Here is a 64,609-nt window from a genome sequence, read left to right as displayed (position 1 = left end):
TCCACTCACTCTCTCCTTTTTCTTTTCTTCACAAAGTCAAACAATTTCTTGAAACATATGACGACTCAAGGGCTCTTTAAATAGTGGACGCATGGAGTAATCCTTATGTAGTTTCTGTAAGATCTTTTTCATTTTACTCCGTCCCAATACACATGACTCATTCTTTTGGTGGCACAAAATATTATGCAAATATATTTTGTGTATTACATGAAGATAATAAAATAAGATAGAACAAATAAAGTAAAGATAAATGAATTTTTATTTTTAATAATGAATTATTTTGGATGATACAAACTAAAAATGAAAGTGAGTAATTTTGTTAGGGTATCCACTATGGAGTGGACGCGGCTATAGCCGCGTCCACGGGCGGGCGGGCTATAGTGGGAAGGTTGTCCGCCCCGGGGGTGGACGCGGCGGGCGTGGCGATGGGGGGCGGACGGGCGATCGCCGGGTGCGGGGCGAGGACGCGGCGGGGGGGCATAGCCGCGCCTATAGGCGCGACGACCATAGTGGCGGAAACCGCCGCGGCGCATGCGGCGCCAATTTCAAATTTTTTATTTTTATTTTTTTCCTCTATAAATACCACTCCCCACCACCTATTTTTCACCATTTTTACAAAATCCCTCCACTAACTATCTACACAACCACTCTCTAAAAAATGCACTGAGGAGACGAAGAATCACCCGACTCTCAGGAATCGGGATATGGCTGCAATCCATCAAACCCCTCGGGCTATCCTTCGCAGCCATCGGGTTTTGGCGGATATGCTTCTCAGCCGTCTGGCTTTGGCGAATATGCGCCTCCGTCCCAGCCTTGGACTTGGAATCAATCTCCCCCACCGTGGGCATCGAGTCCACCCCTTCCTCCATCTCAGTCGTGGAGGTCTTCTCCAACTCCGCCACCTTTACAGCGGAATCTGAGTCGTTCCGCATTTGGAGATTACAGACCCAACCTAGACACGCTTCACCAGCCGCGTCCGGGTTCCCCTTTCCAAGCCAGCCAATCTCCGTTCACCGAGGCAGATCAAGACGCGTTTGATACTATGAAGGGTCTGCTCAGTTCTGGCATCCCAGATACGCCGACAACACGGGTGGAAACGCCCGTTCCGACCCGAGGAGGTAGCGGCAGTCGTGGCACCGGCCACGTCGGTGGGCGCACAGGCAACGTGGCCGGCATTCCGAGTGGCGAGGGCAGTGGCACTGGCGGTAGTGGTGGCTCTGGTTCTGGGTCCAACCGGGGCAAGCCATACACCAAAGACGAGAGCATTACCGTGGCGAAGGCTTGAGATGCTATCACTTCAGATCACGTGGTGGGCACAGATCAGGCCGAGGGGAGCTTTTGGAGGCGCGTCATGTTTGCATACGAGGAGTTCAAACCCGACGGCGCCGAGAGGCGCGACCCAGAACAGCTCCGGAAAAAGTGGGGTAGGATTCTCCATGCGACCAAGCTGTTCGCGTCCATATACGAGAACAACCTTCGCCACACTGAGAGTGGCCGCAGCGCAGCAGATGTCAAGAACCTGTCTGAGGGCCAATACCACACGGAGGGCTGGCCGAAGTTCACCTTGTGGGAAGAGTATCTTGTCCTCGCGGATTGTCCGAAATTCAGGTCGATCGTGGCGAACGAGGTGGGAACAGCTCCTGGGCCAAAGCGCACAAGGCACAACCTTGCCGGCGACTACAGCAGTGGAAGCGGCTCGCACGAGTTCGAGCAGTCCGACGAGCAAGTCGAAGAGCCAGCCGATACTCACACTAGGCGACGACTGCCCATGGGACAACAGGCCTCTATCCGCAGCGCCAGAGGGGGTAGAAGTGGCTCCCGCCTATCGGCTGGCGTGTCCTGATCGCGCATCCACCAATCCGCCCCAATCCCACAGCCCACGGTGCAACCCATGAGGTTTTGTTCAATACCATAGACGTGCAGTTGATGCAACAACTGCAAGACGTATGCAGCAAATACGCATGGGAAACTGACCCGTACGTCAGGAACGTCTACAAGAGGCTCATCACTCGGATTGAGAGTTGACTGGGGTTGGTTGATAATGCGCCTGGGGATACCGCGGCCGGCAGCAGCGAGAGAGGAGGAGGAGAAGAAGAAGAAGAGGAAGACGAGGAAGCCAACTCCGACACCGAGTAGACGGTGGCGGAGTTTTGTAGTTGTATTTTATTTTAATTATTCGTTGTATAATTTTACCGGTTTGCAATACAACGAATATTCGGCCCTAATTACCTCGTATTCTAGTTATTTACATTGCGATTATTTAAATTATACTTGATTGAAACTAAAAAATATTTAAAAATGAAAATTGATTATAAAATTTGGGGGCTATTGGAGGTGTCCACTATAGTGGCAGAAATAGAATTTTGGGGCTATGGACAACAAAATTGGGGCTATGGATAAAAACTGCGGCGGGGCTATTGGGCGTGTCCGCCTTAGAGTAACCACAGTGGTTAGGCGCGGCTATAGCCGCGCCTCGCGCCTAGCCCGGGGCGGTCAATAGTGGCGGAGGTGTCCGTCCCGTGGGCGGACGACGAATCTGGGGCGATGGGCGGCGGACGACGGATAGGCGACGGGGGGGGCGAGGACGCGGCTGCTCCCCTGTGCGCCGCGGCTATAGCCGCGCCTCCCATAGTGGGCGGCGATCGGCGCGGGCGGGGCTCCTGTTCGATTTTTAAAATTTTTTTATTATTATTTACCTCTATAAATACCACCCACCATCCCTTATTTTTTCACAATTTTCACACAATCCCTACATTCACTATCTATATTTACAATTTTTTACACTGCGATGATTTTAATTATACCTTATTAAAACTAAAAACATTATAAAATGAAAATTGATTATAAAATTTGGGGGCTATTGGAAGTATCCATCATAGTGGGCGGAAACAAAATTTTGAGACTACAGACAAAAAACTGGGGCTATAGACAAAAACTGGGGCGAGGCTATTGGGGGGTCCACCTTATTGTGGACACCCTTATAGGGGACACCCTTATGGAACTAAGAGACTGATTCTTTATAAAAGAATTACTCCTCCGTCGGTCCTACAATAACATCAAACTCACTAAATTACTTCAAATTTTTAAATTGATTCGTTCAAGCGGCTAATTTCACAACCTTATGAATTTGCAAACCCCGTTGCTATGCACCTGACAACTATTATGGTGAAATTAGTATAAAAATTGATACATCAAATATTTGAATGCTTTATTAATATAGCCTCTAAATAGACATGGATAAAAAGTCCGCCTATTTATTTAATAAATGATACTCCTACTTTCTCCAGTCTCATTTTAAGTCGAGCATTTCTATTTTAGTACAAAATTTTATATAGTATATTTATATTCTGGCACGGAACTTTACTTTCCCAGGCCTCAACAATCAAATATGGCCTTTGAATGTGCTTTTTGATGGTAAAATCATCCTAAAAATTATAGTATAAAGTTTGATATCACATCAAAATGTAGATATATCGAATTGACTAAACAGTTCTTTATGTGAATCTCTTTTAGGATTTGTAATGTCTGTGTTTATATCTCAAACTTAATTGCAATTTATATGAGCTCCTCTGGAAAGTCCGAATGATGAATGTGTCTAGAAAGGTTGAATTTAATTATAGGTGAAAAGGAGATGAATCATCAGAAGGTAAAAATTAAATATTAATTTCCAAGTAATTAAATATAGGCTGGAAATCATTTCCCTTACTTTTTAAGCCGACAGGATAATAAGTGGAGAAAAGTAGAAGCAGCAGCCATCATTGCAGCAAAAAAGTTCGGTCCGACATCATATGAGGAGGTTCAATCGGGTACGCAGTAGCCAGTTAAGAGGGAGACCTTAACCCACTGGCTGACAGAAGCCCATTTCCCAAGACCTCAACCCTTGTGCCTGAGAGATATAAGCAACTACACGACAGCAGTGAGATTCGAACCCAGACTCATTGCAGTAAGATCTGCCCCTCCATCGTACGTACATATATGGATGGTGTGACCTTAATCCGTTAATCGAAATATTTGTTCTTGTAATAAACATTACCTTAATTCATTTCAATAAATATATAAAATAAACAAATAATAAACCATCTAATTATAAGTTATGCCCTATGATTATCAATTAGTATTGCCTACGAGTCCTTGTTTGTCATCTTCCACGATCAGACATTCATATGAGATTTTCTATTTGATGATGGACCGAATAGAAAATAAAGGGGTTTATATTTTATATAAATATAAACTAGGGTAATGGTCCCAGACATAAGAAGAATATTCAATATCTCTGTATTCTCTTGGCAGACTATTGCGAAGAATGCCTCTGATCATTTGGAAGATCCATAGCCGCTGCAAAGCAACTCCGCCGTTCAATTCTAGATGGATCAAGGTACGCTTCCGCCCTACAGTTTATGCTCCTTCTTCGTCATTCTCGATTAATCATCACAGATAGCTTTATGTAATTGTTCACTCAATTATTCCAACATTGATTTATTTTGTGAGAACGCGTCTAGACTGCTCAACTAGTAATCAAAGTTACAAATAAGATATTTCCAGGTTTCGATTATTGGTTTCACTCGATATGCGTTAAATATAAAGACAGCGATTCAATCAAATAATTTAAATGAAAAACTAGCTATTGATAAGCTTTTCGCACTTTAATAGTTAATCTTAATATATTTTAATCAGTTTTTCTTTCGTCCTAATTATATGCAAACGACTACGGACATGCTTCGAATATGTTTTTATTTCGTCCTAATTATATGCAAACGATTACGGACATGCTTCGAATATGTTTTTATTTTGGTAAACTTATTCTAAATACTCAACTAATTTGATGATATTACCAATTTCAATCTGATGAATTATATGATGTTGCAGATTTTGTCTGAGCTATATCGGCATAAGCAATTAATCAAAAAATTGAAAGTTCGGACGAGTCGTTTTATCCTATTTTGACTACGGCATTGTAAATGCTTACGAAAGATCACATTCATGACTCGTGTCCACTCTATTAAACCAAACTCCCATCTCAATTAATTAATCAATCAACACATTTTTTTTAAAAGCCAACAAATCAAACATTTCCCATTGCTTTTGATGGCGACAAAAATTAATACTACAAGTCTTCATAACCATAAATTTCTCACCACTGAAATCTGACAGATCAAATGATGGTGGAGCCAAAATTCACACTCCTATACTATTCTTTTTAGAGATTAATTTTAATATTACTTCACCACTACAATAATGCAATGCATCTGTAACAAGGGATATTGACATCTAATATCACGATACTTTCAAAAAGTTGGATTTTTTCTTACGAATTTTAAAATTGACAAATAATATCCACAAATGAAAAAATTCTCACAAATAATATTATTATACGAATTTTTTTTCGTAATTTCTCGACAACAATTTTGAGAGAACTTCAAGTTTTTCAATCTTTGAAGATAGTTTTTCTCGAAGCACACCCTCCAAAATTGTTCTTCAATCTATTAAAATAACATGAATTTTTTTATTCGTGGGAAAAAACAAACCCAGAGTAAATTTCGTAATATTATTTGCTAATTTTAAAGTTCATGGGAAAAACTTAACTTTTTTAAAGTTTCATTGTATTAGATGCAAATATCCATTTTATAAATTGTTTGGGTGAAAATGAAAAAGCATAAAAGCTACCCAACCACTCCCCAATTAGTATAACAAGCACATCCACACACACTAATCAGTAATCAGTCTCCACTCTTGTTTGATATTTCTTCCGATTTCGCCATGGTTCTCTCGAAGGCCGCTTCCCAGTCGGATGTCTCAGTCCACTCGACTTTCGCTTCGCGATATGTTCGCCACTCTCTCCCCAGGTAAAATACACAAACTCAAACTCAAACTCAAATTAGATGGATCTAAATTCTAATTCCCCAAATTTATGCGAAATTAGGTATAAGATGTCGGAGAATTCGATCCCCAGGGAAGCGGCGTACCAGATCATCAACGACGAGCTGATGCTGGACGGAAATCCGAGGCTGAATCTCGCCTCCTTCGTCACCACGTGGATGGAGCCGGAGTGCGACAAGCTGGTGATGACCGCCATTAACAAAAACTACGTCGACATGGATGAATACCCCGTCACCACCGAGTTACAGGCGAGTCATTTTTCTCCATCCTCCCCCAATTTCTTCATTTTTACTTTATTACTCTTAATTATGTTGAAATATGTTTTGGATCTACATGTTTTTCAACTTCTATTATCTTACTTTTCAACTTGTTTGACACATCTTGATTGATGAAATATATATGGATATCATTCATACGAATGATTTTTAGTTGATTGATTACTTGTATATGCGATGTTGCTAATAACTCAAATTTACATAATGAATCCATTTACTATATTTTTTCTTCACTAAATCTATGCAAACAAACTTATTTTAGTAAACATACATAATTTAATAACTCTAATTAATATTAAAATATTATTCAGTTTCTTTATTTTAATAATTTTTCAATAGTTTAATAGTATTTATTTTACAAAATTTTAATTCTAATAAAAAAATCTTATGTGGATAGCAAATGTGGCTATTTTTCATTGCACTACTCCGTATTAATCAATTTGAACACGCCACTCTTCCGATTAGTTACCACCTCCCCACAGTCACACTAGTTTAGTAGAAAAGATATTCTCCATCCGTCCCATTAAATATGCAACATTTACTTTTTGACACGAGATTTTATGTAGTGTGGTTTTATGAGTTAATGAAGAGAGAGAAAAAGTAGAGAGAGTATTGCTTCTATTTTTAGAAACATTTCATTTTTAATAGGATAAACCAAAAAGGAAAACGTTTCATATTTAATAGGACAAATTAAAAAAGGAAAACGTTTTATTTCTAATGGGAAGGAGAGAGAAGTGCATATTTTAATCATTTAATTAGAGTATATTATGCATATGTAGATGTAGTGTGTATTGAAAGTCCGACAATAACGAACGCCAAGTGGATAATCACTCAGCTAATCGGTTTCTTTTAACATTTATTTGGCAATATATTTAACTAATAAATTCACTTTACACAAATTTGAGAATAGAATATGTGTATATATTACAATTTATCAAACTAAGACCAATAACTCCTCGAGGACGGTAGGTATCACATTCCATGATACCGATTAACATTATTTAATTTACCTTATTTAGATACACCATTTGATTGTCATTTAATAAATGTGGAAAATTAGACTACGTGTAGACCCAAGAAAGTTACAAAATGGTTTTTTATTTAGTGAACTACTTTTGCAAAGTGGAGTAGATATAATACGAGAGAAAGAAGGAAAAGTAAGTAAAGTATGAGAGAGAAATTTTATATTTTTTTAAAATGAGACTATTTTTTATGATATCACAAAAACAATAAAATGAGACTATTTTTCTTGGACGGATGGATTATGATGTTCAGATAGAGCTACTAATAATTTATGGTAAAAAAATGATATTTTTGCCTAATTAACCAATAAACAATCTCGAACACGCTAGATAGTGGTCCAAACGCTGCTGGGCCAACAAGGTGAGGAAGAAACTGAACATTTGTCCTCCATCAAGCAGGATAGAGTATAGGATGTTTTGGCTTTATTTAAAAATTAAATGTGTCAAGTGTGGGGATGATGGATCCAAAAATATGTTAGTCATTACAAAACAATAAATGTGTCAAATGTAGAAAAATATGAAAAAGAATTTATACACGCCTTACAAATTAGATCTCACTTAATAATTTAATTTTTCATGGTCCATCCACACCTACCCAGTCCCCTTCGACTTAAGGATTTCCCTTTAGAAAATAGAAATAAGAGTCCGTTGCCAAAACCTCACATGTTAAGCCATTTCAGGTTGTTCACCAATTAAAGACATTAAGGCACATTTACACTTTTTTTCTTCCTATTTTTAAAATTCAGATTCTATATAATTTACCAATTCATTACATTCAGATTCTACTACTATAAAATTAATACACAAAGAATGAGATCCACGTTTCATTAACTTCTTTATTAATTTTCTTAAATAATTTCTTAAATCACGTGCCAAAAGTATCTTCCAATGATTGACTGAATGAGTTTATATTCTCAATAATTTCTGGTCATGGGATACCATATACTCCTATATGTATGACAAATGTTGAATATTGTGTTGGAGCAGAACCGGTGCGTGAACATGATCGCGCATCTATTCAACGCACCGCTGGGAGACGACGAGACGGCGGTGGGAGTGGGAACCGTGGGATCTTCGGAAGCCATAATGCTGGCCGGTCTGGCCTTCAAGAGGAAATGGCAGAACAAGATGAAAGAGCTCGGGAAACCCCACGACAAGCCCAACATCGTCACTGGCGCCAACGTTCAAGTCTGCTGGGAGAAATTCGCCCGCTATTTCGAAGTGGAGCTCAAGGAGGTCAAGCTAACCGAGGGATACTACGTCATGGACCCCGACAAGGCCGTCGAGATGGTCGACGAGAACACCATCTGTGTCGCTGCCATCTTAGGCTCTACTCTTAACGGTGAATTCGAGGACGTCAAGCGCCTCAACAACCTCTTGCTCGAGAAGAACAAACAAACAGGGTACCTTAATTCTCTGTCCCATTAAAAATGAAACGTTTTCTTTTTGGGCTCTCCCATTAAATATGAAATATTTCCTAAAATAGAAACAACACTATCTCTACTTTTTTTTTTCTCTTACTTTACTCTCTGTTCATTAACTCACAAAACAACATTGCATAAATTCTCGTGCCGGAAACAAAATTTTCATATTTATTGCATAACAATCTATTTTCTCTTGGCAGATGGGACACCCCCATTCATGTGGATGCTGCTAGTGGTGGCTTCATTGCTCCGTTTTTGTATCCGGAGTTGGAGTGGGATTTCAGATTGCCATTGGTGAAGAGTATCAATGTGAGCGGGCACAAATACGGGTTGGTGTATGCCGGTATCGGGTGGGCCATTTGGAGGACCAAGGACGACTTGCCCGATGAGCTAATCTTCCACATCAACTATCTCGGATCAGATCAGCCCACCTTCACCCTCAACTTCTCCAAAGGTAATATATCTCACTGAAAGGCCAGTAGTTTGACATTATCCACTTTGTTTTTGGGTCACCCCCAATAGGCCTCGTACTAATTAAGGTTGGACAACAATTATATACAGTTAAGTTCATCAACTAAGTTTGATGTTTCAAAAATTTGCAGGGTCCAGTCAAATAATTGCTCAATACTATCAGCTCATTCGCTTAGGTTATGAGGTAAAGCAATCAATCGCTACATATGCTCAACATTTATTAGTAGGAATACAACAAAACGAGAATAGAAACCATAATTAAAATAAAAATAAAAATGCAGGGGTACCGCAACATAATGGAAAACTGCCAAGAAAATGCGATGGTGCTAAAAGAAGGCCTCGAGAAAACAGGGCGATTCACCATTGTGTCCAAGGACCACGGTGTCCCGCTGGTGGCGTTCAGCCTCAAGGACAACAGCCGCCACAACGAGTTTGAAATCTCTGAGATGCTCCGACGCTATGGGTGGATAATCCCCGCCTACACAATGCCGCCAGACGCGCAGCACATCACCGTGCTTCGCGTTGTCATACGCGAAGACTTCTCGCGGACTCTGGCAGAGAGGCTTGTTCTGGACATCGAGAAGATTATGCACGAGCTCGACACGATCCCGTCGAGGGTCACTGAGAAGATCACCACCGACGAGGAACATGCTGTTGTGGTGAAGAAGACTGCTCTTGAAGTGCAGAGGGAGATCACTGATGCTTGGAAGAAAATGGTTGCTGATCACAAGAAAAAGACCAAGGGAGTTTGCTGATTATCTTATTATTTTAATATACATAATTACGTGAAATGCTACTGGTTTGGTTTGGTTTGGTTTGGTTTGGTTTGGGTTAAACTATATTTCGTCCAGCTCTGTTTGTGTCGTGTGTTAATATTTGATCTGCAGAGTTGTGAATTTTTAGGAATTTAAGAGTGTATTATGCGAACCTTAAGTTTAATACTCTTTTTCTTACTTTCCTTTATATATATATAGAGAGAGAGAGAGGGAGATTTAGTTTTTTACTCATAAATTAATCTCCAGAAACTCTCCGGTCTCCACCATTCTTTTACAGCTCCACATAATTTAAATTGAGATGATTTAAAAGTCTGTGTAATCATTAAATTAGGGTAGCCAAAAAATTGAGAAGGTGAGAAACGATGAAGAATTAAATTACTCATTGAGAGAAACTAATAGGGCAGACAGATTTAACTAATTAATAAAAAATTGCAGGGTCATTAAAGCCAAAAGAGATGCAATGAGAGAACCACAAATGTAGATTAAAAAAACAAAGCATCGTTCAAACTGATTGCACATTATACAGTAGTTGAAATTACAAGAAGCAAAGATCTGAGAAAGAACGTTACCAAATATTTTCATCGTCATAATCGAAGATCTCTCGCTCCATATCCCCTTTCATTTGCTAATCACGCCACGAATACATTACACACTGCTTGATTATGCATCAAACTCTTGCCATACCTCTCGGTCATGAATCAGTGGCGATAACATAACAACGAATATCGAACTGAAAGTGATTTCCTTCACAGGAGAGAGTTGATGTTTGCAAGTAAATCACATTACCTCCATGATGAACCACCGAGTCTGATCACCTCCTCGGTACCACTGGGCCTGTAAGGGCGACCCTCCGAGGCCTCAGCCACCTCCTTTTGATTGCTTGATACACCATACAGATCTTTGAGCTCAGCCAGATTACTTGATGCAGATCTCTTCTCCTTACTTTCATGGCTAAATGGATTGTGACCACTTAAATTACGCTTGCCATATTCACGGGTGCTCTGACTTTGACTCCGGCTCCTGCTCCTACTCCTACTCTTACTTCTGCTCTGACGAGAACTGCCTTCTCTCCTGTAGTCTTCACGGCTCCTCCTATCATAACTCCTTCTGTAGGTGTCTCGGGATCTTCTGTCATAATCATGTCTCCTATCCTTACCTTTTTCCGGCTCTCTTCGCCTTTCATCGTCCCTGTCTCTACACCGCCGATCCCTGGTTCTGTCTTGATCACGGTTGCCGTCCTTGTCCTTGCCCCTGTCTCTCTCCCTTCCAGGATGATCCCGATCAGATAGATCACCATTTTGGGGAGATCGTCTTGATTCATTACCTCGATCATAAGAATGATTAGCTGTACGCCGAGCTGGAGATGAATCCCTAGTTATAGTCCGATGAGGGGCACGTTGACCGAAAGAGACAGAAAGGGCAGCCTTGACAGAAGGTGGTCTTCTTGCAGTCTCTTCACTTCCACGAGTGGTCTCACCAGTAACTCCACAGTGTTTAGATGGCAGGTTCATGTTTTCAAGATTGGCTACAACAGTGCGCAATACCAGCACCGGAATACGAGGAAGAAGTGTGTCAAAATAGTACTGCATGCAGAAAACAATTTATCAGAAAGGACAATGATGCAGATGGTACAAAAGCAACAATCTCAAAAATTTAATCAAAGCAAGAGCAGACGATGCACAACCTGTCCAAGAAGCAAATCCCTCACATACGCACCCATTGTTGTCATACGGCCATTACAACCAGGAGAGAACTCCTGGAATTAAGAGATGGACATAAAATATAGTGATGTTCAATGGATACAAGTTGACGGTGAAAAAAAAAGAAAATTAATAACATAATGGTGCTGACATAAAAAAAAGCTCCCTCGGAAGCCACTAGACAACTTGAGAATTTATTCAGGAAATGTTCCCAGATATGACTAACGCAACAGCCTATGTAATCTAGAATGAGATACCATGTGGAGATAGAACTAGAAAAGCGAGATAGTAAAACATGAATAACTTATCATATATATACAACAAAACCTTGGCCAGATATTTTTTAAATTCCCACATAACAGGTCACCTGAAGGGAATCATGCCAATGCACCACTGATGAATTGTAAAATTGTTCCATCCTGGCCATAATGCATCAGACACAACAGGAAATTCCAGTCATATAGGCAAGAGATCATCCACACATAACCCATAGAGAACGATCATAGATTCCCTTGCAGTCAGTGAGAGATAGCACGATAACTTATAAAATTGTTAAATAAAAAACATCAAAATAATAGTGGAAATATCAAAAAGTACCATAAGAGAAAGTATTCATTAAGGGAGACTGATTTCCGAGAAATATGCAAACCATAGTGCCTGGTTTTATATGAGAATATGCCACAGGAAAAACAGGCTGAATCTCTTTGAAGTAAAAAAAAATCACATATTTCATTCTTTTTTTACATGTCTGGAGAAATGTGCTGTGAATGCTATATTTGTTTGCCTAAATTATAATCATGTGTTAACTTCTAAGCGTGGAAATTCCGACGCTTTGAGTAATATATTAAAGATTAAGTTATTATAACAAACACTATGATGACATGTAAGCTAGTTGGCTGGCTCGATCAGTAATTCAGTATTATGATAGAGCACCTGTTCTGCATGCCCATTGAAATTCTAACACATTATAGTCATTTCAAACTACATAAAACCAACTTCAAGAAACCAGTTCATAATAAAAAAAACTTTACAGAATCAAGAGGGCAAGGCATATATGGCATACCTCATCATCTTTTACGTACGGTTCACACCAACTCCATAAAGTCTTTGGATCGGCTACATACCTTAGATAGAGAAATCCTATCTGAAAAAAGATATACGAGGAAACATCAATCATTTCATACCAATAACTGTAAACAACTTAAAAGAGAAAATAGGAAAATCTTCTATGTCCTATCTACCAGGAAAGGTTCTTACTGCTCTAATATAAGGAGAATCTGGGTGAGTCAATAAGCCATGCATTTGCTTGACAGTGAGCTTCATAAGAAAGAATTTGTAGAGAAGGCAGAAAGCAGTAGAAGGCCCTCGGCAGTTTCCAGTCATCCATGGCTCCACGTGTGTGACAGTAACATAAATCTCATCAATAACTTCATGATAAGTTTTCAATTTCAACAGGTCACGAAAATAATCGGAAGAAAGTATATTCATGCATAATACTTTCTCCAATAATTGATCAAATGGTCTACCAGATGACTTTATCTCAGACATTATGGATCACCCGTTCCTACAATGACAAGGAATCAAAGATCATGTAACTAAATAAATGATCAAGAGCAGTAACGATAAACAAATATCACCATACCACACACATGCAAAAGAAATACTGATAGATACAAAGAGATCATCTACTTTACAATCTTGACAAAAAGCCTAACAAAACTACCCCTCAAAATATTAAAATAAACCAATAGACTGTTAGAGGGTGTTTGTTCCAAAATTTAAGTATTCAACTTTCAGTTTCCACTTCTGTGGACTGAGATGCTGTTTCTTTATAGAGTATGAACACCATTCCCCAGAAACAAATCCAAAGTTTTCAGATATTATTTTTATTTGCAGTATAAAAGTTTATTTTTAAAAAAAACATTATTTCTTACTAACATGAATGCTTCCTCCAACTTGAAAGACATATAAAACTTCAATAATCAGTCAAAGTTGACTCCAAATCTAAAGCAGATACTAATTTTCACTTATTATACAACTACCTATCTCAAAATACCCATTTCCCCCAAAAATCCTAAAAGAAAGAACATGTCATACCCCAGCTGCAATTAATAAAACTACATGAAATCCGACACTCATAAAATTCAGTACAACCATGCTCAATTACAAATGCGCCTGATCAGAATATATATTAATATCATATCTTTCAATTAGCTTCTCAAATTGAAGCACAAAGCAGCTATGAGAAGAAAAATAATAATATTTTTAAATAAGTAAATAGACATTCGGCGCGCGCATAATTGACATATATGATTGGGGATTGAAGGAATCACAAACCAAAAAAAAGGAGAAAAGGAGAATTAAACCTGGCTACAAATTATTGTAATGGAGCTGAAGCAATGATCCTTTTCATCACCTTGAATGAAATGGGGAATTGCGAAAGGAAAAGGAGAAAATTTGGGAGAGAACCCTAGACGGAATAGTAATGAGAGAATTTGGGGATTAAAAATGTAAATATTGACTATTCGTTAGACCCCCAAATGCGTAGATAAACCAGTATTTATACAATAATTAGTCGACTTGTTTGGTTGCAAATTCTAAGAGCACACGCAACGCTGTGCCGTTGCGGTGCCTATGCCGTTCCGGAGGAACGGTTCCGCGGCGGCACGCGTTGCAGCCGCCGTGTCGTCGCCATTCCGTGCCTATGCCGTGCCGGGTGTCGTTGCCGCGGCACTCGGCACGACACGTTCCGTCACGCGCCGAGGCGGGCTCTCAGCGCACGCGTGACGCCCACTCGCTGCCCCGCGAGTGGGTTTCGTCACGGTGATGCAATAATTCATTTTTTTTTAATTCGAATTTAATAAAAAAAAATTGCAACGGTATTGTGACTGTTTTTTTATCCGTTTTGTATTTTTTTTTTTAATTTATTTACTCTATAAATACTCCTATTTCATATTCATTTCACTCACAAACACACATCTATTCCTCTCAAATCCTCTCAATTTCCACCCCAATTTTCATCTCAAATCAACTCTGTTTTTCTTCTCTCAAATTTAATCAAACTAATGGATCTTTTTGAACAAATGCGTCAAATATTGAAACAATCACTTCAAAAGATCGACGACGGGAGGCGGAAGAAGCCGCCCCAACGACGCTCCCGTACGTACATCCATCGTAACCGGGAGGAAGCCGCCGCAAGGTTAGTACGCGACTACTTCTGCGATAACCAGGTTTGGGGAGATACTTACTTCCGTCGCCGTTTCCGCATGGGGAAACCGTTATTTCTCCACATCGCGAATACTTTGGCAGCCCGGGAAGAGTTCTTCCAGGAAGAGTTCGACGCGGTCGGCCGTCCCAGCCACACGACGCTGCAGAAATGTACTGCAGCAATCCGCCAGCTTGCGACTGGACAAACGGCCGACATGTTCGACGAATACCTCCACATAGGAGACAGCACTGGGCGAATGTGCTTGCTCAAATTCTGCAAAGGCGTCCGGGCAGCCTTCACCGACGAATTTCTCCGGCGGCCAAGCACGACCGATTGTCAGTTCCTGCTCGACCTTCATGAAACAGTGCACGGATTCCCCGGGATGCTCGGCAGCGTCGATTGCATGCACTGGCAATGGAAGAATTGTCCGGTGGCGTGGAAGGGGTCCTACACGAGCGGCCACAAAGGCACCCACCCAACCGTTATACTCGAGGCCGTTACCGACTACCGCCTTTAGATCTGGCACGCGTACTTCGGGGTCCCCGGGTCGAACAACGACGTAAACGTGCTCCACCAGTCCGACCTCTTGACCGAAGTTTTGGATGGTAAAGCGCCGGCCATCAACTTCGTCGCCAACAACCGGCTTTATAAAATGGGGTACTATCTCGCCGATGGCATCTACTCAAAGTGGCCTACCTTCGCGAAGACGTGCAATGAGTCTGCGTACCCAAAGCAGGCTCTTTTTGCGCAGAAGCAGGTGGCTGCTCGCAAGGATGTGGAAAGGGAGTTCGGGGTTCTCCAAGCGCTCTTCAACATCATCAAAGCTTCGGCTCGTACGTGGTTCGTGGAGAACATGGTCGACATCATGTATACGTGCATAATCTTGCACAACATGATTGTCCAAGACGAAGGACCCGAGGCGGGAAATTGGTTCGACCCCGAATCCCCCGGAAGCTCAACCGCAAGTAGTCCGCCTCGAAGTGGAGCGCATCTGTCTATACAAGAACGGTTATCTATTCGTGTACGCGACTCTAGCGCCCACACCCAACTCCAACAGGATCTAATTGAGCACATTTGGGCAAACTTTGGCGGATGAAATTATTAAAATTGTGTACTTTTATTTTTTTAGGATTTTAAGTGTGTACTTTTTATTTTTTTAAGTTTAAGTTGTAACTTTGTTTTAATGTTTTGTGTTTTTTAATAAAGTGTGTTTGTTTTTTATTAAAGTGTGTTTTTTAATTGAATTGAGTTGGAAAAAAAAAAAATGAAATTGAATGAATAGTAATTTAAGGAACAGTTAAGGAACTGAGGATTGCAGGTTCCGTTCCTTAGTTAAAGAATGGAGTAAAAAAGTACAGTGGGGCCTGCAAATAGTAGTTTAAGGAACAGTTTAGGAACGGTATAGGAACAACGTTGTGGATGACCTAACCTAACAAAATAAAAAAGTTAATACAATTTGGAAGAATTAAGATACAATAGCCTCTAGCACAGCAGCTCCTGTTATCCCTAATATAGTATTAAAATAATATATAAATATTTATTTTATTTTATATTATTTACTTTAATTTTTTATTATGATGCGTCCGATCCCAATACAAATTCTGTATCTGCCAAAATTTACAAAATCATACTTAGTTTTACCATTCCTACTACTATAAGTGTGCTAGTTTTTGAAATCATAATATATTTATTTTATTTTATTTATGGAAAATAAAAGATGCCACAATAGCAATATTAATGCACGGATAGTTAAAAATATGGACTCCTATATTGAAAGAATGTTTTTGTTACTACTCCATTTGTTCCAGTATAAGCGAGACGCTTTTTTTTTCACACTCGTATTTGGAAAATTGATACTATAAAATAGTTAAAGTGGAGAAAGAGTAAAGTAAGTGTAGCACCCCGAAATTTTGAGACTTCTATTTCTATTAATGTGGAAGTTGAATAAGAATTTCTTTTGTGGAAATTGAGTCTCTATGTGTTTGAGTTAATTATGTGAAATTAATTGTTGTGAGTTATGTGAGTTAATGTGATTAAGCTTCCAATGTGTAATTAAATTAAATGGGATCATGCATAATTGTTCTAGCCATTCTATTGAAATTTTCGGCCTTCTATTTATTGGAAACAATATTTTCTTCTCGGATTTAATTAATTGCTTTGGGAGATTTATCCAAATTAAATCCAAACCAAATTATCCCTATGCTATTCTACATGATTTTCGACCCATTGGCCATCCCTTTAGATTTTCGACTTCTCCTAGTAATTAGGAGAAGGAATTATTTTGTGGATTTAATTGGTATCTTGTTTGTCACCTTCCTTGATTTAAAATCCAATTAAATCTTACCATGTCTTACCAAATTTAAATCCTATTCCTATTTGATTTGAGGATTTAAGTATTTTTTTTCCTTGATCTCTCTCATTCCACACGCCTACTTTCATTTTTAATTGTGGGATTTTATTTTATTCCCCATAATTTAATTATTTTATTTAAGTGTGGGATTTATCCTAGACTATAAATTAAAAGAACCCTAACCCTAGCCCCATTATTCACGCCGCTCTCTTTCTCTCCTCTCTCCCACACGATTTTTTTCTCCCCCTCTCATTCTCCACCAATTCTTCACCAATCCTTTGTTCTTGCATCAATTTGGAGTTGGAAATTCAAGATTCATCGAAGAATCGCATCAATTATCTTTCCTACCGATTGTTTTTGAACAAGAAAGGTATATTTGAATTCTCTTTCTCATCCTTTCCATTGAACCCATGTTTCTTGATTCCCTCATGCATATAGTGAGTGTAGAAATCATAGATCTAAAAATTAATCGGTTGGGATTGATGTTTTGCATGAGAAAGTATGTGGATATGCGTTTATGTATGTGTATGTGTGAGGTTGTGGATGATTCGTTGGTGAGTGATATGTGAATATATGAGAACTTGGTTGTGAGATCTTTTTGAAGCATGATTGTGTGTTGGAAGCATGAATATATGTGTTTTGATGAATGATAGATCAACCCTAATTCGAATTTGTGAAGTATAAAAACTATGGTGTTCGGGCAGTAGATTCCGACGTGTGTTTGACCGACCAAACGATCTTATTTTTACACGAATTTTTAACTGAGTAAAATTTGAGATGTCTTCTGTGTTTTGTATACATTTCAGCCTCTTTTGACGAAAGATGAATTTTAAATGAATTTTTAAAGTTAACTGCGCAGTTCTGTCAGAATTTATATTCTCGTCCAGTAAGTTTTGTTTTTGATTTGACCGACCTAAAATGTGATTTTGATGTGAAATTTTAACTGGATGATATTTGATGTGTGTATGTTGTGATAAAATTTCAGCCCCAACGGAGGTCGGATGGATTTTTAATGATTTCTACAAAACGACTGTGCAATTCTGCCAGATTTCTGTCATGTTAAAATAATACTTGTTGTCAAGTTTTGAGTGAATAAATGATACATGTGTGAATAAGAAACATATCATATGATGTGGCTATGTGTTACACGTTGATGTATGCTTGAGTGTTCATTTCGTTTTTGTTGATGAACGTTTGGGGATGGACAATCTAAGAAAACGATGAAAGGAACGATAGGGCATGCATGAGTAATGTGTCGATAGAAAACTGATTGTGTTGTATTATGTGATTATGATGTTGATAAGGGTTGTTGTGCGTACGTGGGTACGAAGAGCAAGGATTTCAATAAAGTCGTGAACCGTGTTTGTAAGCAATCGAGGTTGGCTTTCTTTTACTAAACTCTTTTACGTTTCAAAAGTATGATTGTGGAGCTATAAAGGTGGTTTAAAGTGTTATGTCATGCCGTGATTGTTTTGATGTTGAGATTGTTGTCTGATGCCTAGTTCGTTTGAGCTTGCTCCGTTAGGCTATAGGGCTATGTTGAGATTGTGCTTGATGCCTAGTTTGTGAGTTCGCTCCATTAGGCTATAGGGCTATGATAAACGAATTCGGGTCTGAGTAGGGCCGCAAACCCTATCAGGCTGTGTACACAGAGGGGATCGTGAGCCGTCCTTACTAGTCGGCCGGTCTCGTGGGCGAATAGTGTGGCCACACTTTCGTCGCACTATGGTAAGAGGATGTGAATGATTGATTGTTGAGAAAGTGGGGAGATTGTTTTGCCTGGCCAGGCTATGAAAATGTTTTTGTGATACTCGATGATACTTCTTTTCTAAAATGTTAAAACTCGAGTTCACTATGGTATGGATGATATAACTTTTATCAAATATTTTGGCGTGTGTTCACTGAGTATATCAAATACTCAGCCCTACATATGTTTTCTTTATGTGCAGGTTGAGCGGGGTGTTGCGATGGATGTTGAGTCGGCTTAGGAAATTTGGATGCGTTGTGTCTTCATACATAGACATCATCCTATGACTCTCTTTGATAACTTATTTCAGCTCCTACTTTTGAAAACTGATGTCACAAGAGTTTACTTTACTTCGTATGACTGTATTGTGTCAAATACTTTGAGACTTTATTCCGCTGCTTACTTTTGATAAACTAAAATGTTTTTGTAGACTAAAGTATTTTTCCTTTTGGATGTTAATCAAATTTTTGCATTAAGTGTCAACTTTTATTGTGTCCCCCATTTCTTCCCCGCTCCTTAGTCCCTCCCCTCGTCACGTTTCCCCATCTTCACTATCCTTAGTAAGGGCGGCCGTGACAGTAAGAGAGAGAATAATATACAAAGGATTCTTCCCTAACCTGATCCTAAAACGTATACTCGTTTTATATATGCCAAAATCAAAAGGGATGTCTGACGCAATGATGACCTCCATATCATATTCCGTTTTGACATCCTTGAGCCCTACCACAGATATGTTGTGGTTTGGCTCGTCACTATGGTAGTAAGCCCCGACGATTGGTCTCGCTATGATTTAAAATAAAAACAAAGGAGTTACTTCGTATAAATCGAAAACCTTTAATATTATGTTTAAGGTCCCAAGTCGCGCACTTGTTGCAACAACCTCATTGAAAGTGTTGCATCAAGCTTTGAGCACGTTGTGTTAAGAGCTCGTCACACGTGAGTTGAACACCAAACTCTTTGGCGAGTATTTTTGAGGCTTCATTCATTGCCATTTGCGGAAGGCTTGTGCCCTACCACGGATATGTTTCCTTGAGACGAATAAATGTTAAAAACATATGCGTATCAAGCTCAAGCGTCCATGGTTGTCTAAAGAAATTTTTGTTTGGAAGATTAGGTGGTTTAGCTGTCAATAATTGTAACGCCCCACTTTTCGAACCCTAAAGTACTTGTATTAATGCTTTTATTTTGTGATGTCCGAGAATTAATTGTTGGTGAATTAATTGTTGTTGGACTAGAGATTTGTGGAATAAATGACTGCGCGAATTTAATTAATTCCTGTCCGTGAGGAATATTTATTGGACTCAATTCCGTGTTGGATCCGAAAAATTAAATAATTAATATAAAAATCCAGTCCGTGATAAATAAAGATTTGATCATCAATCCGCTTTAATGTTATTTAATTAAAGATTATGTAAAGATTATCCTCCTCCGTGAAAAGATATTCATCCTCCGTAATCTACAAATAAAATACCAAATAAAAAAAAATAGAAAACCCCTCAATACACGATCTGAAACCGCCCCTCTCTCTCTTGAATCTCTCCCCACTCCCCAAATCTCTCCAACCTCTCAACCAAATCTTCTACTCCTCTATAATAATTGCAGCACCATTCGTTCCTCCAATCTCTGTAGCAAAACAAGGATTTCTCTTCAACTTCAATCCAAGGTAATCTTGCAAACTCCATCTCCATCTCTGTTACACGTTTTTGGGGCTTTCTAAATCAACTCATCCAATTCATTGCAATTGTTGAATAAGGCCGAGACGGAGATTCAAGAACCATTTTTTTCAACATCCGTCTGCAAATTGAAGGTAAACACCTCTCCCATCCAAATTTCAATTTCATTCTACTGCATCCATACACATTTCATCCTACTGTTGCCACAATCTGCGATACCTCCTAATCGAATGAATCGAAGCAAACTAAACTAAAGAAACACGCTTTAACTCACGAAATCAAATAAAGAACTTACCTTCGGGGAGAAATCGGGGCTGAATCGGGGGACTGACCGGAGGTAGCGCCTCCCGGCAGCGACGGCGGATGATAGTGACGGCGGTGTGCTGCGAACTGCACTGCGTCCCATGCTGCGGCCTGACACAGCGAACGACGACGGAGCAGCGGTGCGGTCGGCAACAGCTCTTCCCGACGGTACAACGCGAGCTCCGTGCGGTCTGCAGCGACGATGGCGACGTCCTCCGGCAAGTCGTGGGTTCTGAACTGGGATCGAATCGGAGCAGGCGACGAACGGATGGAGGATTCCTACCGATCTGGCGAGAGAGAAAGAGAGATAGGTAGAGAGAAAGAGAGAGACGTGTAGATGATGGTGATTAATTGGGCTCCTTTGTTTTTTTAAAAATCTGGGCCTTGGGTTTAAAATGATTTGGGGCCTTGTTGATTTAATAAATTTATGGGCTCCATTTAATTGTTTGGGCCTCTTTAATTTAAATGGTAGGATTTGGTTAGTTGGGCTCCAATTTAATTTGTTGGGGCTTCTTAATTTAATTGGAGACATAAGGTGGAGAAATAATTAAACTTTGAGTGTTTTCAATAAATCTTTGGGCCGATAATTAATAGTGATGAATTATTTAATTAATTTCAGAATATTTCAACGAATGAATAATTATATCCTAAGTCCGAAATAAATATAGCTCGAGGGGAAAATGCTTGCGATAATTTAATTACACACTTTGATAATTTAGGGGATTTTATTTCGATATCGTTAAGAAAATACGAGGAGCCAACGGAGGAAATTAGGGGCGTAAGCGGCCGCCGAATAATCGAAAACCAAGATAAATCGAGATAAAAGACTTCGCTTAGGATGCATGCATTTTTACTTATTTAATTTAAAAGTATGTTGATTTATGTGTTATTTTAATTCTAAAGGTGATATCTCGCAAGGGAATCGTGAACGCAAAGGAAAGAAAATAGTTTTGGATTAAGCAATTGAGGTGGGCTTCCTTTTTAAAAAAGGACAAAAGTCCTAAATGTTTTATTATGAGAATGAAAATGTGTTTATCATGCCGTGTTTTGCTTTAACGTGCCTATCTGATGTGGCTCTGGCCAATATTGTTTAAATCGAATTCGGGTCCTCGTAGGGCCGCAAACCCTACTTGGATTAGTGTACACCAATGGTAGACTGTGTGCTAGCGTACGGGCTGGCCGGTCTAGTGGCTTGGTTTGTGGCCACATTCCAAGTCATGTATGAGCAGATATGGCTAACGTCTATGGGAAAATGACTGATCAGTCGATGTTTTAAATGGAAATGATTTTGAGTGCCTCGAGCATTTCTAAAGCTAAACCCCGATGGTTACTTGTGAATGGCATGATAAATTACTCTTTATCGAAAATGTTTTCGGCATGAGCCACTGAGTATTCTTATAGTACTCAGCCCTGCATGTGTTTTCCTTATGTGCAGGTTGAGCGGCGACGAGGATGTGGTGGTGTTGAGCAAGTGAATTTAAGATATTATTGTTGTCTTTGAACCTTGAGTGTCGTTGTGTCTTCACACATGACGTCACTCTTTCTCTTGGTCGTTTCCGCTGTGACGTTTCGTTTAATTATGTTTTATTTGGGCCGACAACTTTAATTGTTAGGATAATGGATACTTTGAATTTCTTGTTGGGTAATATCAAACTCATGGTTATTTATTTGGATATTAATTGTTGGTCCAACTTGTGTTGAAACCCTAATTGTTTTCGTCTATTTATTAAATTCTTTTAATCACGATCGCCCGTATTTATTAACCCTAAAGGGCGGTCGTGACAGTTTGGTATCAGAGCCTCAGTTTCTTTCCGCTCTGGACCCAAGAGTCTTTTTAGTCAAAAATCTATTCTTGTATTAATTGACTAAGGTATAAACATTGAAGGCTCAACACCACGACTCGTCACGCCCAACCGCGAAGAAAGAGGTAAAAGTATTTTGGTGACTATGGGATTGGATTATTGAATATTGAGAGTTTCAATGGAAAATTTTGATTTTGGTGATGGAAGTCAACACGTTAGTTTTGAAAAAAAATTATGCATATATAAAAAATGTAGGATGACATATATGAGGATGTTAATTGATTGTGAAGCATGATTTTGCTAAGTACCATGAATACCGTCAAGCATGAGAAATTGTATATATCTAAATGAGGAAAATATGTGATTAAATGTTGAACTTTCACGAGTGTTGGAAGAATTTAACTCCTATCTTACCTATATGTGGTGGAATTCTATGTGGTTTTGAGAGTCATTAAACGCCGAGTACGAAATATTGATTTTGATAGATACTAAGATAGAGATACGAAGTACAATGCCTATGACGATTAACTTCTTGCGTGTAACCATACGTACCTATAGAATACGTAATATATAATTTCACGATGAAAATAAATGTGGAAGTACGAAATACGAGGCAAGTAGCCTATGGGAAATAAAAGTCGACATACTGTGACATGATGAAATGCGAAATCAAACAGAATGAGTGAACCATCCACTTTGAGCACCCAAGTTTATTCTTGGCATGATGCAATCATCATACCCTTATCTTGTATACACATCTATATGTACCCATTCCATACTCTCAACATCTTTCAGAGCCATATATCTTCTTTGTTCTTTCCCATCTTGAGCTGATGTTGAGATTTTCCTTCTATGTAGATGGTTGGATCATATTTTGCCCAGATGCGTAATAGATACGCCAAAAATAGAAATTTCCCCGTGGAGAGATATCGGGATTATGAATGGGATGGAAGGACTGACCTCATGAGTTACGTCACTGAATTTTGGAATCTTTGGATGGACGCCTATGCGTTCGGGGGAGCCACCCACCATGCTGGAATCACAAAGCTTATTCACACTCTACCGCTCCTCTGGAGTCAGTGGGTAGCTCAAGCGGCAGAATCGTTTACGTGGTATAGCCTGCCCGAATACACACCGCATGGGGACTTGCCCGGTCTTCTGGAAGTACTACTTCCGGCCTTAATAAGGGCAGCTGACGGACCACCACGTTCTCCACCACCACAGATTTATCCGTCAAAGCAAGCACATGCAAGGAAGTTTCGATCTGATAGTGAGCCACATGTCTCACGTGTGCCCCGAAGAACAAGGCTCGGGATGCGTACTTCGGCCCCTTTAAGAATAGAGAGGGAGGTCGAGAAAATAATCACGACAGTTCCTTCCCCAGCTCGCATTGAAGTAGAAGACGAGGAGAAAGATGAGGAACCCCTCGAGGAAGAAGAGGAACCCCTCGAGGAGGAAGAGAACTCGCATATGGAGACTGATGGTGAGGCCGATGAGGAGGAGGAGTGGGAGGAAGGAGAAATTCGGGATTGATAGTCATGGTTTAGTTTGCTTCATTTTAGTTTCCCTTTTGTTTTGATACCGTTTTTTTTTTGCTAGGACTATTTATTGTTTTATCTCCACATTCTATTTTCCTACTTCGTTTGCTGTGATTGATACTAAGACCTCTTGGAGGCAACATTTTGACGGCTATGGAAACTTATATTTTTGCTACCTTGATGGGCCATTGTCTTTTGACATCCTATTGTGCAATTGATCTTGTTATTCGATTTTGGAATCGTCCTTTATCATTCTGTTGTGCAAACACCTATTACTAACCATGGAACAATCGTCTTTCTCTATCCCCTTGTGCGACTACCTTGTGCCAACTTATTATGCAAATGTCTTTTGTTAATCCATGGTACAATTGTTTCGCTCTATTCTATCGTGCAAACGTCTTTTGTTATCCTATTGTGCGAACCTCTTTTGCTAATTCATGATACAATTGCTCCTCCTTATACTATCGTGCAAATTTCTTTTGCTATTCTGTGGTGTGAACATCTTTTGCTTCTCCATGGTACAATGGTCTTACTCTGTCCATGATACAATTATATTTTGTCTTGTTGTACAATCGTCCCTTGATCCCCACTTGTGACATATTGCATGACCTTTTCAACTATACAACATGACTATTGATCGATTTGAATAAGTGCGATAATAACCCGTTTGATTGGTAATAAAGCAGAATGCCGCCAAGACGTAATGTAAGGAATGCGAACCGGGCGCCTACACCTCAGGCGACCGAAGTTGAGAGTGTGGCACAACCAACCCCACAACCTCCACCACCACCACCTCTACCTCAAGTGGACCGAGAAATTGTGAAGTTGTTTTTGAAACAGAAACCACCTGTCTTCGATGGAATGGGAGAGCCGGAAAAGGCTGAGAGTTGGATACACGCATTGGAGCGCATTTTTACAATTTTAATGTGCAACGATGCCGAGCGAATGGCTTGTGTGACCTATCAGTTGACTGGGTCAGCTGACTTCTGGTGGGATACCAAGATGAAGACCACGCCACGAGATCAAGTGAATGGAATGACCTGGGAGAATTTCAAGGATGCGATATATAACAAGTACGTGCCAAAGAGCTATCGAAAGGCGAAGGCGGCTGAGTTTTACAACTTAACTCAAGGGCGCTTGTCAGTGAATGAATATGATCGCGCACTCTGTGATATGACCCAGTATGCACCCGAACAAGTTGACACGGATGAGAAACTGGCAGAAAAATTCCGTGAGGGTTTAAGGCATGAGATAAAGATGGCTTTGGCTAGTCGTGGAAGACTTACATATGCGGAGGCGTTGGCCCTCGCGCTAGATGTTAAGGCAGCTATGCCTAAGGAGAGGGTGACGGAGAACACTACACTGGCTTTAACTCCATCACATCATTCCCGGGAGAAGAGGAAGTGGGATGGGAACAGGACCCACTCTGACAACAAGAGGTACCAACCTACTCAAAAGCGACCACAGTATGGAGGCAGACAGAATTTCGCTAGCCAAAGGGGTGACTTCCGACCCAGACCACCACCCCAAGGCGATGTGTGCTCCAAGTACCATTTCGAAGAGTGTAGGATGCAGAACACCACCAAGTGCTTCAACTGTGGTGGAAATGGCCACTTCTCTAGAGAGTGTCCGAGCAAGAACGCGGGGATGGGTTCAAGGCAGAACAACCAAGGGTTCCGTCCGCAGTCGAGGGCACCACCAGCACCACCAAGGACGAATCATGATCAACCTCCGCGACAACAACAAACTCACCGTCCGAGACTACCCTCCCAGGCTAGAGCATATGCGATGAGTTATAGACAACCCAAGACTGAACAAGGGAATCACGAGAGTGGAAATTTGGCAGGTATGGGCGAACTCCTCGATACACCTATTGTTGTGTTGATTGATACGGATGCATCACATTCTTTCATATCAGAACTATGTGTGGACACATTAAGTTTGCCTGCTTATAAATCTGAACATAAGATGATGGTGACCTCACCAGTGGGAGGGGTAATAGAGATTTCACGGACATGCTCGAACGTAGAAATTTCCATGGGAGAACTTAGGCTAGTCGCGCACAACTTACGAGTTATGGCCATGAAGGATGTCGACGTAATCTTAGGAATGGATTGGTTGGCTGCGAATTTTGCTACAATCCGATGTAAGGAGAGGCAAATAACATTACAAGCCCCTGGAAAGGAACCAATCGTGTACCATGGGATCACGATGAACAGAAACACATCTATCATCTCCGCACTTCAAGCCGTTACGATGTTGAAGAAAAGGCGTCATGCCTATCCGGTCTATCTACAAGGAGATGAGAAGGAAGAAAGAAAAGTGGAGGATGTCGCGGTGGTACGAGAATTTTCAGACGTCTTTCCTGAAGCTTTGCCTGGCCCACCGCCAGATATACAATTGGAGTTCACGATCGACCTAGAGCCAGGGTCGGCACCAGTGTCTAAGGCTCCATATCGAATGGCACCTAAAGAGTTAGAGGAACTCAAGATACAACTGCAAGAGCTAATGGATTTAGGTTTCATTAGACCCAGTGTGTCACCGTGGGGCGCGCCTGTGCTTTTTGTGAAGAAGAAAGATGGGTCGATGAAAATGTGCATCGATTATAGAGAATTGAACAAGATGACTCTCAAGAACAAATATCCACTGCCGAGAATAGATGACCTATTCGATCAACTTCGGGGAGCTGGTGTGTTCTCAAAGATGGACTTAAGGTCCGGATACCATCAATTGAGGGTCCGAAGAGAGGACATACCGAAGACTGCTTTTCGCACAAGATATGGTCACTATGAGTTCGTGGTAATGCCATTTGGATTGACGAATGCACCTGCCGTATTCATGGATTTGATGAACCGAGTATTCCACCCATACTTGGATAAATTCGTTTTGGTATTCATAGATGATGTACTCGTTTACTCGAGGAATGAGAAGGAACACGAAGAGCACCTGCGAATTACCTAGGAGACATTGAGAAGTGAGAAATTGTACGCTAAATTCAGCAAGTGCGAATTTTGGCTTAAGGAAGTAAATTTCCTTGGTCACATCGTGACGGCAGAAGGAATTCGAGTGGATCCTGCTAAGGTTGAGGCGGTACAACGGTGGAAAGCACCTACAACACCAAACGAGATTCGGAGTTTCCTAGGCTTGGCAGGATACTACCGAAGGTTTATTGAGGGGTTCTCCAAGATAGCGAGACCCATGACTCAACAACTCAAGAAGGGGGTGAAAGTCAATTGGACCCCCGAGTGTGAGGCAAGTTTTCAACTATTGAAAGAGAAGCTAACTAGTGCACCGATTCTAGCTGTGCCAGAGCCTGGGGTGAACTACGTAGTGTACACGGATGCTTCAAAGGTGGGACTTAGATGTGTATTGATGCAAAACAACAAGGTGATTGCTTATGCATCCCGACAATTGAAGCCACACGAGTTGAACTATCCAACCCACGACTTGGAGTTAGCAGCGGTAGTTCACGCCTTAAAGATTTGGAGACATCATCTCTACGGAGTTCGATGTGAGATCTTTACAGACCACAAAAGCCTGAAGTATTTCTTCGAGCAGAAAGATTTGAATATGCGGCAAAGAAGATGGCTCGAGTTGGTGAAAGATTGTGGCATCAATTATCACCCCGGCAAAGTAAATGTAGTGGCAGATGCTTTGAGCCGGAAAGATCATTCCCAGCTGGCTACTTTTATCACCAAGGAAGAAAGCCTGATTCGCGAGTTCAGCAAGATGTGTTTGGAAGTGGTAAGAGCACCTGAAACAGTGGAAGCACGAATCGCCACTTTAGCCGTTGAACCGGATCTGAGGTCGAGAATTATTGAAGCACAACGGACGGATGCAAAGTTGGGGGAGATTCGTGTAGAAGTGCGAACCAGTGAATCTGGGAATTTTAGTGAAGAAGGCGACAATGCCCTTACCTTTGAAGGAAGATTATGCATGCCGGATAGCGAGGAGCTAAAAAATGAGGTTATGAGTGAAGCGCATGAAACTCCTTACACTGCCCACCCAGGAAGTACGAAAATGTATCAAGATTTGAAGAAATCCTTTTGGTGGAATGGTATGAAGAGGGACATAGCATCATTTGTCGAAAGATGCCTAGTCTGCCAGCAAGTGAAGATTCTACATCAACGACCGTATGGGAAGTTGCAACCACTAGAGATTCCTGAATGGAAATGGGAGCACATCGTCATGGATTTTGTGACGGGATTGCCAAGGACTCTGAGAGGGAATACCGCCATCTGGGTAATTATAGATCGACTTACCAAGAGTGCGCATTTCATACCGATTCTCATAAGCTATGGGTCCAACAAACTGGCTCAAATCTACATAAGGGAGATAGTTCGATTGCATGGAGTCCCAGTGACTATCACGTCCGATCGTGACCCGAAGTTCACCTCAAGATTTTGGGTAAGTCTACAGAAGGAGCTTGGAACCAAATTGAATTTCAGTACAGCGTTTCACCCGCAAACCGATGGACAGTCCGAAAGAACAATCCAAACTCTCAAGGATTGTTGAGAGCCGTGGTACTCGACCGAGGAGGAAGTTGGGAGGCAACACTACCACTGATCGAGTTCGCCTACAACAACAGTTTTCAGGCAACGATAAACATGGCACCGTACGAGGCATTATACGGAAGAAAGTGTAGATCGCCGCTCTACTGGGATAAAGTTGGCGAGAGAAGAATACTCGGACCTGATGCAGTCGAAGAGATGGTGGGAATCGTTCGACAAATTCGTGAGAGGATAAAAGAAGCTCAAGACAGACAGAAATCATACGCGGATGTCCGACGAACCGACTTACAATTTCAAGCTGGCGATAAAGTTTTCTTGAAGGTATCTCCGTCAAAAGGGATAACACGATTTGGCGTCAAGGGCAAATTGAAGCCGCGATTTATCGGACCTTACGAAATTCTCGAAGGAGTGGGCCCCGTTGCATATCGATTGGCGCTGCCACCAAACCTTGGTAATGTGCACAACGTTTTTCATGTCTCGCAGTTACGAAAATACGTGTTCGACCCGAAGCATGTGATCCGTTTTGAGGAAGTCGCGTTGAACCAAGACTTGAGCTACGAGGAGAGACCCCAATCTATTCTGGACCGAAAGATCCAGAATGTGAGAAATAAACCTGTTGCTTGTGTGAGAAGTAATTTGGAAAAATCATGGGCATGAAGAAGCCACGTGGGAGAATGAGGATAAAATGAGGGAATTGTACCCGGAACTCTTTACTTGAGGGTAACAAATTTCGGGATGAAATTTCTGTTAAGGGTGGTAGGATGTAACGCCCCACTTTTCGAACCCTAAAGTACTTGTATTAATGCTTTTATTTTGTGATGTCCGTGAATTAATTGTTGTTGGACTAGAGATTTGTGGAATAAATGACTGCACGAATTTAATTAATTCCTGTCCGTGAGGAATATTTATTGGACTCAATTCCGTGTTGGATCCGATAAATTAAATAATTAATATAAAAATCCAGTCCGTGATAAATAAAGATTTGATCATCAATCCGCTTTAAAGTTATTTAATTAAAGATTCTGTAAAGATTATCCTCCTCCGTGAAAAGATATTCATCCTCTGTAATCTACAAATAAAATACCAAATAAAAAAAATAGAAATCCCCTCAATACAAGATCTGAAACCGCCCCTCACTCTCTTGAATCTCTCCCCACTCCCCAAATCTCTCCAACCTCTCAACCAAATCTTCTACTCCTCTATAATAATTGCAGCACCATTCGTTCCTCCCATCTCTGTAGGAAAACAAGGATTTCTCTTCAACTTCAATCCAAGGTAATCTTGCAAACTCCATCTCCATCTCTGTTACACGTTTTTAGGGCTGTCTAAATCAACTCATCCAATTCATTGCAATTGTTGAATAAGGCCGAGACGGAGATTCAAGAACCATTTTTTTCAACATCCGTCTGCAAATTGAAGGTAAACACCTCTCCCATCCAAATTTCAATTTCATTCTACTGCATCCATACACATTTCATCCTACTGTTGCCACAATCTGCGATACCTCCTAATCGAATGAATCGAAGCAAACTAAACTAAAGAAACATGCTTTAACTCACGAAATCAAATAAAGAACTTACCTTCGGGGAGAAATCGGGGCGGAATCGGGAGGCTGACCGGAGGCAGCGCCTCCCGGCAGCGACGGTGGATGACAGTGACGGCGGTGTGCTGCAAACTGCGCTGCGTCTCATGCTGCGGCCTGACACAGCGAACGACGACGGAGCAGTGGTGCGGTCGGCAGCAGTTCTTCCCGACGGTACAACGAGAGCTCCGTGCGGTCTGCAGCGACGATGGCGACGTCCTCCGGCAAGTCGTGGGTTCTGAACTGGGATCGAATCGGAGCAGGCGACGAACGGATGGAGGATTCCTACCGATCTGGCGAGAGAGAAAGAGAGATAGGTAGAGAGAAATAGAGAGATGTGTAGATGATGGTGATTAATTGGGCTCCTTTGTTTTTTTTAAAAATCTGGGCCTTGGGTTTAAAATGATTTGGGGCCTTGTTGATTTAATAAATTTATGGGCTCCATTTAATTGTTTGGGCCTCTTTAATTTAAATGGTAGGATTTGGTTAGTTGGGCTCCAATTTAATTTGTTGGGGCTTCTTAATTTAATTTGATACATAAGGTGGAGAAATAATTAAACTTTGAGTCTTTTCAATAAATCTTTGGGCCGATAATTAATAGTGACGAATTATTTAATTAATTTCGGAATATTTCAACGAATGAATAATTATATCCTAAGTCCGAAATAAATATAGCTCGAGGGGAAAATGCTTGCGATAATTTAATTACACACTTTGATAATTTAGGGGATTTTATTTCGATATCGTTAAGAAAATACGAGGAGCCAACGGAGGAAATTAAGGGCGTAAGTGGCCGCCGAATAATCGAAAACCAAGATAAATCGAGATAAAAGACTTCGCTTAGGATGCATGCATTTTTACTTATTTAATTTAAAAGTATGTTGATTTATGTGTTATTTTAATTCTAAAGGTGATATCTCGCAAGAGAATCGTGAACGCAAAGGAAAGAAAATAGTTTCGGATTAAGCAATTAAGGTGGGCTTCCTTTTTAAAAAAGGACAAAAGTCCTAAATGTTTTATTATGAGAATGAAAATGTGTTTATCATGCCGTGTTTTGCTTTAACGTGCCTATCTGATGTGGCTCTGGCCAATATTGTTTAAATCGAATTCGGGTCTTCGTAGGGCCGCAAACCCTACTTGGATTAGTGTACACCTATGGTAGACTGTGTGCTAGCGTACGGGCTGGCCAGTCTAGTGGCTTGGTTTGTGGCCACATTCCAAGTCATGTATGAGCAGATATGGCTAACGTCTATGGGAAAATGACTGATCAGTCGATGTTTTAAATGGAAATGATTTTGAGTGCCTCGGGCATTTCTAAAGCTAAACCCCGATGGTTACTTGTGAATGTCATGATAAATTACTCTTTATCGAAAATGTTTTCGGCATGAGCCACTGAGTATTCTTATAGTACTCAGCCCTGCATGTGTTTTCCTTATGTGCAGGTTGAGCGGCGACGAGGATGTGGTGGTGTTGAGCAAGTAAATTTAAGATATTATTGTTGTCTTTGAACCTTGAGTGTCGTTGTGTCTTCACACATGACGTCACTCTTTCTCTTGGTCGTTTCCGCTGTGACGTTTCGTTTAATTATGTTTTATTTGGGTCGACAACTTTAATTGTTAGGATAATGGATACTTTGAATTTCTTGTTGGGTAATATCAAACTCATGGTTATTTATTTGGATATTAATTGTTGGTCCAACTTGTGTTGAAACCCTAATTCTTTTCGTCTATTTATTAAATTCTTTTAATCACGATCGCCCGTATTTATTAACCCTAAAGGGCGGTCGTGACAATAATGGTGCAACTAAATAGAAGATTTAAACCCAATTTTCATCACCTAACTACCTGCTCATCTTTAATGCAACTGGTGAGTATTGAATTCAAGTATGATGGCAAAACTCAATCACTCACAATTCTGTAAAAAAATCTCTCCGCCGCCATTTCCTCTCATTAGTTTTAGGTTTTGAGTGCTAAGCCTACTTCAGAATGAGTAAATCTCCACTTAGGCGTCCTACTCCTAAAATGCATTCATTTATATGATTATTCCAATAAAATATTAATAAATAAAACAGTTGATGCATAGTGAGAGGACGAAACCCTAATCCGATTGCCACATATCACATCCCAACTACTCGAAAGTAATGGCGCAGCCTACTCAGCTAGATCCGGAAGGGTAAATTTTCCTTCACTCAACATCTTCTCATGAAAGATTTGGTCTAACACCATTTATCTCTGGTTTGTACACGGAGTCGACGATGATGCCTACCCTAAAAAACTGTCATTCATCAAGCTTTTCTCCATGGAAACAAACATCGACAACATTGTAAGTATCTCATTTGCATCTGCATTTTTTACTCTTGTAATTTCACTCTGCACTTCGTCTCTTCTAGTGAAAAATTAAACAATTGGGTTAAACAATTTTAATAGGATAAAACCGTCACATGGACATAGAAATATGCTTACTTTTGGAAACTTAAAGCTTGGCCTCAGTTATTTAAGTTTTGCAATTTCATAAAGCTTCTGATAAAGACATGTATTATAAAGCTTAGCACATAGCTTCTACCTCCCGAATTCATCGTTGAGCACGGAAACACCCACCCATTCCCTTGTCGACTTGTATTGCCTAACAGACACTATTGGAAAGTCGTTCTTTCGAACATTGGTAGTGGTTGTCATTTTCAAACGGGGTGGTTCGATTTCATCCGAGATAATAATATAAGACATGGTGACACATTAACCTTCATTCTTGTAAGTGATGGAATATTTTATGTGAATCATTATAGTTAGGAAGTGGATGTCCTCCAAGGCGTGACATCGAAGGTGTGCAACCATGTTGCTTCTTGTACTTGTTGATCTTGCAACAAAATTGTACTCCCTCTGTCCCATAATAGATGTTATGTCACACTTTCCTTTTTAGTTTGTCCCACAAAAGACGTCACATTTCATTTGTTGGAAAAAGCTCTCTTTCACATTATTACAGATATACTATTTTATCTCTCCACCTAACACACAAAACAACGTCTCCAAAAATCTCGTGTCATTTCCCAAGTATGACATCTATTACGGGCCGGAGGGAGTAGTACCTAACCCGAGTCAGTAATTGTGTTTTAGTACTAAATAGCGATGATGAATATGATGATTCCAAATCATGCACGAAGTGCTCAAGGGCCATGAGCGCATTGGCCTTAACCGAGTACGGGCATCCAACTTTCATAGTTGTCTACACTAAGTCTTCCATCAAGAAGAGTTGGATCTATTTTATCCCCAACTATTTACTGTCATATATCAAGAAGAGTTGCTCATGCAGAAGATCTCTGTTGAATTCTGAAGGCAACATATACGAGCCTCAGCACTAGAAGATTTAGGTGAAGAAAGGCTAGGGACGTTTCAAAAATGATAACCAACTTGTTCCGGGAGTTCGATGCACTTTTTAGCTTGTGGATGAAGATGAAGTCCACTTCTATGTCCATTTCAAATACTAGATTGAACTCATGTATTGTCGTTATCTATTTGTAGTTAGTTTGTATCTGATGGATCCGCGAATTTCTGATGTTAGTAAAAGCTGGTAGAGAATGAAAACTACAACACACAGAATTTACGTGGTTCGATTTACTGAAGTAAATCTACGTCCACGGGAAGAAGGGAGGGCAAGATTGTATTGCTTGATCTGGGATTACAGCTTACAACACAGACTTGCTATATGATTTTATCTCTAGAGAGCTTCACCTTCTTCTATCTGATCTAAGTTCTATTTATATCTTGAACTAAGATCTTGGCTTGCATCACCACCCTAAGTCGTGGATGTCGTGTAGGTCATGGCCTAAGATCGTGGATGTAGCGTAGGTCATGGCCTACGATCGTGGCCTGAGTTGACACCACGTGGTAGTGGGTGTGTTGGACATCCTGTATGGGTCCACTAACTCCTTGTTCGGTCGAATACTGAGACCGAACTGCTTTGGTTGCCGATCTGAGAGTAGAGCTTGATGCCGACCTGAGAGCAGAGCTTGATTGGATGGCTTTTACCGAGCTGTAGGCTGAGGCCGAACTCTTTGGTAATGCCGAACTCATACTCCTGCTTTGGTTGCCGATCTGAGAGTAGAGCTTGATGCCGACCTGAGAGCAGAGCTTGATAGGTTGGCTTTTACCGAGCTGTAGGCTGAGGCCGAACTCTTTGGTAATGCCGAACTCATACTCTTCCTTGGGCTTTGGGCTGATGGGCCGTCATTGCTGTTGGGCTTGTTTAGTACGCACCCTATCAGTATCCTATTTTGGTGGTGCTTGTAACCTTTGAACAAGGTTATATTAGGCCGAGTCTTACTACCGTAAGATACATTTTCAATCTATAGAGGTCCGGTTTTAAAAATGTGTGACGTCCATGATGGACACAATTCATAATCGAAAGTGATATAAGAAGTATTGATTAATACCCATCATAACAAAACAGAATGAATTGTATTAATGGGACGTGACCATGAAAAAATTAACAAAAAATATTAGTAACTTTGAAACTCCGTGGTAGGAGCAAAAAGGAAATTGGTAGTCCACACTTATTAAAAAACTAGATCTTATTCAATATGCAACGGACAAATTCAAAATAGTGACAAGTTCAAAATAGCATCAACAATGTATGTGAAATCCAAAGAAAAAAAATGAATACAAGCTCTAAACAAGTAAAGTGTCATCAACAAACTACATATTGAAATCAAGTCACATTTCAACTGCCAAGTCGTCTTTCTTCTTATCCCATGTGGTGGTAGGTTCGATGCTGTGTATGAAAGCCACTCCATCATAATCACTATCAGATCGACTCCCATCATCCCTTTCACTATCCATTTGCACCTCAAGAGGATCAACCTCCGTTTGCCCGCGTATGAAATTGTGGAGCAAAAAAAAGCAATGATGAGGCTTGTTTGCACATCAATCGAATAAAAGCTTGCACTATGAATAATCTCCCAATGCATTCTTATCACAGCAAATGCTCGCTTAATGATGTTCCTTGCTTTGGTACGATGCATGTTGAACAATTTTGTGGGTTTTTGAGGGGCTTCATAGGCGGGACCCCATTCTTTCAAATGGTATCTAACCCCTCTGTATGGCGTGTGATGAGGCTCGTCTCATGAATGTGTTCTATCATAAAACTACGTCAAATTCTGTAAACTAGCAGCCAATTTTGAGCCAGGTGTGTGTGAAGTCCGCCATTTTTCAGAAAATGAGTTGATCAACTGGGCGGACGAATGGATCAAGAGAAGGAGTCAAATTTGCTGCACAAATGGATCAAGTCGAGTCAAATGACATGTAGCGGGAGCACCCAATGAGAAGACTGATGTGTCGCACAAGAAAGATCCTCAAGGGCAAAGGGTATAGCAGACTTTTCAAAGAACAAATGCCCTAGGGATCAAGACCTCATGCCTTCCTATAAATGGACATAGAGAAGGAGGAAGCTTCCAACGATGATGCTCATTAGTTTTCAGCTCTCTTCTACTCTTCTATAGCTAGAATTGGGAGCTCTCAACACTTCATCTCCCTATTTTCCATCGCACACACACTTGGTCTTGTTTTAGTTTAGTTAGTGGTAGTTTGGTGTTGGTTTTAGTTTTTAATCGTTCTGTTCTTGCTATTCCGCTTCGAGAAGAAGCGATTAAACAATTTCTTGCTTTCCTTTTTTGTTTTTCAGTTTACTTTTGATGTCATCGACTTTTGATGTTTTTGATTTAGTAAATTTGATGTTATGGTTCCGTTTTTAGCTGATGTGTTCTGATTTCATGCATGGTATTTCTGATCTGTTTTGATTTTCGTTTGATGTTGCATGTCTTGGCTCAAAATGTCTTGTTTCGTGTTCCGATTTGGTTAGATCTGAGTTTTGCATTTATGTTTTGTCTAGTTATGAAGAAAATCATGAATAGGATGTTTAGATCACAAGTTGATGTTTAGATTTTGGGAGTAGATCCAAATTTACAAGTTGTTATGATGTTTCGTCTTTCGTAACTTTTCAGATCTGTTTTCTTTTACTCTGTTTTTCATGTTGATGCTGTGAAGAAGAAGAAGTTGTTGGAAAAGTTTTGCTTACAGTACTTTTTGCAGGAGACAGACAGTCGCCCCTTTTATGCTGTTTGTCCATTTATGGAAAGTTTCAGTTAAGTTGATCAAGTAGATTTAGTTACGTTTAGCAAGTTGATCAATTTAGTTAGTTTAGTTTCTCAAGTCAAGTAGTTAACTTAACCCACCCCTAGAAAGCGTGGCCGCAACTATTCCCAATTCGTGTCCAGCAAACAAATGTTAAGCACATCATCTCTGTGGGATTGATCCTTACTTCCCCTATACTAGTTAATAGTATTGTGGGTTAAGGTTTTGAGAACACACTTTTTAGATCTTCGGTTCATCTCACTCAAGTCGAATCTAAGTCGAGTTGATCAGTCTGAGTGTCCTGTGGATCCACTCACCGGCATTTTGCAGGTAGAACGCACACATAGGCCAGCTGGATCAATTTGATGATTTAACTTGAGCAAGCCACAACGATAAACTAAGAGATTAAGAAGTGAAAAGTGGGAGTTTCTCAGCATGATAAAGCCTTCACTATTCGCGTACCCATTGTTGCACAAATAGTATTGACATGCGGAAGACTAATAAGTAATAACAACATATAAAACTAGAGTGGACCTAAATTACCCATAACCCAAGAAAATTAAATAATATCCTCGAGTGTGTCTTGAGTGCGTCTCGCAATATCCTCGAGTCCTCTGCAGATCCCTCCCACGTAGGTAAGACATAGAAAAATCTTAGACGGAGTCGCATACAACTAGTGTGTTCGTGACTATTTGTCCTTTCCTATTGCAGTATCTTGGCAGATCTGGCGCAGGAACACGAACGTTGATGTATGTCCCATCCAGTGCTCCAAGACAACCCTTTTGAAATAGGCAAAAAAAAATTTAAGATGTATTAGTTTAGTTGGGGATACACATAGAATATTCAAACAACTATTAATTGATCCAAAGAAACAAACCTTAAACCACTTTCACCTTGCGTAGGTGCAATTTTCATCAACGGGTTTAGGTTTCACCAGCAAAATCTCATGGAGCTTTAGTACACCATGTAAAACAACGTGCATGGATCGAGAAATGGTCTGCGATGAGCAAATGAAATCAAAACCAAACACACGAGTTTTCTTGTGGTGAGACAATATACCCAAAAACATTGCTACATGTTCTTCAACGGTGACGAACTTCTTATTCACAAGAACACTGACGTCCTACAATAAATGGCATAGTCAACCGAATGTGTTCCTATCCATGCGTAGATTATCCAAGCAGGACCGATCGGTTACACATTGGCAAGAATGCGCTCAAGCAATGAAAACCTATTCCTCCAAAACCATTTAGTTTTTTGGTCTTCTTTGATATGATAATGGAGATTAACATCCAAATAACCAACATATTCAACTGATGACTTGTAATTATCTCCTCTAGCACTAGCATGAAGTAGGATAGTTCTTTACGCCTAAGTGCAACCTAAGAATGGTGCAAAAGGGAGAGTTATTAATTTCAATAGCTAAAAATGATTTGCTGAAAAATCAAAACTTTGTTTCATCATTCATTTGAAAACAAAAACAGAAATACCAACATTAATCTAGTCTCAAAGATGCTTGATAAGGCTTATTTCATGCATTGGCTTTTTGGTAATCTTTACATGTTTTTGGGGAGATAATGCAAAAATATGTGGAGAATAGTGTGCACGACATGTACTTAATTAGAAAAAGAGCACAAGTCAATCAGACAAAACGCAACGCTTTCTGGTGAAATGCAATGGGAAGAGCTGCCTAATTGATAAAGGAGATACATGTGGAGAAGTCGGCGCTGCTAGAAGATATAAAGGGGGCAAAGAGAGGGATATGTCTTTAATCTCAAGAGCAAAAATGTCAATGCTGAGTAGAAACCCTCAAGGAAGAGGCTGCCAAGCTGCCCCATAAAAGCAGGGGAACATGAAGCAAGAAGGGAGTTATGGTCATCTTTACCTTAGTGCTTTAGTTAGTTGTTCGCTCTTCCAGTTCTGTTTTCTGACTTTCACTCACGGAGGCCGAGTAGTTTGTAGCTTAGTAGTTGTCCACCGCATTTCAAGTCCAACTGTTAATCGTTCCGTAGCTAGCTCGTTCCAATACTCTTTGGAGTGAAGAAACAATTCTAATTTTTGTTTTCTAATGTTGATTTATATTTCCGTTCACACCAAGACATGTTCGGTTTAAGTTGTTTTGCTTTCGCACTTTTGTTCTGAGACTCTTTACCGTTTAGTGGATAATTCTATTTTACTCATGCTTTCTATGCTTACTTACCTTGCTTTTGTTTTCATTTATACTAGTTTCTCATTTGTTGGATGCTTTATGCAATTGTTAGCTAGGTAGTTCAGTAGATCTAGAGTTTTCTCGTGGTTAAGTTCTAGATTTATTTATGTTTTCTCGTCCGATTTCATGTTTGTCTAAAGTAGGTCCACCATTTTAAGGTGTCTTGATTTATGAGCTTTTATGTTCTTGTTTTTTTGTTTGTTAAATGCCCATGGAGTTTTTTTGCAAATTATAATGCAAAGAAGATAAAATAGTTCAGATGTCGGTTTAGGAGATCCGATTTAGTTCAGTTTGATGTTTTGTCTTTTTTACACTTTTTCAACTTTTTGCTATTTTAGATAATGTCCTTGTTTTACTTTTTATGCATGTTCCCTCTATTTAGGTAGTTAGCATAGAGCTACCTAAGTCAGGTGCTCCAGTCTATTGTGTTTCTTTGTTTCACTATCATCCAAAAGTTTTAAGTTTCAATCTAGAATACCACATTCACTTTCCTAGTCTTGTTGATCAGTATAGATTTAGGGTGTGTTCGTTTTGTCAAATACCATTTTTCCAGATAGAGTTTTGTAGCTGAAAATAAAATTTGTATCTAAGTTTATTTTTTTAATAGTTGTTTGTCTTGTGTGATTTTATTTCTTCAGTTTGTGTATTAATTGTTTGGTTTGTGGGTAATGAATATGTGTAGGCTACACAATTTCTTTTCTACCCCTCTATTATTTAACTATTTCCACCTATGCCCTTTAGAAACCCTAATACATATTGGACTTTTTTGTGAAAATTTCTTCATTCCTCACGCAGCTCTATCATATTCTATCCAAGCTCAACTACTCCAACTTGGTGAGTGCTACTCTTTTCCGAGTACATAGGAATGGGTTTCCAATTGCATTTTATGCTTATGGCTTCATTTTTTCAGTATTTTGAGGGATCGATTTTTAATTTTATGTTCAACAAAGGTTAGCATTTAGAGCTTCTGGGTTTATTTACACGCACGAAAAACCCCAACATTAGACTTGTCCGATGTTTAATTGGTCGCCAATTATGATTCGTTTTGTCCCCCTATTCAACGAAGTTTGGCATTTGACTAGATCGTATGTGTTTGCAATTACAATCGATTCTTTATGATTTGTTTATGCATTTGTGATAACAATGATTTATTTTGTAAAGTTCTTCCTTCATATAGCTTGAATTGTTGTGTTGTTTTATCGATTGAACTCGTTATATAGGGTAGTGCAATGTCCGACTCTAAGCGTCCGAAGACCACTGGGGATGATAACCAGGGTGATGCAAGTAAGTAATGGCTTTTATTTCAGTCATTTTTGTTTTGGTCTTGCATCACTGTATTAATGATGTTTTGCTGATGTTGTTGTTAAATTAGGGGTGAATGCATATCTTAACCGATACCGAAAGGCTAAGGGCGACCGAACTCGTAGAAGTTGGACTGATCGGGAAGAGGAAATCCTCGTGACTGCAATGAGGGACCTGTCAGCAAGTGGCTGGAAGACCGATAATGGATTCCGGTCTGGATTTACTGGAAGGCTCCATGATGCTATTAAGCAAAGGTTTCCAAACACTGACATCAAGATCTGCCCTCATATCAATTCCAAAATCAGTGCTTGGAAGAAAACGTACTCTTCATTGGTTGGTATTCTTGCCCGGAGTGGCGTTGGATTCAACACAAACAATGACTGCAAGATAGACTGTGATGACGATCAATGGGAGCAGATCGTGAAGGTATATTCTTATTCAGCAAAAAATTATCTTTGTTGTTAATGACATTCTTATGTACACGTAGTACGACCATTTAAAAATTACTCACATATTTTGCACAGTGTGACCCGAATGCGAAGTTCATGAGGGGCAAGAGTTGGCCATACTTGGAGCATTGGCAAATCATTTTCGGTAAGGATAGAGCTACTGGCGCATTCACTGAGGACTTGATGGAGGCTGTGAACAGTCTCTACACTCAGGGCAGCTTGCATTCCCCAGGTGGATCTTATGGTCAGTCCATCAGCCTAGCTGATGACATATCTCATGTGCCTTCGCTTGGAACTGTGCCTCCGGATGGAACCGTGCCTCCGGCTGGAACCCCCCCTATGGAAGGTGTAGCTGATAGCACTGGGCAGAGTACTGGTCACAAAGGCACGTCAGATGGTGGTGCGAAGAAACGGAAGAGTGACAAGAATGACACAAGCGTAGACGGACTGATTGAGATGCTCGGGAAGATGAATCACGACACCAATGCCCGGCTGGATTGTCTTTCCAAACGGATAGGCTATGAGTTCGATTTGAGTAAGGCACGGAAGGATGTATATGTGGAACTGGGCCGCATACCTGGGCTGTCGCGGGTACAGAAGTTTGATGTCGGGGAAATCATCCTTGAGAAGGTAGAGCGCCTTGACTTCTTCCTTGGAATGCCGGATGAGGACCGTCTAGCTTATGTTGTGCATGCGCTCGCCAAGTATGGGTAGTGAAGTGTCCGGGCAACAAATATTTTTGAGGGATATGCCAATACATGATTCCCTTCTTTTGACTGATTAACTATTTGGAGCATATGTTGGTCATTTATCATAGTTGCTTGTGAAGCAAACTTAAAACCTTGAACTGCCTTCTTTTGACATCCTAACTATTTGGACCATATGTTGGGCATTAGTGTAGGTAAGCAATGGATGTATTTTGGTATTGGTAATCCCTACTTCATGCGCCATATTATGAATATTAAGCTGTAATTGTTGACACTAGTGTATCAGGTTGCTAAATTATGATGCTGCTGAAGCAATCATTTGTTTATCTGTGATTTCTCTCTTTTTCTCATCCATGTCTCCATCAGATAGCATCGCCCCAATTCCAACTGATTTTTTTTTAAATTTAGAAACTCATCTTCATAATCTAACAAAAGTTTAATGAGGATAAAATGAAGCTTACTTAAGTTCATTTTCACATGATAGTACACACCTTACTTAAGTAAGCAATGAAGCTTACTTAAGTTCATTTTCACATGATAGTACACAACCTTACTACAACTTACATTGAAGGAAAGTCCATCACAGAGACAACCATACATAGTCCAGGTACTACGCTCCTAACGATGTTGATAAAGCAAACCACAACACACAGCAATAAATACTACGAAACTAGAACAATGATACCATCTCCCACCTCATATGTAGGCAACATTACGCATCCTACCAAACACAGTCACTTCATATTATTCCTCCACCAGTTGGCTGGGCTCGTCGAGCCGCACGAGCTCCCATGCGGTGATTCGGCTGGATTGAATTTCTTCACACGTGCAGATGGACGAGTAGCAGGTTTGTGGTTTGCTGCCCCACTAGTCCCCGGATGCCTGAAGATGGGGCAAGTCTCAATGGACTCCTCAATGTCCAAGTTATGATAATCTTCGGAGAATGAAAAAGAACAAAACAAATCTGAAATTTAGGACTTCAATCGATCGATTTGGGTAAGAGAAAGAACAAAACAAATCAAAATATGCTGTGAATTAACAGTTCGTTGCATTATCGAGGTATAAAAAACACATATTTGGGCGAATTTCATAATCTAATAAAGGACGCACCTTTCACACCGGATCGACAACGATCGACCTGCTGGGTTTCGAGTGCGAAGTGCGATTGCAGTTTGTAGTCGGATTGCAGTCACAAATCGAAGTACGACCTTCGTACACACCGTTGGATTTCGAGTGCGATTGCAGTTTGTAGCTAGTCAGGCGACGAATTCAGTGTTTTCGTCTTCGAGCTCTTGCGCCTTGCAATGTTCCCCAAATTTGGAGAAGGGCATATTGATTGTACGAAGGGGGTAGAGAAGTAATTGGAGGTTGATTCAGAATGTTGTTCAAAGTGAGAAATGGTATTGCGGCTTTTTTTTGAGATTAATAAACACTCCGTTACAGCTATATTCATCGGGCCTAGGCGGGCCTTGCAGATAGAGTTTCTGAGGGACCGAACAACTGTATATGTAGGTACCATTTCTTAAATGGTTATTACCTATAGACCGAACGGGTCCTTATGGTTTTAGTCACTTTTTCAAATCTAGTAGGTAACTTAAACCACAATTGTTGCGTGGTAGCAGCCATACCACATCATGACATGCACATAGACTGCTTAGGTTATGCGGTACGCTATCGCTTCGTACGATAGTGTAAAATGATGGCCGCATGTGTGTTTCTACTTCTTGCCAATGCTCAATCGAAATCGCAAGAATATTAAGATTTCAACTTATTCAAATTGTAGAAATATTATCTACTAAAAAGTATACTTCAATGCAACATACAGAATAAATCATAGACCTCATTCACAGGATCAATACTTCAATGCGAATTCACTGAAACAAACCTTCAAAGGGCATTCGAGTAAAGGATGCCAAGTCAAATATCACTGTATATAACTTCCGATGCAAGTATTTTGTTATTTTCAGCAATCAATGTCAAATCAATTTGTGAATTCGACAAAAAATGGTAACAGAGGGAATCCAATTAAGGGGAAATAGACAACATCGTTATTCCAGGTTTATTAGTTTGTCATGGCAAAAGAAATACCTCCCTCCATCAACCCAGAAGAGATCTGATGGTTTGGGCTCTAAACGAGGACAATATTACAACAAAGACGGAGAGAGATGTGAATGCAGTCTTCTAAATCGACCTTCCTCTTTTGACCGAAACTTGAGAAACTCAAGTTAACTTGAATTTAGGGCGAGGAGACAACGTAGAATAAGGATAATGAGGGGTGAATTGGTCTCTAAAGTGGCCTATATTGAATCGAGATTTTTGGGTTACACACAATAGCAGGGGCGGAGAAGGGATTGTCTATTCTATGAAATGGAAGATACGAAACCAAATTTGAGCAGGTCAAGAGATATATCCCGGGTCCTAATTGCTATGTTTCATTTTCTTTTATAATGCTTAGCCTTTAATGTCAACTCATGCTCAACATGTCATTTAGAGGAACACATTTCTTGTCTTGTGCTAAAATCTCTATTTGTCGAACACCTTTCATATCCAGGTAATTTAATTATCACCCTGAAAGTTCAAGGCTTGTTTTGTCTGACTACTCTTTAAATTCCTCGTGTAAAAAATTGTGTACATTGTTAAATTAAATGTACTATAACTAACTGGTTTATCATCAATATTTTCCAACTAAGGCACCTTGATGCGGTCGGCTAAAGATACACTTCTTTAACAATGTAAGTGCAACTCCAACAACTGGTGTATCTACCCTACCTATAATGTTACTCCGATGAAGGTACATATGCTAAATCTTAATTTCTTTGGTTGCATCTGTGACATCTCTAATCCGAAACATGCATTCGTTTATATATTTATACATTTATTTATAAGTGCGTTTTTATATTATTATTTGCACAATAAATATTATAGATAATATACATATATATATATAGAGATGATCAAAATAAAAATGCATTTAAATCTAGAAATGCAGCCCAAATCTTGGCCCTAGGATTAGATGATCTAATGGTCAATAATTAGCCAAAAAATGAAAGGTCATAATTAAGCAATTTTAGGTCATATTATAATATTTGGGTTTGATGTCATGCTAAGATCATTTTAGGTCATGCGTTTCTGTATTTAAATCTAGTTTTGCATAGATCAAAACCCTATATGTATATATATATATATAGGAAAATGATCAATACAAAACTTGATCTCAATACAAAATCCAGACCAAGTCCTGACCATGAGATTTGACAATCCAATGGTCAATAATTAAACAAAAACACGGAGGGTCATTGTAAAGCAGTTTTAGGTCATATTATAAACTTTGGGTTTGAGGTCATGTTAAGATCATTTTATGTCATCCTTACTATAATGACGTAAAAATAAGCTTACAATGACCTAAAAATGACTTTTGTATGCTTGGTTCTGCATTTTTGTATTAAGAATGGTTTTGCATGGATCAAAACCCTATATATATATATATATATATATATATATATATATATATATATATATATATAAATAGAGTTGTGATCAGATGATAACCCCTAAATCACGTAATAACCCTATAACCAAATCTGAACCACACATATTTTCTAATCTTGTGGTTGAGATTCAAACTTAGATTTACTTCATAAAAAAAGCGCGGGGGTAAATATGTCATTTCCCTCATTTAATTTCTGAATTTCGCCAAATATTAGGTTTACTGCATACAATGATAGTTTGCCGGATAGAATGATAATCTGATTTGATAAAATGATACTTTTGGCTTATATATGTTAGGTTTACTGCATACAATGATAGTTTTGCCGGATATAATGATACTCTGAGTTGATAAAATGATACTTTTAACTGATAAAATGATAAAATGATATATGTTAGGTTTATTGCATAGAATGATAGTTTTGTCAGATAGAATGATACTCTGGGTTGATAAAATGATACTTTTGACTGATAAAATGATATATGTTAGGTTTATTGCATAGAATGGTAGTTTTGCCGGATAGAATGATACTCTGAGTTGATAAAATGATACTTTTGACTGATAAAATGATAAACTGATATATGTTAGGTTTATTGCATAGAATGATAGTTTTACCGGATAGAATGATACTCTGAGTTGATAAAATGATACTTTTGACTGATAAAATGATAAAATGATAAAATGATAATGTTGACCTATAAAATGATAAAATGATAATGTTGACCTATAAAATGATAAAATGATAACTGACAAGAATTTATTATGCATCCACACGATTATGCAGACTGTCAAAACACAATTCAATTTACTCTATCCATGTTGAATCTAGTCCACAACCAATCCACATCAATATAAAAGACTCAGACGCCATATACATACATACATACATACGTGTAACTGAACCTCATACATCTGTTTTCATGAATAATCATCAGAAATTAAAACACGAGTAGTCGCAGCTCAACACCTTTCAAACCAGATACTAAAACATAAATCAATTAAATCAATTAAATCCAAATCGAAGTAGGTGTTCATTTTATCATGTTATCATTTTATCATGAGCGAAATTCAGAAATTAAATGAGCGAAATGACATATTTACCCTCTGCGCCTTTTTTATGAAGGAAAGCTAAGTTTGAATTTGAACCACGTGATTAGAAAATATGTGTGGTCCAGATTTAGTTATAGGGTTATCACACAAATTGGGGTTATCATTACAATGCACCCCTATATAAATATGGTTATCATTTTAACGCACCCCTATATATATATATATATATATATATATATTGCCTTAATTAATAAGTAGTTAATTTAAGTGTGTGCATGATAGTATTTTATGCATGGAAAACTATAGTATACATAAAAGTATACGTGTGTGTGAGGGCGAGTTTTAGATTTACATGTATCTATGCGTAGTGGTTTTATTTAAGTACTTATATATGGGATTTTATTTTTATGTAGTATTGGTACATATACAGGACGGCTATGAGACCTTTTAAATTGATTAAACTTTAACCTCTATAGTATTTAAATAAATACTTTTTTATGTGTGAATATATTATTATAACGTGGGATCAAGAGACCCATTTCTGCACACCAAGGGTACATATTATAGTATCCGGGCATCATCCCCGCCATTTGGGGTTGGGGCATCATCGGCGCCATTCCGGGCATCATCCCGGGCATCCCTGCAGTTCCGCCGGCATTTCCCCTAACTCCAACGGGAAACGTCGGCGTTTGTGACTCGCTTGTGGCGGGAGAATCACTGTCGTGCTCTATTTATCTTCAAAAGAAATGAAAGTAGAGAGAGAGAAACTCGTTAATACAAGTGGTGCGAATGAAATGAAGTTCAACGAGCCGTATATATAGAGTTTTTGTTAAAAAAAATCGGAAATTGGGACGTCCGTCGGGACGTCCATCGTGTCACCGCAATAGCGGACGTCACGACGGACGACCCGACGGACGTCCGTGCACACACGCGGATGATCTCTCGTCCGCCGTCGACGTCCGTGTCCGCCTCAAACGTCGCAATAGCGGACGTCCCGCACGGACGACCGGCACGCCGGTCGGACATCCGCTATTGCGGATGCTCTAAGGGAATATCGAGTTCGAAGAGAATTAATTCATGATTTGAGCTTATGTATATGTGTATTTTATTTTTGACTACGATTACACACTCATCACGTACATATGTATATCAATATATTTTACCGATCAAAAGTTTGCAATTTGGGCAGATGGTTGTGAATTAGGAGACAAAATTAGGAGTTCGGTTATTCTCTTGTCTTAATCAGGTATATATAAATCACATTTTTAATTTTATATGTGTTTCGCAATTAATTGATATATGTTAGATTGGAGTGAATATTTGGATTGTATGACGTGAACCTAATATAGTTATGTGTTATTTGGAATTATTTTGTGGAATATGATATGGATATGTGATTGGTGCAATAGATATGTTAGTGGTGCAATTGATATATTTTCATATGGCATTAGAATTACTTGAATCATTGGATTAAAGAGGATATGTGACAGTCTTGCCATGTGTCTAATGTCAATGATAATGGAAATAGACCTAGTACAATGATAATGGACCTACGAGTCAAACAAAATATGCAAAGAGGGTCCTTCGTGGAAAGGTCAAATCAAAGAGGAGCTTTCGTGGAAAGGTCAAATCAAAGAGGGACATTCATGGAAATGTCAAATAATTAAAAGGGACCTTCGGGTCATATACAATGGAAATCCCGGGCAAATACCAGGCTTGATTGGTTACAGAATAATAAACTGAACAGAATGGCATGCACGCGCATATGTTTATGGAATCACATGATATTTTATCATATGTTGATATATGTATTGCTGAAAGAACATGTCTGATATTTGTGATGTGAAATTAAAAGTATGGTTTATATATACCGAGTTGTGGCTCATATTAACCACTAATATTTTCACAAATAAGATATCAGTGTAGTTTTTGGTTGTCGTGGGTCGTCGGAACTCCACCTGTTATCAGGTTCAACGGCGGGCGCATTTTGGCAACCTTCTCCTCATTATTTTTTTTACATGTAGATAAATGTATAGTATATTGAGTAGTGAGAGGGTTATACTACTCTTTAGAATGTTTTGAAATATGTACTGGATAAATACTGATTTTTTAAATTATATAATATGTGTGTTTTATTTTATTTTTTACATGTAGATAAATGTACTTGACGTATGGTTATTTATTTTAAATTTTGAATTTATTTATAGTAAGTGCGTACGTCATAAGGGTTGGGGTGTGTAGCAACGTCTCCTTTTCAGAGCTGCTATGCTTGCAATTTTACATTCTTACTATCTTTTTTGTTTTTCTTCTGCCGTCTGAGTGTGTATTTCTGATTAACAAAGACAATATATTTCTGAGAAATCTATACGAAAGAGTATTGAAATTTATAATTACAGATCAGTGTCTCATATTACCTTTACAACATTAAGAAATGGTTGCATGACCATTATAATTGATTCGGAGTTTCAAATTTATACATGAAAATTTAGTGATGTCTGGACATGTCATATGATTTGGAGTTTCAAATTTATACATGAAAATAAAATAAAAATAGTACTACATGCAATAGCAAAAGACCTATACTAGTGAGTTAATTAACAAACTACTTTCCGCTCATAAAATGTTTCAACAAGTAACCCAATGGCCACTCTACCTCTGGATGCAGCCACTCACTCAACATATTATGAATATGATAGATACACCACCATTTTCCCCACCCTAAATACTCCTGTACATGGATTATACATTACACACTGCCTTTTTCAAATTAGACTCCAATATGCTTAATACTATTAGATAGATTTATCCATATGAAGGGAACATACCTGCAGAACTTGGATGCTTTCCAGTAAAAGGAAAATATCATTCACACTTAATTGAGCGATATATGTGGCGCACAAAGAACAAAGAAGCACGGAAACCGACTGCTCCAAGCATTAGGAAAAAAGCATAGCATATGCAGGCCATGTACCCGAAGAAAAATGAGATTTGCATGAAGCCTGACATATCCGACCGTGCATAATAGTAATACAGGCAGTAGCCATAAATAAACAAGCCGGTAGATCCACCACATAGGAAGGACCTGGTTGTTAGAAAAGAAAAATCAGGTGATAAAGTCAAGGCGAGATACTAATAACACGACAATGTTCACAGCATGCTAACATACCTCCACCACCATTCATGATCTTCAGCTGCAAGTTGGAAATATGTCAAGGCCACGGTGATAAATGCAGTGACAATCAGGAGGATAATGAAGACTATGAACAGAATACTGTAAATGGTGTAGATCCTGTGGCCCCAGACACTAGCGAATATGTAGTAAAGTTCAATATAGATGGCACTGAATGGCAAAAATCCAGCCATAGCCATTTGCGGCAAGGTAGCACGGTACCAAGGCAAAGGTGGAATTTCTCTAGGATATTTTGTTGTACGGACTGGAGCTTGGAACTCTGCCTTGCTATTCTTTCCTGCAATCCCTCCCAAAACTAATAAAGGTGATGTCACAAGAGCCCATATCAGAAATATCACCACGATGGTGCCAAAAGGAAGAGCTGCAGTAGCATGGTAAGCAATGGCCACCGTGTTGAGGAAGCAAAATGTTAGAAACAACGGCCCGCAGAAAAGAGCTCCAGTCAATAACAAATTCCTTACCTGTTAAGAAGATAAAGCACTAAAAATAAGAAGCATGTTGGAGAGCAACACGCACTACACAGTACACACAAGATATAGGAAATAAGACTGATGTTGGAAATTTTGGCATAACTTATCTTGTAATTAATATTCAACTCATTTTCAGTTTTCAGACTGCAGATCCTGGACTTACCTTAATGCTCAATAAAATTTTCACATGTTACCGAATGAAATTGAAAACCAAAGTCAGCTCAGTCCTCATTTGAATTACCTTTTAGTTCATGCCACTCATCTATGGGGTATATTCATAAATTATAACAATAGTCAGTGCAGGAAACTCCAGTCAATATGTTATATCAGGTAGGGTAAAGGCAGGAGAAGACAGTAAGAAATATCAGGTTTGTTGATGAACAAGATTCTCCACAGGTAAGTATACATAAAATATATCAACAGAAAACGAAGCAGAAACAGAGAACATCAATGTCCATGAAATTAAATATGAAACTTGAGCATGGAACTTGGACTGAATTTACTAACCCAATTTGTTCCCTCTAGCTGGCAATAAAAGGAAGCTGCTGTATAGCCTGCAATGCCAGATGTAAGCGCATATATGACCACAAGTGCAGTGAAAAGAGCTCCTCGGTTGTAGGGATAAAATACACCAACAAGAGCAAGTAAGAATATAAAGGTGGCCCTGGAGATGAGAAAATTCAATCGTTAACCACTTTCCATTATTTAAAGTCAATAAATAACACTTCCCTAAACATAAAAATAACTTCAAAAAATAGAAGATCACATCCTTACAGGGTAAATAGCTGTGTGCCACTTCCAAGACAAGCAGCAAACAATGACTTGTATTTTGGGAACCTAAAAACATCACCATGGATGTATTTCCAACCAGTTTCTTCTTGGTCGTCTGCTGCCTCCTCATCATGGGCATATCTTTTTTTAGCAAAACAAGAAAAGTGTTAGTAGAGATCACACATAATTCATCTGCTCCTAAATGCTGAAGAATGTGAAAAGGCCTTACTTAACAAAATCATTCTTGAGCACTCGCATCAAGATAGTAGCAAGGAATCCAGTTAGAAGGAGAACAGTCACACAAGAATTGATAATTGAAAACCAGTGAATCTCTAAGTGGCGAGGAAGTGAAGAAGATTTAGAGTACTTTTCCATCCTCTTCTCAAAAGGCACGTGAGTTTCCTTCCATTTGGCTGAGTACATGAACTCAACATCCACTTCTTTGTCTTCAGTAAGATCCACAAGAGCACTAGGGTCGGTGCGTGCATTGATCTCAATCACGCGATCCTTGTTATAAAATATTTCAAAGTGGAGATGCTTAAACAGGTAATATTTGTACTCGCTAGGGTCGCCTTTGCCTTCCTTGTCAACCTTTCCCAGGAAACCCCAAATGGGCAAGTCATCATAGTACATTTGAAAATAGTAGTCCTTTGCCACTGCTCTTCGAAACTCAGCAACATCTTTCTTTGAAAGTTTCTTCTTACAAATGACTTCAGACTCTCTGTCGACCAAAAAGTCAAGCTTGTACGGAGCACTGACCAACCGATCTCCATTCAAAACTTCACCGAGAGCTTCACTTTTATCTTTCAATTCACCTGTTGGCACAAATACTAGGATGAGCGAGGCAAAGGAAAAACAAAAGGTAATAACATAAGAGTAATATGAATCAATACCTGTAGAGCAGAACGGGAGATCAAAGTAACGGTACGTTTCACTGTCAATCAGAACATACAACAGAATATCAGCATTACTAGATGATGAAACTCTTCCTTCGATTAATGAACAGAGCAACAGATTGCATCACAGAATCACAATCAGGAAACCAAAGTTCATCAAAGCTTCATGATAACACAATAACACAACCATCAACTGCAAAATCAAAGTCAAAACCCCACATTCTCCAATTTTAAATTCCTTAAAAATCAAACTATGTATCGTAAATTCCTAGCTTAATCTGGAGCTAGTAAATCCTAAATCGTCCACGACTATGACAACACCGACAGTACATAAAAATCCCCAAATATAAATAAACATTATTCGAGTAATTAAACAAAAGAAGAAGATATGATTGCAAAAAGACCTCGGATTATGAAATGGCCCCACTTTGTTGGCATACAGCGGCACCGGATCTCCGACTTTGTACTTGTGATCGGAGCCATCCGACCTGACGGCGGGGAACGCAGAGCAGAGCAATAGCAAAACGAAGACGTGCCAACCTCCTCCCCTCGCCATTTTGATTGTTAATTCTTTCAGACTGAAAGAGAGAGGGGGTTTACTGTAAACAAAAAGAGGGGAACCGATAGAAGTTGTAGAGAGAGAGAGAAGAAGCTCAGATCTCAACTTGTATACAAGGCCGGATAAATCTTGATTGAAGGAAATGTGAGTACACGCGAAGTTAAGAGCGCGTGGGCTCAAAACAAGTTAACGGACGCACCTGACTGTCAAGTTCGATCAATTTCTCACCATTTATATTGAAGAAATATCTTAGTGCCAATTAGAGCATCCACAATGGCGGTAAGTGGACCGGCTAGCCGATCTCAGGTGCTCGTCGGTTCGCTCGCCGAACCATTGTAATGGGCGAGCGCACGCCGATTCGCGAGCGCTGGTCGATGCGCTCGTCGGTCCGCTCGCCGCCATTGCAGGTTCCGGACCGGCGAGCGAATTTTTTTTTTTTCGAAACACTATATATACGCGTTTTGCACGTCATTTTCATTCGCACCACTTGTTTTAACGAGTACTCTATCTATCTTAATTTCTGTACAAGATTAACAACGTGAAATGGAGAACAACAACGAAGGTACTCCAATGACGAGTGAGTCTCAAACTCCCCCGGTACCCGTGGGTGGTGAATGGGGTCCGATGCCCGGGTACTACAACATGTACCCGTGGCAGCAGATGATGCCCGGGATGGCAGCCGGGGGAGTATGCCGGGGGGGTTACTGGCGATGCCGGGGTGGGCACCCGGTATGCAGATGATGCCGGGGTGGGCACCCGGGATGCAGATGATGCCGGGAGGGGTACAGGCGACGCAGAGGACGCCGGGGGGGGGGGAACGTCTATCGCCCCAGTTTTGATTTTTCGACTGCTTCTTCGCACACATCGACCCCAACGGAGACGCAGTTCACGCAATATGAGACTTTTTCCTTAGAGGAGTTGGGGTTTGATCTTCTCGGTGCGGAGGAAACTCGCGTTCAAATGGGGGAGTAGGGCGTGGTCGGGGCCCCCTAAAGAAGAAGGGCAAGGGGAAGGGCAAGAGGGTCGGCGAGTCGTCGCAGCCGGTTGAGGACGATTGCTCGGTACGGAGGAGATGGACGGATGCGGAGAACGCCGCGCTGTCCAAGGCGTGGGTGAGTGTTTGCGATGATCCCCTCACTTCGAACAATCAGAGGATTGTCAACATGTGGGCCAAAATAGCAGCAGCCTACAAGGCATTTTGCCCGGAGGGGAGGCCGCGCAACGGGGAGTAGTGCCGGAAGGTGAGGGACAGAATCAGGGTTGGGGTCTCCTGATTTTCGGGCTTGTACGCCAACGCCCTCCGCATGCAGAACAGTGGCCAAACGGAGGATGACTGCAGGAGGATAGTGGAGAAAGCCTTCTCCCAGCCCGGGTTGTATAAGGAGTTCACCTACTAGAACTGCTATGAGGTGTTGAACGACTCCGAGAAGTTCCGGGCAGGTGTCGACGCTGGCTGGCCGAAGAAGCAACGACTGAACTATACCGGTGATTACAGCGGCAGCAGCGGTGGTTCCCACCTCCCCGAGAGTGCTCAGGAGCTCCCGACCCCTCCATCGTTCGCTCGCCGAACTCGCCCGGTTGGTCAAAGGCGGGCGCAATGGGAGACGAGGGGGGGCGCCGGGGGGTCCAGGAGGTCCAGTCGACAGAGGATCTCAAATTCTTCGCGCGTCAACAAACGCGTGCTCAGATGGTCAAGATCTTAGCCGATTGGAAGGCGGAAGAGGACCCCGAGGAGAAGAGCTTTCTTCACGCATTGCTTGTGAGCATGCGTGACGATTTGAAGACCGGGGGGCACGGGGGGTACCGGCGGCGACGGCGACGGGGGTGACGGAGACGAGGAGTGAGGCGGAGGTCGGGTTTTTTTTAAATAATGTAATTTTTTTTAAATTAATGTTTTTTTTAATGTACTTTTTTTAAAAATTAATGTATTTTTTAATGTACTTTTTTAATTTAAATAATATTATTGAATTTTCTCGTATTTGTGTCGTAAATTTAATTCCGTATTTTGTGTGATTGTCAATTATTTGTTTTATATAATTAGGAGTGATGTGGCTAGGCTATTACTGGGCTATTTGCTTGTCCTGATGATGTGGCAGAAGGATTTTTAGTGCTGATGATGTGGCAGGAGGAGTTTGTGGCAGGGTTATGGCTGGGCGAAAGCTATTATGGATGCTCTTAATAATACTAATAAGAGTGGAAAACTAGTATTTAGTAAAATTTATTTACATTAGAATTTCAAATTTAACTATAACACTTGCAATAAGTCGATCACAATTTATTTTACCATTTTTTTATTAAAACTAAATTTTAATTATAACAAAATTTGTATATTGATATTTTATAAAAACTAGTAGACACCCACGAATTAATATATTTTCAAAATATTAATTTTTGTTTGTAAATTAATTAAATGAAATTAGAAACAGCATCATAATATAATAACTGTAAGCAAAATTGAAAATATATACAAATCAATTATAAAACACAATAAACTTGAAACTATTAATCATAAATTATAATATTCAAATATAAATCATAGAAGATAAAAATCTATTATGATAAAAAAATTAAACAAAAGGTTAATTACTCATAGATTTGAAAATTTTCTTTATACACTACATTTAACTATATAATAAAAAGAAAATCATTAAAGTTCTTTGTCGACAAAATGGATCCACTCGACTCGCGTCACCTATAGAAGAATTCCAATTAATAATAAGAACATTAATTTATAATGCTCAAATAAACATAGCGTAATAATTTAAAAAATAATAGAATCAATCCATATCAAAAACATCTCACATACTGTTTTTTATATAAAAATTTTCTTAATGTAAATATATACTTTTAAATAAATGTTAGCCGATTCAAATTAAATTATTTATATTTTGTTATACATTCAACAAACGAGAATTGATATCCTTAGGGAAAATTTGTAAGAGCATCCACAATAGCGCCTAGCGCACCGCCTAGCGCACCGCCTAGCCGAGCGCCGGCGCTAGGCGGTGCGCTAGGCGATCTATTGCAGTCGCCTAGCGGATTTCGTGAAAAAAAACCGCCTAGCGCTCGGCGGTTCCGTGGCGCTAGGCGGTGCGCTAGGCGCTATTGCAGCGTCCGCACCGCCTAGCGCGAATTTTTAATTTTTTTTTTCCGAAACACTATATATACGCGACTTGCCCGTCATTTTCATTCGCACCACTTGTATTAACGAGTACTCTCTCTATCTTAATTTCTGTACAAGATCAACACCTAGAAATGAGTAACGCCGGTGGTAGTGGTGGGAGTGGTGGGCTACTACTTGGCAGATGGGATATACCCTAGGTGGCCCGTCTTTGTGAAGACGATCCGATGCCTAGGAGATGAGAAGAAGGCCTACTTTGCGGCACGACAGGAGTCGGCGCGCAAGGACGTGAAACGCGCATTTGGTGTGCTCCAGGCTCGATGGGCGGCAGTTAAGGGGCCAACGCGTTTGTGGCACGTCGACTGCATTGCTGATATAATGTACGCCTGTATAATCATGCACAACATGATTGTCGAAGATGAAGGTGGACAACTGACGGATTGGGCCAACGACGATAATGAAGCTGGTCCAAGCCACGGCGTTGCCGCCCCTAACGTACGGAGTGGGGTACCCCACGATGAAGACGGCCGCCTCCAAGCACATGCCGACATGCGCCAAACGGAGGCTCATATTCGACTCCAAAAGGATTTAATTGAAGAGTTATGGGCGCGGAGGACTGCACGACGTTAGTTTTTTTTTTATTATGTAATTTTTTTAAATTAATGTACTTTTTAAATTTTATTAATATTAGTGAATTTTCTCGTTTTTGTGTCGTAAATTTAATTCCGTATATTGTGTGATTGTTAATTATTTCATTTTGTACATATTTGTTAATAGTGATGTGGATAGTATGTGGCTAGGCTATGGCTGGGCTATTGCTGGGCTATTTGCTTGTTTTGATGATGTGGCAGGAGGATTGCTAGTGCTGATGATGTGGTAGTGGCTAGGCTATGACTGGGCTATTGCTGGGCTATTCCTATTGTGGATTGCCTAAGGGACAATGAGCATCTCTCCAAGTCAGCATACCTTTTTTTTTATTTTGTTAATATAAAATTCTCTCCCCGCCCTTTTAACGCTATTGTTGACTTCCTTTGATATTCATCAAAATTCTCTCTGCTCTCTCTGGAAAAATAAAAAATTCTCTCTAATCTCTATGTTTCAACTCGTATTAATTCTCAATTTTTTTTATCACAGACGAAGACGAAGATTGTGATAGCACAGAAGAAGAAAAAAATAGTTTGAATTCGATTTTGCTACTTCTGCAATTGGGAGGCACAAATTCTCCATACGTCTAATTGTAATCTCACACAAAACTCATATTGTAGCTTTGGGAATTTGTTGAATAAACTCATATTGTGTGATGTAGTTGGGTTGGGATATGGAGATGCAATGGAGGGTGATGAATTGAATTGCTGAGTCATTTCGTATGTAAAAATGATAGACAAACAGTTGTTGAATATTTGAAAATGAGTTTGGACATTTATTGTTGAACAATTGAATCAAATGTATATTCATTCATCCTTTCAAAATTTAGAATGGTATTGTGATTTGAGCTTGTGAGAAATTACATTGAAAATTCTTGCAACTCACCAGTTTGATAAAATGCTTAACTAAAGCTTGCACTTGTTCATTTAACATTCACTTATTCTTGCTTTGAAGCATATTTTTTCTTTGTCTTGCACTGTTTGCTGCCTAGTTAAGAAACTAAACTTTATTCAAAATGGACATAAAGAATGCAAAAATTTAAAATGAGGATTCCCAAAATTACATTAGGATTCAAGGACTTTAAAGAATAGAAAATTTAGCAGCAAACAGATACATATTAGAATCCATTATTCTTGATGTTGATGCTACCAATTACTCGAAGATTTTAGCATAATTAAAATCAAAATGTCGTATGAAGCAAAAGATAATAACCAACATATATAATTTCTTTATCACAATCTTCAGTTTATCCAAACAAATGTCTAGCAAATAACATACCCACAATAATAGATGTCAAATGTTGATAATATTATCTCAAAGAAACACCAAATAACTATACAATACAAATGATAAAATTCTACAAGTATACACATATCAGTCATGCAAATTCGGGCAATTACGTTTGTCGTGTGATGCCCTATGAAGGCCACATCCGTGGCAGGCCCTAGGCTTCATAGTTGTCTTCTCTTTTGAAGATAATATTCTCTTACCGCATCCCTTTGTTCTAATTTGAGAAGGATCGCCAATATTTATTGTTTTATCCAAGCTTTTTCTTTTCTGAGTATTGTACTTAGTCATTGGACTAATGCTAATCTCTTTGATTTTATCATGTATATAATCAAGTTGTTCATCCAAAAACTTTGTCCTCTCATCCGTCAAAGACGCATCATCAATCAATATTGAAGCTTTATAAGATAACTTGGAGCGCCGCGACATCAGAAATTGTGTTGGATCATCATTGGCATTCTCATCATCTATTGAATACACAACATCCATCTTTGCTTCTCATGTCCGTCGCTTGAGTATGTACTTGTCGGGTAATTAAAATATTTGGTTGATGCGGAAGAAAGCTAGCATGTGTCTGCACGGAATACCATCGAACTCAAATTTTCCACAATTACAAGATATATGATCTATTAGTCTATCATGCGTGAGTAGCCTTGATTTCGAGGACAAAGAACTTTGGAAACTCATGACATTGTAAATCATAATATCATCTCGTGTAGAGGCATATTGCACAATGTAACCATGACTTTGACTAATTTCTTCTTGAAACTCCGTCCACTTCTTTTTCATATAAACTTTAACCATTTGAGTTTCCATCGACCAACTTGTTTTGATTTTGGGATGCTCATTCATGTCAATATGGTCTGCAACTAACTCATTGTGTCTTTGGTGTCTCAATGCTCTATTGACACGTATGATAAAATCCATCAAATTGTTCTTATTGGAGATATACTTTTTGAAAAATGAATATGAACTCTCGGATCTCTGACTACTTGACATCCCGACAAAGAATACATGACTAAAGTATGTTAGAACCCACTTATGCCGCAGTTCATACATTAACAATATCCAACTATTTTGCTCCAAGTTAGCGCATCTAATTACATCCTTCCAACCATGATCGAATTCCTCCGGAGATGTAGAATTTTTTATAACACTTTTTATACTCTGATAGTGGCCCCGAAAAGTTACTGGAGAAATCTTTTGAGGAAATTTGTTCAAAATGTGTCATAAGCAATACCCATGCACTGTTTTCGGAAAAACTCGAGCAAGTGCTTTTGTCAATGCTGGATCTTGATAAATGATTATTGATTTTGGTGCACCTGTCGGCATAGCTTCAATAAACTTGTTAAGCAACCAAATATATGATTCAGTTTTCTCGTCACTTAGAAATCCACGACCAAAAACTATAGTTTGATGATAATGATTAACCCCAACGAAAGGTGTAAAAATCATTGCATACTTATTGGTGTTATAAGTGGAATCAAACACAACAACATCACCAAATACACTATAGGCCATCCTTGATTTAGAATCCGCCCAAAAACATCGGATGAACCTATTTTCTGAATCTGTCTCATAGTCAAAGAAAAATGCTTTGTTCTTCTCTTTCTCAGATGTAAAGAATTCTATCATAGTTTCAGCATCAATCCCCTTTTGTTCATCTCTTAATTCTTTCTCAAAATTTCTAATATCTCTCTCTGTGCAACCTACACTTTCAGGTCCACCATGCTCAATTTCTAATAGTTGCATTTGTTGACATGTAGGTATATTAGCTTCTGAAAGTTGTTGAGTCAATACTCTCTTCGCGATAGAAACATTACAGTGTGATCGAAGCAAGTGCACCTTTGAATGAGTAGAGAGTTCATGATTATGACCTTCTACAAAGATGCTAACACTCCAATCCAGTCCAGTTTGTTGCTTGACAATTGAAACTCTTGCCTTACAATCAGTTCTAACATCACCACGAGCTCTTGAATTTATCGTGGCACCACTCAATGCTCCTTTTTTAGAACGATTCTCATCAGTTTGACTAGCTTTGAAGCACACAAATTGTTTCCAAACAAGTTCATTTGTTTTCTTGTTCTTTTTGGTACTACTTGATCTTGTGCTAAAACCAGCTTCTCATGCATACTGCTTATAGAATGCAAACGCATCAGCAACTGATGCAAATCTCATTCAAATCTTCGGCTTTCGATCATTCGCAACTTGAGGGGTATATAGATCATCGTTCATACTTTCACTCAGAGAGTTGATATCCCCTTCATTGTTCATATTTTCACTTAGAGAGTTGATATCTCCTTCGCCATTCTTTGCACATAAATAAATTGTGCAACTATGTTTCTCAACATATAGTGAGGTAATAACATTCTATAAAATATAAAGTAATAAAATTAATAAAGAAGAAGAAAAGGTTAAAGGTCTTACATGAGCATCTTCTTCTATAAGCTTACTGAAAGATATTAAAACAAGATATTGAGCCTTAGTAATTTAAATAAAAGAAACTAAACGTCTAGTAAAAATTGTTGCTTGTGAAATCAGTATTGCTTATGGCACATATTGAACAAATTGAAAAATATGTGCCATAAGCAAGTATGTAATCAATTGATTTTAAGTTCGACAAAAAGAAATCAATAAAGTCTAGTAAAAATTCAAACCTTTACTCGTCTATGTGAATATCAAAACCGGCGGTAGCGTGAACCTGAATAACTAATTCATGAGACGGACATGGAAGATTAGAGAGAAAACGATCAAACGATATAACCTCAATGTAGAATTGGGTAATTTTTTATTGCTTAATATTCACCAAGGTATTGTACATCATATATATATATATGCTAGATAAACAACAATACATGGTAAGATATTATCATAATCAAATCTCCCTAATTATGCGGTAAATATTGTAACATCCCAAAAATTTGTGATGTTTATTTAATAAGTTGATTTGAAATTTCAATTATGAAACTTTTGTTTCTATGCGATTAAGTGAATTATGTGAAATAATTGTCGTGGGTGATGTGGAATGAAGTGGTTGATATTTTTTTATATTATATTTTCCAATGTGGGGAAATAATTTAATAGGATCATGCATATATTTTTCCGAGCCAATTCATTGGAATTTTCGGCCCTTCCTAATTTTTGGAAATAGTTGAATTAAGAGTTGAATTATTCCTTGTGGCTAATTAAGCCAATTTTCGCCCCCTATTTTGTAGAGGAGATTATAATTGTTACCTAATTTAAGGGAATCTTTTCCTATAAAGAAATTACCAAATTTAAATCATATTCTATTTAATTGAGGATTTAAATAATTTCCTTGTGCACACCATCAAGATTTTCGCCCCTCCCTCATTATTTCCTACTTGGAGATTTAATTTATTTTGTTCCCTTGTTTATGGAATATTCATCGTTTTATTTCCTAAATTGTGAATCTATTTCTCTCCAAGTAAATACCAAATAAATTCCTTATTGAATTTCTAGCCATAATGTTCGAAATACTTGCCTTCCTTTTAATTGTGGGATTTTATTTATTGGTCTCTATTTTATTCCTCCACAATTAATTAATTAATTAATTGGATTAAACCTAGGACTATATATTCACCTAAACTAAACCCTAGCCCCCATCTCCCTCATAAATTTCGTGCCTCTCCTCTCCCTCTCCATATTCTCTCCAAAAATCCTCCATTTATCCTTATTCTTGCATCCGTTGGAGTTTATTTTCAAGAGTCTCCGACGAATCGCCTCCATTCTTGTTTCTACCATTCGTTTTCTTGATTCAAGAAGGTATAACTAAGTTTTCTTCTCATCTCCTTCATTGAAACTTTAATCTTGAATCCTACATGCATATAGAGGGTGTAGGATTGATAGATCGCAAAATTAATCGGTGGAAAAGTGTAATTGCATGAGAACTTTGATAGTTATGCGTTTTTGATTAAGTTTATGTGAAGTTTGATTTGAATCTTTGGTGAATGACGTGGGTTTATATGCAAACATGATTATGAGGAACTTTTAAGCATGATTGTGTGTTATAAGCATGAAAAATTGGTATTTGTTTGATTGAAGAAGAAACCCTAAATTCGAAATTATGAGCCTGAAATCTGTGACGTTCGAACAGTGGCTTCTGATGTGTGATTGGCCTATCAAACGATCGAAGTTTGATATGAAATTTTTACTGAGTGAATTTCAAGATGTTTTCTGTGTCTCGTGTGAATTTCAGCCCATTTGGTCGAAAAATGAATATTTAATAAATTTTTGAAGTTGACTGCGCAATTCTGCCAGAAACTTGTGTTCTCGCCAAGAAAGTTTCGTATTCTGTTTGACCAACCAAATGACCTCCGTTTGATGTGATTCTTGAAATATATGAATATATGAAGTTCCTTCTGAGTCGTGTAAAAGTTTCAGCCTTTTTGGGCATTGGATGAATTTACGGTGAATTTTTCAAATGAACTGCGCAGTGCTGCCAGAAATTTTATGTTCCGACCAGAGAGTTTAATTATTGATTTGACTGACTAAACGACATGATTTCAGTGTGAAAATTTGTCTAGATGAACTTGAATGTGTCTTCTATGTTGTGAGAAAAATTTAGCTTCATATGAGGTCAGGTGAATTTTTAGTGATTTTTACAACACGGTCGCGCAGTTCTGCCAGTTTTCTGCCTTGATAAAATGACACTTATTTTCAAGTTTAAAAGTATTATATGATGTATGTATGTCCAAGGAACGTGCCTAATGATGTGATCACGTGTGATAAGTTGAAATATATTACGGTGTATTTTTCCGTCTTTGTGACGAACGTTGGGTTGGGTTAATTGAGAAAAACGATGAGAGAGAAACGATAGGACATGCATAGTAGTATGATTTTTGTGGAAGGCTGACTTGTGTTGTCGTTGACAAGGGTGATTGTGTATTCGTGAACTCGAGGAACAAGAGTTGCCATAAGTTGGATTGTGAATTGTAAAGCGAACGAGGTGGGCTTTCTTTTCAAATCTCTTTATTTTTCCGAAAATACTATGTGGCGTTATAAGGGTGGTTTAACTTGTTATGTCATACCATGGTTTGTTTTGATTGAGATTGTGTGTCTGATGCTTAGTTCATCTGAGTTTACTCCGTTAGGCTATATGGCTATGTTGTGAAATGAATTCGGGTCTGAGTAGGGCCGCAAACCCTATCAGGCTGTGTACACTGGTGAGATCGTGAGCCGTCCTTGCTAGTCGGCCGGTCTCGTGGGCGAATAGTGTGGCCACACTTTCGTCGCACATGGAATGATGATTGTGATTGATGGATTGTTGAGAAAGTGGGGAGATTATTTGACTGGCCAGTCTATGAAATGTTTTTGTGTTCTCGATGATATTTCTTTAGTACATATAAAACTCGAGATCACTGGTATGGATGACATAACTGTATAAATGTTTTCGGCATGAACCCATTGAGTACAACAAGTACTCAGCCCTGCATATTTTTTTTTCTTATGTGCAGGTTGAGCGGGATGTTGCGGAGGATGTTGAGTTGGTCTAAGAACTTAGGATGCGTTGTGTCGTCATACATAGGCGTTATCCTTGACTCTCTTTAAACCTTATTTCCGCTGCTATATTTTGAAACTATGTCTCAAGACTTAAATCTTTTTCGTACTGTGTTTGAGTATGTTTGGTAGTGTTAGGTTTTAAACGAGTGTTTACTTTGTTATCTGAAAATGGTATTCCCGTGAATTAAACTAAATGTTTTTCTTAGAAGATGATTGGGTTTTTAATAATTATTTCTCTTCGCTGCTTTCTTTTAAAGGTATTTATTATGAGTCGTTTTTATTTAATAGAAAAGTTATAACTTTAAACTTCTTTAAACCAAAATGTTTCTCTTCCTTTAAGCTAATTTAGTTTTCATAAATGGTTATACTTGGTTAATGTTGTCCCTTGGTCGCGATCGTCGCGCTTGTTGTACCCCTAGTATGGGCGGTCGTGACAAATATGCTATGTAATATGCTCATTTACTACGTGATCTTCTCCTTGATTTTGCAAAATATTCCGGGTCTCTTTCCAACACTCCCCCTCAAGTTAAGTGACAGGATCTCCAAAACTTAACTTGCCCAACACTTCTTGGAAGTTCTTTGCAGAAACGGCCTTAGTCAAGATGTCTGCTAGTTGATCTTCTGATTTTACATATGGAATCTCCACTATTTTCTCATCAAGATTCTCCTTTATGAAGTGTCGATCAATTTCGACGTGTTTCATCCTGTCATGTTGCACCGGATTCTCTGAAATACTGATTGCAGCTTTATTATCGCATAACAGCTTGCAAGTCTTTTGTGACTCCAAGTCCAACTCCCTCATCAATCTTCTAAGCCATAGAATTTCGGTTAAGCCACTCCTGATACCTCGGAATTCAGCTTCGGCACTTGAGAGTGCCACTACTTTCTGGTTCTTACTTCTCCAAGTTACCAAATTCCCACCAACAAAGGTGAAATATCCTCCGGTGGATCGTCTGTCCATCAAGTTCCCTGCCCAGTCTGCATCAGTATATCCGTGAATGTCTAGGTGCCCATTTTTCCGAAACAGTACTCCATTTCTGGCAGTACCTTTCAAATACCGTACCACTCTAAGCGCTGCTTCACAATGTTCTTCTTGAGGACTGTGCATGAATTGGCTGAGGACTCCTACCGCATAGGCAATGTCTGGCCTAGTATGAGACAGGTAGATGAGTTTCCCAACGAGTCTCTGGTATCTTCCCCGATCAGTGGGGTTTGCTCCTTTTATGAGTTGGAGTCCATGATTCTGAACGATTGGAGTATCTGCTGGTTTACAGTCCAACATCCCTATCTCTGCCAAGAGATCCAGTACATACTTTCGTTGGCTGATGAAAATCCCCTTTCCAGATCTAAGTACTTCAATCCCGAGGAAGTATTTGAGGTCACCCAGATTCTTCATCTCAAATTCCGCAGCTAAATGGCCCTTTAGTCGCTCTATCTCATCGTCATTATCTCCAGTAATAATCATATCATCCACATAAATTATCAAGCAAGTAATCTTCTCACCTTCTCATTTGATGAAGAGTGTGTGATCAGAACTACTTTGTCGATACCCATATTTCTTCATCACATCTGTGAATCTCCCGAACCATGCCCTTGGAGATTGTTTTAACCCGTATAGGGTTTTCTTCAACTTACATACCTTCTCTCGCCCGAGCTCTTCTGAGAATCCTGGTGGAGCTTCCATGTAAATCAGGTCTTTCAATTCTCCATGAAGAAAAGCGTTAGTGACATCGTACTGATGGAGGGGCCAGTCTTTATTTGCTGCTATCGATAGGAGTACTCTTATAGTATTCATTTTGGCGACAGGAGAGAAAGTTTCAGAATAGTCGATACCTTAAGTTTGAGTGTACCCTTTCGCCACCAGTCGAGCTTTATATCGTTCAATACTCCCATCTGGTCTCCGTTTGATAGTGAAGACCCATCGGAACCCTACTGTATGCTTTCCTTCGGGTAGTGAACTGATCTTCCAAGTGCGATTTCTCTGCAGGGATTTCATTTCAACTAGCATTACTTCCCTCCAATGTTTGATTTTTACTGCTTCTTCAAATGTTCGAGGTATCTCTTCCTCGTATAGTGCAGTTTGGAATGCCCTTGCCATCTTGGAGATATTAGCTTCAGCAAAGCTTGCTATTGAGTATCTACTCCTTCTTCCTATCCTCTCAGGTGAATATCTCTTGGGAGGAACTCCTCTTGTACTACGCAGCGGAAGTGCGTATTGTCCTGTGTCTTGGTCAATAGTAGTGTCTTCCTCTGTATCAGGGGGGTTAGATGTAATAATCGTATCCTCAGAATGTGAGCCAGAGATTACCTCGGATTCCGGTACGGTTGGATCAGAGGAGTGTAGCGGAAGCGCCGAAGAGCTCGTTTCTGTAGACGAAGTTGACTCATGGATGGTACCAACTTGCTCTGGTGGTCCCGTATCGAAGTGACTTGGCACATGGCACCGAAGGGAGTCGCTTTCTTGGATCTCCCCCTGTCTCTCACTCCTTCCTGAGTCCCAAGGTGGTAATAGAATTCTGTTTCGAGGAAGTTGCAATTCATGGTAGTGATAATTCTCTTAGTTTT

At 39.4% G+C, this 64,609-nt stretch overlaps 5 protein-coding genes and 1 long non-coding RNA gene across 8 annotated transcripts; 2 read left to right on the top strand and 4 right to left on the bottom strand.

Moving 5' to 3' along the window:
- The first annotated feature begins 5,659 nt into the window (after positions 1–5,659).
- On the top strand, positions 5,660–10,022 carry LOC121768857 (glutamate decarboxylase-like). The gene is made up of 6 exons (XM_042165444.1): positions 5,660–5,843; positions 5,921–6,125; positions 8,162–8,577; positions 8,799–9,052; positions 9,201–9,253; positions 9,351–10,022. Exons 1-6 carry the CDS (start codon positions 5,758–5,760, stop codon positions 9,822–9,824), a joined length of 1,488 nt encoding a protein of 495 aa, XP_042021378.1. The 5' UTR covers positions 5,660–5,757; the 3' UTR covers positions 9,825–10,022.
- Positions 10,023–10,306: 284 nt separating this feature from the next.
- On the bottom strand, positions 10,307–14,061 carry LOC121768858 (pre-mRNA splicing factor SR-like 1). Of its 2 annotated transcripts, none has more exons than XM_042165445.1 (5): positions 13,912–14,061; positions 12,803–13,109; positions 12,609–12,689; positions 11,530–11,601; positions 10,307–11,428 (listed from the first exon to the last, which is right to left on the bottom strand). In XM_042165445.1, the coding sequence occupies exons 2-5, from the start codon at positions 13,091–13,093 to the stop codon at positions 10,628–10,630; spliced, it is 1,245 nt and encodes a 414-aa protein (XP_042021379.1). In that variant the 5' UTR covers positions 13,094–13,109; positions 13,912–14,061; the 3' UTR covers positions 10,307–10,627. The 2 variants fall into 2 exon arrangements, with proteins under 2 accessions (XP_042021379.1, XP_042021380.1); XM_042165446.1 differs by lacking the exon at positions 13,912–14,061 and adding an exon at positions 11,913–11,964 and having other exon boundaries at positions 12,803–12,817.
- An 18,416-nt stretch (positions 14,062–32,477) lies between these two features.
- LOC121769379 lies at positions 32,478–41,374 on the top strand. 2 transcript variants are annotated; one of them, XM_042166174.1, is made up of 4 exons: positions 32,478–32,581; positions 39,811–39,874; positions 39,963–40,318; positions 40,417–41,374. In XM_042166174.1, the coding sequence occupies exons 1-4, from the start codon at positions 32,558–32,560 to the stop codon at positions 41,053–41,055; spliced, it is 1,083 nt and encodes a 360-aa protein (XP_042022108.1). In that variant the 5' UTR covers positions 32,478–32,557; the 3' UTR covers positions 41,056–41,374. The 2 variants fall into 2 exon arrangements, with proteins under 2 accessions (XP_042022108.1, XP_042022109.1); XM_042166175.1 differs by lacking the exon at positions 32,478–32,581 and adding an exon at positions 39,309–39,424.
- A 109-nt stretch (positions 41,375–41,483) lies between these two features.
- LOC121767568 lies at positions 41,484–43,452 on the bottom strand. Its single transcript, XR_006043137.1, has 2 exons — positions 42,159–43,452; positions 41,484–41,982 (listed from the first exon to the last, which is right to left on the bottom strand). It is a non-coding gene; the product is annotated as an uncharacterized LOC121767568 (long non-coding RNA).
- A 4,557-nt stretch (positions 43,453–48,009) lies between these two features.
- On the bottom strand, positions 48,010–51,638 carry LOC121769001 (transmembrane 9 superfamily member 3). Its single transcript, XM_042165637.1, has 8 exons — positions 51,317–51,638; positions 50,910–50,950; positions 50,246–50,831; positions 50,020–50,157; positions 49,753–49,909; positions 48,752–49,236; positions 48,411–48,667; positions 48,010–48,313 (listed from the first exon to the last, which is right to left on the bottom strand). The coding sequence occupies exons 1-7, from the start codon at positions 51,466–51,468 to the stop codon at positions 48,448–48,450; spliced, it is 1,779 nt and encodes a 592-aa protein (XP_042021571.1). The 5' UTR covers positions 51,469–51,638; the 3' UTR covers positions 48,010–48,313; positions 48,411–48,447.
- A 6,113-nt stretch (positions 51,639–57,751) lies between these two features.
- Positions 57,752–58,798, bottom strand: LOC121766858 (protein FAR1-RELATED SEQUENCE 5-like). Its single transcript, XM_042163094.1, has 2 exons — positions 58,762–58,798; positions 57,752–58,644 (listed from the first exon to the last, which is right to left on the bottom strand). Exons 1-2 carry the CDS (start codon positions 58,796–58,798, stop codon positions 57,752–57,754), a joined length of 930 nt encoding a protein of 309 aa, XP_042019028.1.
- Between the last annotated feature and the right edge of the window lie 5,811 nt (positions 58,799–64,609).

This window comes from Salvia splendens, chromosome 15, assembly GCF_004379255.2.
Source record: "Salvia splendens isolate huo1 chromosome 15, SspV2, whole genome shotgun sequence".
Classification (NCBI taxonomy): domain Eukaryota; kingdom Viridiplantae; phylum Streptophyta; class Magnoliopsida; order Lamiales; family Lamiaceae; genus Salvia; species Salvia splendens.
This window is presented reverse-complemented; position numbering and strand designations above follow the sequence as displayed.

Bases quoted from the DNA above. Each gene is read 5' to 3' on its own strand.
- LOC121768857 (XM_042165444.1), top strand. From the start codon at position 5,758: ATGGTTCTCTCGAAGGCCGCTTCCCAGTCGGATGTCTCAGTCCACTCG. The intron at 5,844-5,920 runs GTAAAATACACA...ATGCGAAATTAG, and splicing joins GTTCGCCACTCTCTCCCCAG to GTATAAGATGTCGGAGAATT. The intron at 8,578-8,798 runs GTACCTTAATTC...TTCTCTTGGCAG, and splicing joins GAGAAGAACAAACAAACAGG to ATGGGACACCCCCATTCATG.
- LOC121768858 (XM_042165445.1), bottom strand. From the start codon at position 13,093: ATGTCTGAGATAAAGTCATCTGGTAGACCATTTGATCAATTATTGGAG. The intron at 12,690-12,802 runs GTAAGAACCTTT...ATCTTTTTTCAG, and splicing joins ATTCTCCTTATATTAGAGCA to ATAGGATTTCTCTATCTAAG. The intron at 11,429-11,529 runs GTTGTGCATCGT...TTCTGCATGCAG, and splicing joins GGGATTTGCTTCTTGGACAG to TACTATTTTGACACACTTCT.
- LOC121769379 (XM_042166174.1), top strand. From the start codon at position 32,558: ATGGAAACAAACATCGACAACATT. The intron at 32,582-39,810 runs GTAAGTATCTCA...CTCGTTATATAG, and splicing joins AAACAAACATCGACAACATT to GGTAGTGCAATGTCCGACTC. The intron at 39,875-39,962 runs GTAAGTAATGGC...TTGTTAAATTAG, and splicing joins TGATAACCAGGGTGATGCAA to GGGTGAATGCATATCTTAAC.
- LOC121769001 (XM_042165637.1), bottom strand. From the start codon at position 51,468: ATGGCGAGGGGAGGAGGTTGGCACGTCTTCGTTTTGCTATTGCTCTGC. The intron at 50,951-51,316 runs GTCTTTTTGCAA...TCTGATTGACAG, and splicing joins GGGCCATTTCATAATCCGAG to TGAAACGTACCGTTACTTTG. The intron at 50,158-50,245 runs GTAAGGCCTTTT...TGCTAAAAAAAG, and splicing joins CTCAAGAATGATTTTGTTAA to ATATGCCCATGATGAGGAGG.
- LOC121766858 (XM_042163094.1), bottom strand. From the start codon at position 58,798: ATGAACAATGAAGGGGATATCAACTCTCTGAGTGAAA. The intron at 58,645-58,761 runs GTATGAACGATG...ATGCATGAGAAG, and splicing joins TATCAACTCTCTGAGTGAAA to CTGGTTTTAGCACAAGATCA.